The following is a 72,089-nucleotide window of genomic DNA, read 5'->3' on the forward strand; positions in this document are numbered from 1 at the left end:
GAAGATTAATCATTCTCTACTTATCATCTTAATGCCATTAATCACTGTGTAGGTTTTATTCCATTGCCCCCTCACCTACTGCTCTTCCAGGATGATGAATTCTATTCCCTTTGTCCCTCCTGATTCCATCCACTCTGAATCATAAATTTCATTTTTCCTGTTCTGTTGCATCTGAGTATCTGTGGTACATGCCAAAGCATCTCAAGCCATTTTCTTTTGAATGTGGTGGATCCATATCTAGTTAAGATATGGTACATAGCAGAGCAATAGGCTAATGAACCATTGTAAGGACATGCTCAATGTGTATTCTTAGCTTGGTCTTCTTTTCACAATGTGAGAGATTGAATATAAGGACCATTTATTAAAGTTTATATATTAACAACATCAAAAAGCAGAAAAATCTAGTCATTTACTGTGAACAGCAATAGAAATAAGTAACGAACACAGTAAGATATATCTTAAAAGCTTCCTTTCACTGAAAGATGTCTATCACAAAAACTAAGTCCTTATCTATGGAACTCTGAAATAACATCAACATGTTTGATGAGATGTATATAGAGTCAAAGATGTATGCTTATGCAGTGTACATACTGTTTTCTGCTCTGTTTTATACCGGAAGGATTATTTATAATCCATTATTACTTAAGTACAGATAGGAGCTGCTGATTCCTTGTTCTTTGTTTAAGTCAAGAGATGAAGACTGATATCACATTTTGTACAATCACATCCTGTTTATTCCTACCTAACACCATAAAACCTCTATGTAGTTTTTTGTGGTTTTTTTTTGTGTTTTTTTTTTTCCCCAATCGGTTCATCTTGTCTCCTTCTTCTTCCTATGTTCATCTTTGTCTTTTATAGGAGCTCACCTTCCTTATAATAGTATATTTTAAAAAGAAAAAAAAGAAAAAAAGGCTTATCTCTGCTGGGATGAAAGCCCTATTAGAATAATGTTTCCTGGTGCCCATTCATTTCATTTCCAATGCTTTTCAAAAATGCAGTATTTGTTCATAAAACAACTTTTCTAAAACTTTTCCCATTCTTTTTCTCCTCCCTATCACAAATGTCCATGGAATTAAGAAACATCTTGCATGTAGTTTCCAACAGAAACTGGATTTAAAAAGAAATCAATGTTATTTGTCATATTAATCCAAACTGCTCATTAATACTTAGTTTCTGTTATCTCATTCATATGGACTATGCTGAATTTTTAGCATATGATAACAATAATAATAATCATAAAAGGAATGCACATATTTCTTGGAGAATAATCAGGACTTGTTTTTTGCAGATCATCATTTTTATCTTTAATACATTAACTATATTCCATACTGTTTTCCTACCCTATAACTACTGCACAAAGCCACTGGAGTTTCTTGTGAAAGTAACTAAAGTATCTTAAGTTATGGATTAATATAAGTTTTACTTTAAGGTTAATTTTTTTCTATCCTGTATTTATTGCCATCTTCAGCAGTGAATTTTGTGAAGGTAACAGTAAATGCACTCACACTGCATTTTTTGCTAACTAAAAATATCATGCACTATTTCTTGTTTTATCAGCTGTTATGCTTGAGGCACAACCAGTAACCACATGCTGTGGAACGCTTATCTGGTACACCACTCAGGAATAACTTGTCATACCCCATGGTATTAAGTGCTCTAAAAACAACTAACCAACCATCATTCACTGATGGTTACCACACTGGTAAAATTCATGAGATATACACAGGAATTTTTATGTCCTCCTTCTTCTTTAATCTGGCCCACTTAGCTGGTATCACTTGCCCCAATTTCCTTTAAATTCTAGTGATTTAAGCTTGATTGTCCTTACATGTAATACTAAACAAACTGTTCAATAGTTTGTAAACTACTGCCAGAAATTATTCCTGATATTCCTGTCTGCCTTCCTAAAGACATGCAATTTTAAAATTTAATGCACGTGGTTCTATTTTCCTGACTAGCAACATATGAGATCCTTACAAAAATCCAGCTCCTCATTATTTCTTCTCTATTGTTTGCATCCAATCTGCTTTAATAACTCTAACTTTCATTTTGAAAACATACTGTAAAAGAACTTAAATCTTTGAACACATTTTCCTCTTATAATCCTTTTCTCTTGTGATTCCATGCAGAGAATCCTTTATTTTTGACCCTGCATAAGTAACATTAGGTTTCATCTAGCCTTGATTTATTCACTGTTTTTTTATTCCTTCCCTCATCAATCATTTTCAACGTTTTTATTGTTGGTTCACTTTTCTTTCTCGTCTCTCTTTCTGAAACATTCACAGCCACCTCCATGAAGTTGCCTTAGTTACCTCAAAAATATTTCATGTTTGGTTCTCATTCAGCACTGGCAGTTTTAAGCCTGCTGCTTAGTGCTTATCCCCATGTTTTGCTGTTTTATCACCCAGGCAACAGGAGATCTTCCTGTGGCTCTTCAAAATGAGCATGTTTTCATTATTTGATTATTAGGAGGTGGTTTTTTTTGTTTTGTTTTGTTTTTTGATACTGGAACCATGAGCACGTGTCTTAACAGTCCTTTTTTTTTTCCTAAGCTTCTATGAATATACTGCATAATTTTGTTCCTAGCACAGACATACTTGTTATATCTACATTATTAGGTAGGATATATCACTAACAGTGGTCTTATGAAACAAAATTGTTAATATGGAAGATGAGATACCAATGTTGTAGATTTTAGATATTTTTGTTTTCAGACTAGTTATAGTCTAGTCTGAATCCCTCGTGGACAGATTATATTAGATATGTTTCTATAGTCTGGTTTCACTCAGAACAGTTTTATGCTCTCTGGACAATGCCATGGCACAAATTAATGCACTCTAAGTGGAGATAATTCTGTAATTCATTTAAGAAGTGCAGTCTTCTTTCTGGACAAAAAGATGTCCTTTGGAATGCTATCCCATGAGGAATGATAATCTAATGCTACTCTTTTCCTTATCTTTCTAAACAGTTTGCAGTAAAGGATACGATTTTCACCTTTAGCCCATGAAAAGTAAGTTTATGATTATGCCGTGAAGAACAATATCAAAATCTTAAAAATTCATGTGCAAAACATCAGTGAGATCTTGGTTCTTTAGATCTCATGTTCATTGAATCATTCAAATGGATGGTAATGTTCTTTCATTTCTTCGGTATCAAAGCCAAAATAAGCAATGAGTTAAACATGATAATTAATATCTCTGGGATGGTATGTATAAACTGTCCTCAAATTCAGCAATTAATCCATGCCTTTTTCATCTCAGAAGTCCAGAAACCATTCGTAACCTAACATTACTTCTCATAACATAATACAGGATCAGGCAGAGGTATGTATGCTTCTATTAATTTCAGTTAGTTTGGACTACTGCACCTCAATTACTGAATCCTGATTATGATCAATATTCTTTCTTTCGCTAAATTCCTCATTAGAAAATAAATAAAACTACAATATTGTTTTGGTTTTTGTTTGCTTTTTTAAATAAAATGTAACTTCCTATAATTTTTTTTTTATTTTTTTTATTTTTATGAAAGGTGATGTCTTTAATAGTGTTTTCAAAGACAGACAGATTTTCTTCTAAATCAAGTTCAAAGCACCTCCAGTGTAACCCAAGGAAGAACAATTTATGAATTATGAGATTTTCTACTCCTATATATTTAACAATTACAATATAGAAGACATTTGTACTCCAGAGGGCTAACAAACTTAAGAAATGGCAAGAATAGGCTTTTATTATATTTTTACAGACTACAGGACAATGAGAATTTCATTTGGACAACCTCTGTCCCACTTGATTACACTAGTAAGTATTTCACAGACTAAATTCTACCTTGTTATGAAATATTTATCTGATTTTAGCTTAGCTTACACAGAATCAAAGCACAAGCTGTAGTTATTCAGACTTATTTATGTGACACAGCGGCAAAGTCTGCTCTTTTTCCATTTGTTTCTCCATTATTCATTGTGTGAACTAAAATTGGTTACACCTTGACTCTAAGCCATTAACCTTCCTGTACAGGAGTGTTGAAGTATACATTTACATGAGATTTTTGAACATTGCAATCACTTTTATTCAGTCATATGATTAAATGTAAGCATTACTTTCTACACCCAGTTGACATGAAAGAACCATGCTTACAGTATCACAGTATCTGTTTATATGTGGAATAAGGAACATTGTCTATTTACTCAGCTTTCATCTTCTTCCCTCCAATTACATGCCTTTATCACTTCCACTTTAAATAACGGCAGTTATTTTTGGTTAGCTTCTATTCTATTCATTTCACAAAACATGAATGAATTTATATCAGTGATAGTTACTGTATCACTGACTTAAAGGTAAATCTGACTCACCTATCAACTTGGAAATTGTAGAGAGCCTTTATTCATTTCTGTCACATTTACTATATGTTATAACTTTTAGGTCTTGCTGTTTATCTGTCATATTGGCTGCTCATTCCCAGTACCATTATATTCTTTTCTTTTTTTCTGAGGGCTGCTCTGAAATGAAGACCTCATATTTTATTGTGTTGGCACAATATATGAAACATGTTGATGGTAGGCAATAGAGGTTGAACCTTCCCACCAATACTCCGTTACACTTTTTTGCCATGTGACAGATGATAACAGAGGGGCAGTCTGACAAAAATGGCATCTAACATGGAAGTGCAGATGAAGCAAATGTATGTCACTGAATTCCTCCACGTGGAAAAAAATTACACCAGCTGACATTAATTGATGTTTGTGGAAGATCAGTGCAGACCAAACAGTGGATGTGAACATGGGTGGCATATTTCAGCAGTAGCAACAGCGATGTGGAAGAGTCATAATTCTTGTCCTCTCACTAATGTTTTCCTACTCCTAAATCTCAGTAATGTTTTTTTAATTTTTAATTTTTAATGTAAAGCCAGTAAAGACATATTAACTATTTACTGGATTCTATTTATGTTCTGCTGTTAAACCACAGAAATTGCAAAAGGAGTAATTCAGCACTCATGTGAACGAAACCAGCACAGGAATTTCAGTTCACTCCCTTTACCTGCTTTTGAACTTGTTAATTCTCTTCTAATTAATTGATACACTTACACTGTTCTTCATGTCTTAAGTTATTATTGTAGTTCCTAGTTACTGATCCACTCTTACATTTAAAGCATTGTCCTAATTTTTATTCAATTAACTGCAACAAACCTTGATCCTGACTTCAACTGCTATGTCTACTACATCTATTGTTCAGCAAAAATATGTATTTATCTAAATACAACATTTCTGTTAACGGTTAACATATGTTAATGGTTGCAATCATACAACCAAAAAGCATCTTAAAAAAAATCAAGTCAGCCACTAAAAGAGCTGCAGTGTCATTTGCATGCTTTGAAAATTAGGAATAAAAATATTTCAGACCTTTTCAAACATTGGGAATATACTACGATAACGAATGTATAAATATTCCTGTCTTGAATATTTGGGCAATATTCTCACCTTTAAAATTTCAAACATGCCTTCAGGTACTCATTCTATCCCATAACACAACAGCACAGCATTTTGTAATTGAAAGAGCATGAAGACTAGATTATCAGCAGAGCAGACTTCTGGCCTCCAAATGAAATAGTGCTGTTTCTACTAAAAAAGAACACATTCTGAGCATTCTGTTGCTTAGAGATGAGAGAGAGAGAAAGAAGTGACTTTCTATCCTGGAACAAAGTACACCAAATGAGTATAAAAATGAGAGGAAAGAGATGGCAAAATTCTTATTTGTAATTTGACAGACTCATAAAAAGCATAGTGTGTATGGAAACTGACATCTCAATGTGAAAAAAAAGATTTTTAACCCCTGCTTCCTTGCATTACATTTGGAAATGTTCAGTATTTGTGCTAAGACAAGAGGTGCCTATTTTATGAGGACAAAAACGAGCTACATACACCTAATTAGTTACAAAATTTGTCTGTTCTATAGATGTGATTTTTCTTTCTCTTTTTTTTTTTTTTAAGTCAGATGGGAAAAATTTAAATTAGTGAGTTTTATTAGCCAAAAAAAGGGGATTGAAAGCAAATATAAGGCTTATAAAATGCAAAAGAAAGGTATTATTTTGACTTCACATATGCATACGTCAAGGGCACTATTAAACTTCTTCATGAACAGTCTGAAAAATATGTACTATTTAAAAATAAGTAAATGTATTACTGAACAGCCCAATTCCCATACAATCCTGCCACAGTTATAGATGCAAAAGCTTAGTGAACTTATAGTGCAGCACTTCTCATATCTGCTCATTTTTATCCTTCTATAAAAGTGTATTGGAACTGCTGAATCATGGCTTCAACCTCTGATTGACCACTTGAGGCAAGCAATGAGCCAGCCATGCAACACAGGTGAAGGTAATTCATCTGTGCTACCAGAAGGGGTGGAGCCTGGGTCCACCTCTCCTAGATCCCATTTAACTGCTGACTGCCACTGAGGAAGGACCTCTTCCTAGAGATCACTCTAGGTATTGCAAGTTTACAGCATCAGTAAGCATTTTCCATTTATTATCTTCCTGTTGCAATAATCTCACTTAGCCTAACTTTCCTTTATATTTCTTAATTATAGTATCTGCATATTAATTGATCATACAACAGGTAAGAATTCATGATAGTTCAAGAGTTCAGGGAAGAACAACATGCTAATGAATATCTTCTGTGAGACACATGTATGCTTATAGTTAGATATTACTACTACCACAGTCACTGGAACATGCTGGCAGTCAGCTCCATATTTTACCTTAAGTGAGGGTCTTTCTGTGTTTAAGATCCCAGCTTTTATGGAGGACAAGCCAGATTTGTATTGAAAAAGCATTATTTTTAAATACAACAATGATTATTTCCAACCTCAAAACTCCAATCTAGCAACTTATAGTCAATTTGATACAGTTAAGACAGAACTCTACGAGCAAGAAATTATGTACATTTCATACTTACTATTTAACAAGAAAGTTTTGAGAACTTTAGCCACTTTGTAGCTTGAAGATTTGAACTGTATGTGGGACCAGAAGCTCACTTCTGCCTTACTGCTGCTTAATAGTAAATAGTATACTTAGCTAATTGGTACTTTGCACTATCTGGTCAAACAGATTAAATGGGATTTTAGTCCCTTAACAGCTAACAAGCTGCCAAATTTACGCCTAAGTTTCTTGTTTGTTTGTTTTTCCCAGCAAGGGACAAAAATGTAGCCACAAAGCATTCAATGTCAATTCTATTAATTATGCTTAACATCTGTTTTCAACTGGTTGACTTTGTATTAAGCTAGAAATATCATTTTACCAAACTATTTTGCTGTAAAACTGGAGACATTTTCGTGAGTTGCATTGCTTTGGTTTTCCATGAAGTTTCTAAGTGTGCTAGTGAATCTCATGTACTGCTTTAAAATTCTGTGAAGAACATGATTCTTCAAAACATGTCAAAGAATCCTAGATTAGGCCATCTATATCATAGGAACATTTCAAGGCAAAATCACTTTGCTAATGGTCTACAGTTTGAGCACAAGCCTATATTTTGCCTATAGGATGCCTGAATATGGAATTCCAATTATCAGAGCTAATCTAGACCTGTTAAAAACAAATTACACACCATGAGAGCCTATCTGGCATAAGGTTGAGCATGGAGGAATGTATAGATGCAATCAGATACATTTGCTCAAACTGCAGGAAGCTAATTTAATTTCAGCATAAAATTCTTTTTTTGGAACAGATGAATAAGAGAGGTAAAACTGGCATTTAATGATTCCTACTGATTTAAAAGTGGGCAGAAGTTTAACAAAGGATATCATTCATCATACTGAAACACGCAGAAAAATTAAATAATCTGTAAGTTCTTTGTAAGTTCTTTTTTTCTGATGATACCCTTAAATAAAGTTTAAATGATAAAAGATAATTCTAAACTTTGTCTTAGAAAACCAATGCTTGTTACTATAAAACCAGAGCAAATATTAAGTGTAAGAAAGTGGTTAATCAATTGTTTTCCCCAAAGAATATAAGTAGAAATTTTCAGATATTGGCTGATAGAAAAACCCATGGGAAATCTTGCTTATCTGTATTTTTAATTACCGTAGAGAAATGCTTGATGATTCTGGTCCAACATTTAAAATAGAAAAAACACCTTCATAATCACTACCCTGGCTCGTATTTGTAATACAACTTAGCTCCTCTAAGACACCCGCTTTTTAGAGAGTCCCTGATTTACACATCATGTCAATGCAATCTTCCCTCAAGTCAGAATACCAAATTTGTACTTTTCACAAAGTTGTCAGGGACTGAAGGAGTATGAAAACTCAGCTGACATTGATATCAAGAGAACAATGACAATTTCCAAGAGCAGAGAATGACATTAAAATGATTCTGTAATATCACTGTTTGTCAATTAACATGTCAAATACTAGTGTCTGAATGCTATGTGAGTAGACTTCAGCTTTACAAGGTTAACAGTTTTGCTACTTATAAGAGTACTCAGTTTTCACAAAGTAAATTTTAAAGGAAAAGAATAAAATATAAACTGAACGTTTCCCAGCAATACAGAACTCAAGTGTGACAGTTTTACATTGGTTTCTTTCTGTCACTATACCAAGCAAATAAAAATTAATTATTGCTTCAAATCCATTTTATTAATCATGCCTACACTCTTCCCACTCTGCAGCCTTCCTGAGTTATAGATCTCAAAGTTCAAGCGCTTGCAAAAACTGCACTCTCATAATTTTTTAAAGGTACCTATTAGCAAAATATATTGAAGCACTTCAGTATGAGATGTTACTGTTTGATAAATATCCTGAGACTCCAATGACCGTCGAGCTCTTTTCTCAGAGTTGCATTCTTTAACTGTCTGAAAGGTAAAAACACTAAATATATATGCTATATTTTTACAATACATTGTTGCTAAAGCCTTTATGAAAGGCATATTCCAAACTCATTACATTAAACTGTTATTCCAAATTTGCTTGAACTTGTATTGTTTGAGCAGTGAATACATCTTAGTGCATTTCCTAAAAGAATGTTCAGCCTACTTCTCTTTTAGCAACATTGATTATGTTAATCATTAAAGCTGTTCACAGCTCCTGAATTCTTACAGATGTTAACAATCATAGAATCATAGAACAGCTTAGGCTGGAGAGTACTTAAAGATAACCTAATCCCAAATCCCCTGCTGCAGGCAGAGTTGCCACCCACAAGATCAGGCTGCCCAAGGACCCATGCAATCTGGCCATAATATCTCCAGGGATGGGGCATCTACAGTTTTCTTGGTCAACATATTCCAGTGCCTCATTACCCTCTGATTAATAATTTTCTTCCTAACCTCTAATGTAAATCTCCCCTCTTTTATCTTAAAGCCATTCTCCCTTGTCCTATCACTATTGGGCTGTGTAAAAAGTTGATATCCCTCCTGCTTCTGAGCTCCTTTCAAGTATTGGAAGGTGACAGTGAGGTCACCCCAGAGCCTTTTTTTCTCTAAGCTAATCAAGTCGAGCTCCAATCAATCTTTCTTCATAGGAGAGGGGTTCAAGCCCTTTGATCATCTTCATGGCCCTCCTCTGGACCTGCTCTAACAGCTCCACTTCTCTCTTGCATTGGTTCCCCAGGCCTGGGCACAGTACTCCAGATGGAGCATCAGAAGGGCAGAGCAGAGGGGCATATCATCTCCCTCTCCCTGCTGGTCACCCCTCTTTTGACGTAGTGCAGAATATTCCAGCCTTCTGAGCTGAAAGCACACACTGTTGGCTCATGCTCAGCTGTTTGTCCACTGGGGCTCCTGAGTTTTACTCTGCAGGTCTGCTCTGATTGAGTTATTTTCCCAGTCTATACACATATTTTGGGATTACCTTGACCTAAGCACAAAACCTTGCACTTGGCGTTGTTAAACCTGATTAAGTTCTCATTTATTTCACTTTTCAAGCCTCTCCAGGTCCCTCTGCATGGCATCCATTCACCACTCAGTTTAGTGTCATCAGCAAACTTGATGAGGGTACACTCAAATCTCACTGTCATTGATAAAGATGTTGAAGAGCATCAGTTCCAAGATGGAATCCTGAGGGACACCACATGTGGCCAGCCTCCACCTGGACATAGAGCCATTGACAACAGCCTCTGGCTACAGAGTAAGAGACATGTAGGGGAAAAGTAATATTTCTAGAGTATTTACAGTTACCCACCAAACAGTCCAGTCTCAAGTCCATCTCTCTCCAACTATATCAGGTAGTTCCTTCAGAATGCTAGGATGCATGCCCTATAGACTTTCAGTCTCATGAGGTAGTCTCAGATTTGCTCTGCTTTTACACTAGAAGAGAATTTTGCTCACGCAAACCCCAATTAGAAATTCAGGGAAATGAGAGGCATAAGAAGCCTGACTGGCAATGAAGATTGAGGCAAATAACTTAAGTACCTCATGTACTCATGTATGTAAATATAGTTAATTCACTATTGGGCACTGCAGAGATGCAAAGTTTTATTTGATATGTTTCTAGGATACATGGAATCTTAACTCTTAATTTCTTTCCTGAAGGGCTTAGTAACACATCAGGCTTCCATGTGGAGACTGTTGGCTGCACAAAAATCTACTCAAGATCTCCTCCCTCAATAACCAGTTTATGCCATCTGCATATCACAGTATTTAAAGCTAATATACAAAACTATGAAACAGTATGTGTCAAAGAGATTAGGAAAAACTGAAAACACATCAAAATCTCAAAACAGGAGAGAAAGTTACAAGTGTTAGAAGCTGGAACAAATTCTTGGCTCAAAGCTTGTCCAGCAGCACAAATCCAAGACAAAATCTACTCAGCAAGCCTTTGGAGTTAATGATAACTATGATCACAGCAGTATCAGAAATGTGGCTTGGCAGACAAGTGAAACTCTTCGCAGCTGTTGTTCTTTCTGAGCATTCAAGCTGACTTATGGGGCTCATCTTGAAGGAGAGAACCACCAAGCGGTGTGTATATACCTTGCAGCACACCATGCACCAATTGTGTGATCAAATCCTGATTACCCAAGAGGAGGGTACATACTACAAACACTGCTGGCCAATGAACAAAACAAAAACGTCCATGACAACCAGCTGCAGTCCTGGGCAACTAACATGGTAAATACCTGAGGAGTTCCAAGGTAGGTAAGGTACCTCCTCCATCAAACTGCAGTCATGTAGTTCAATGAGACACTGCTGATTGACTTGCTGCCCCTCCTCTGCAGACCAATGAGACATCACTGGAACCCTGGTAGTGACCATCCCCGCTTTATAAACCATTTGCTAGGATTTCTCTCTTCATTTTTGCTAGCTTCCACACATTCCGTAGTTTTTAGAAATTGTAATAAATACACTGGACAGCATTTGACCTCTTTTGCTGCCTTAGTCTCTCTCCAGATAAATGTATATGTCAAGCCATCTCCTCCAATAATTGGAGCGAGACGATAAGTCTGTGAGTTAAATGGATCAGAGAGAAGCAGGTAAGTTACATGAAAGTATCTACTAGTGACTACATGATTTTGGGAGTCTCATCTGCCACTTTCTGTTCAGTGCTGATATATCATAATTTTGAAGTTATCTGCAATGTGATGATACGTACTAAAAAAAAGTAAGAATGCAGAAAGTATGAAATCTGAAGGAGTATAGCATGCATTCATTGGCTCTTTTAATGGTAAGAGACATGTAGGGGAAAAGTAATATTTCTAGAGTATTTACATGTAAATCTCGGAAAAAAATTAGAAACATAAAAAGGAACACGAAGAAAGAAACTGAATTAGAGCAGAACTTACAGAACAGATCAGCAAGTACTCTGATATAACTATTGTTAATTGAAGTAGACATACACAATTTGATGAGAGTCAATTATTTTTGAAAGTAAGAAAACAAATAGGCAAAAAGCACTAGCAAGATGTAAAATTGTTCCTGTCAGAAAGGCTCCTTTTTTGTCTATTTAAATATGAATAACTTTCATAGGTCTCAATAGGTTTGAATTAAGACCTAGCTACTGGAAAACAACAAGCTGAAAAAAGAAAAAAGTACATGCTGTGAATGAATTGTGAACAAGCTCATGAACAAGACCAGGAAATCAGCAATCTGTTGGATCTGCAAGAATTGATGAAGTCAATTGTGAAGAACACAATTAATTTGCAGAATCTGTACCAGGCCACCAGCCCACACAAGCTATCAACAAGATGCCTAACTTCAAGAGAACAGCAAGTGCAGTGGCTACTTCGTGTATTGCAAGACTACAGTGTTACACAAACCCTCCACAAAACAAGTACCCTGATGCCCTAAGACTCTTACATGATGGTGGATCAACATGTACCCCTGCTCCAGCAGTTGAGAGTGAATAAGTGAGTAAAGTAAAGTTATTTTTATTATTAGAGTTATTATGAATAACATCATTAAAATAGTTCATAAAAGGCCTTCCTATCTTGTGTGGTTTGTCTCCCCAGAGATTCAAGCCTCTTTTTAAGAAGAAAGCATTTATACTAAACATCATAAAAGGAAAACTTAAGATATTCACATGGAATATTTCCAATAAAAACACAGTTCAGTGAAAACTAGAAAAAGATTACAGATACTTCAGTTACTAGAAATTCACTAAAGGTATATCTAACCTTTCAAATACACTGCCTTCAGTTCACTAAATCTCACATGATTAAGTTTAATACCATTAGTGCATCTTTGGTACTTAACATTCAGGGATGCATTGCTGGCTAGCTGACAGTATATAGCTGGCCTGGCTCCCAACTCTAACCCTAGGCTTTAATTATATGTGAACAGTAGGTCTCTCAAGCTTTCCATGTTTCATTTTTACAGAAAGGGTATGATACAAGTGACTTGGATGTCCTTTCTGAAAAGTTTCAGTGAAAATGCTTTTAAGCATTTAGCACTATTTTTTTTTTTTTTTTTTTTTTTTTAAACCAAACCAGAAAGGAAATCAGAACTAATATCTCTTCTTCTTCTGAGATTCTTCATCCCAATACATAACTTACTCAATCTTTAACTGGTATGCCTAGTAAATACATCATTTACTTCATGAGAAAATGTTTAACAATGACAATGAATAGTTAGACTAACAGTCTGGATTCTATTAAAGTAACAGAATCACAGAATTGCCAGGGTTGGAAGGGACCTCAAGGATCATGAATCTCCAACCCCCCTGCCACACGCAGGGCCACCAACCATTCCACCTAATGCTAGACCAGACTGCCCAGGGCCCCATCCAATCTGGCCTTGAACACCTCCAGGGATGGGGCATCCACAACCTCCCTGGGCAGCCTGTTTCAGTACCTCACCACTCTCTCCGTAAAGAATTTCCCCCTGACATCCAACCTAAATCTCCCTTCCCTCAGCTTAAAACCATTTCCCCTTGTCCTGCTGTCACTCACCCTTTCAAAGAGTTGATTTCCCTCCTGTTTGTAGGCTCCCTTTAGGTACTGAAAGGCTGCAATCAGGTCACCCTGCAGCCTTCTTTTCTCCAGGCTGAACAAGCCCAGCTCTTTCAGCCTGTCCTCATAGGGGAGGTGCTCCAGTCCCCTGATCATCTTCGTGGCCCTCCTCTGGGCCCTCTCTAACAGCTCCCTGTCTTTTTTGTACTGGGGGCTCCAGACCTGGATGCAGTATTCCAGATGGGGCCTCACAAGAGCAGAGTAGAGGGGAACAATCACCTCTCTGTCCCTGCTGGCCACCCCTCTTTTGATGGAGCCCAGGATACCATTTGCCTTCCAAGCCGCAAGGGCACACTGCTGGCCTCATGTTAAGTTTTTCATCTATCAAGACCCCCAGGTCCTTCTCCACAGGGGTGCTCTCAAGGACCACTCCTGCCAGTCTGTAGGGATGCCTGGGATTCCTCCGGCCCAAGTGCAAAACTCTGCACTTTGCTGTGTTGAACCTCATCAGGTTCACCCGGGCCCACCTTTCTAGCCTCTCGAGGTCCCTCTGAATGGCATCCCATCCTTCAACCATGTCAACCACACCACTCTGCTTGGTGTTGTCAGCAAACTTGCTGAGGGTGCACTCGATTCCGTCATCGATGTCATTGATAAAGATGTTAAAGAGCACCGGTCCCAAGACAGACCCCTGGGGGACACCGCTCGTTACCAGCCTCCACCTGGACATAGAGCCATTGATGACCACCCTCTGTCTGCGGCCTTTCAACCAGTTTCTTATCCATCGAGTGGTCCACCCATCAAATCCACATCCCTCCAGTTTGGAGAGAAGGATGTGGTGGGGGACCATGTCAAAGGCCTTGCTCAAGTCCAGGTAAATGACATTGGTCGCCTTTCCCTTGTAACACCAAAGCATTGTTCTTTCATCTAGATCACTTTTAACTTCTATTTTTGTTACGATAAAATGAAGTTTAAGTTTTTTGTGCATTTAATAACTCACATACATTAGAACTCTGAGAAAGACAAATAACAACACTAGGTATCATATATGTCAAATTTAAGGTGGACAAGGAAAGGTTGTTTTCTGGCAGGATATTTAAGTAAACTATATTATATACTTATTGTTTCCGTATCTGATCTGCTTTTGAAATATCTTCACAGTGATTCTATTGTCATGTTTCTCACACTTTGTATTTTGCTGAAGACAATTTGCATGCTGTGATATAAAATGCCTGCCTATGATATTTTCTTCCATTTCTAATAATTTTCTGTTCTATCATGCTGTATATCAGGCTTGCCCTTTCCTTGTATGTTTATTCTGTCTGTATTAAATTTCTCAGGACTCTTTCCCCCTTGGGCCTTGATCTGCATTTTTTTCTTTAGACTACACTATCTGGGACTTCCTATGTGCAACGGCATTTAATTGACACTTTGGAGCTAAAGCAAAGTGTATGTGTTCTTGCCAGTATATCTTCCTCACATCTAATAAGTAAACTGAATATATTTGTTAGTATTTGTACATTTTACACCTTGTCAGACTGTATCAGAGGCAGCTGAGAAGAAGCCATACTGTTATCTGCGCTCTACAAATGCAAATATGGCTCAAAAATAGTTTAGGAAACTGAAGAGCAAAAGAATCTGGTTGTCCAACTTTTATTCTCCAGCATTTCTTTAGAAGCAGCCTTCTCTAGATACCAAAGCAAGATTGTCCAATGGCATTCAAATGCAAAATACTTAAATCAAACACCTTACCCCCATACACTGCTCTTTGATGGTCACTGTGTAGTAAACAGAAAGAGGCAGTAAATTGCCAATCACTCTTCAAACTGGATCATAAACTGGATCATAGCATATATGTGGGAAAGGGGGCAGGGTTACAACAGAGGACAATGATGACCAGTTTTCTCTAAGTGCTAGCTTGTTTCTGTTAACTTGCACAAGCTTCTCCTTATTGCTTCTTTCAGATTAGATTTAGCTCCAGATTCAGAAAGAAGAACAAAACTGTATTTGCAGTTCAGTCAGAAAAGATGAGAGTTCCAAAAACAGTTTGTTAATCCAAAAGCAGTTACTTAACTTGGTTCACCTGAACAGCTACCATTACAGTTGAAGTACGTCTGCACTGAGTAGGGCCTCAGACACTAAGTTAAGACAATGACAACTACAATTAAAACAACTACATTTGGGAGTTAATCTGGAGCAGAATCCTATCCTTAATAGCAGAGTACAAGACTTCGGTGAAAGTAACTTGCCTAATTGCATGCAGGAACACGAGAGGATTAGAACAAAGTACTGGATCATCAAATCCCCTAACAGGTATGTAGGCAAGACTGATATGTAAACATCTCTTTTTCACATGCTCTTTTTTCAACAGTAATAAACATTTCTCAGCACCTCATTATAAATTTTAGATTCATTTTCAACATACCAAAGTTGGGATCCAGATCTTAAGTTCAACAGAATTCTCTTAATAAGAGTTGTCATTCTTCATTCCTAGAAGAAATAAAGCTTTATTTAATAATTAATAGGGGAAAAGACTTCTGAGAAATATAGCCAGTGAATTATCTGAAATACAGACAAAAAAAATATTTTGTTTGAAATAGCTTGTGAGGCCCTAACATTGACAGAACACAGAGAAAAAACAAACAAAAGATACCCGAAGTCAAATAAGTTTGCCTACAACTCATGACAGTTTTGCAATAGAAATACGGAGTCAGAGTGTCTTACTAGTCCTCGTATTTGAAGAAAGATCAGAGACAGAATGGTTTGCTCAAAGTAACTTGTGAAAGTGGTTGTACAGATATAAACAGAACAAAATCTATAAACATTATTACATATGTATAAATATAATATTAAAATAATCTATTTCTCTTCAAATAAGAATTGGTCTGCCATTCAGAAATATTACTATTTTTCTTCTTCACTTCCAGACTGCTGTAAATCTTCAAAGATTACCCCAGACTATGAAATTATTTCTCCTTTGATTTGTCCTCTCTCTCAAGAAAGGTCTTGAAAAATATGTCACACAGTTCACAGCTTATAGAAACTTGCAGCAAGGAGCAGCAAAGGACTGCTGAGAAGGTGAAAGCTTTATGAAAAATTGTTTGTAAAAGCTAGCAGTACTTTTTTGTCCTCTGTAAAGTACACAAATTAATAACAATGCAATGGACAGGTCTACAAAAAATACACCTGAAAGCAATTAAAATACATCTAAGAAATGACTTCCACTACCATTAATGTTGTCATAATGTAGACTTTCATAAGCTTCTATGAGAATTTAATCCTACAAATCATCAGTAGGCGGTACATTTATTCCACGTTTTATGTATATGCATCAAATTTTATTTACTGATCACACTGTCATCATATATGGTATGATTGTTCAATAGCAGTGAAAGTTTTTTTTTTTTTCTAGTTTTCTATATTATTAAAAAACAAAATAAAATTCATAAAGGAGAAGGCTAATTCTTGAGATTTTGAATATTTAGGCATACTGATCAGGAACTCCATTACATGGAAGACAAATAAAATGTCACTGTCTAAAATACCTTTGCTTTAAAGTCTAGTTAAAGCAGCTAGTAATTGAGACAGGTCTTAATACTCATAAGTCTTAAGACTCATAAGATACGAGTCTGTACCAAGTTGTCTTTTCTTGAAAAGTAAAATAGTCTTTTGGTCATTGCCTTCTTCATCTAGAGGACATAAAGGTTCTTCAGCTATTGTGACTAATATTGTTGATGTCTGTTACTCTTTTTCACTTTTGAGACTAAGTCTGTCTTGGTTGCGTTTTCGCACAGACTTACTTTATGTATTTTTCCAGAAGCACATTATTCTGTGCTCTTTTTAACTCAGTGTCAGGTTTTCCAATCGGCTCAGAAAAGTACTGAGTCCTCACTTTCTTCAATTTAAAGTCAGGTTAGATGGTCTAATGAACAGTTCACCTAATTTATCAGCTAATGTAGTCCTACTTACAATGAGTAAATGTGGTTAGAGCAGTGACATCAAAAATTTTAAATTCATTAGATTTTGTGGTTCTGGCAAAAATGAATTTTATCCCTCTGGAACCACAGATGTTAAGCATTGGCTAAAAAGCCATGGAACATCTAGCGTATTGTTTTTCTTAGGGTGATAAATCTCAAAATCTTTTCCCTCAAGGATACTTTTTTTTTTTTTTTTTAAATAAACACATTATAGAAAGAAAGTCCTACTTTTCAATTCAGGTTCAGATGGAATATCATAAGCTCTGTGAGATCTATTGGATTTACTTTACTTTGGTGGAGAAGCAAGATATTTTAGGATTAGGTTTTGTTTGTTTTTAAATATACTAAGGCAAAGAATCTTTCCTTTGTTATTCATAGGTCTTCCCTGAAAAAGAGTATTTAGCAGAGATCGACAGTTGCACAATTTTTAAAATAATGTCATTTTTGATAAATCTCTAAGATAGTATAAATCTTTAAGATCATATAAATTATCCAAATAGTTCTCTTTCTATATTTGAAATCTTAGTCAAAGAGAAAAAGTAAGCTGCCCAGAATTTTGCCTTGTTTTACAAAGATTTTATTTTTTATATTGAATTTGATTATCTCAGAACTTTCTACAGTTTGAAAGGGTCTGAAACCCTTTTCAATTTATCTGAAGGGTCTGAAAAATACAAAGATCATTAATATAATATGCTAGCTATTGTCATACACAGAAAAGAAAAATTGATGCAAATATGTAGTTTGCCTTTGAAACAGCAGCCTCTTCCTGCTATAACCACCACACAGCAAGCTAAGTGCTGGTGGGAGTGCACTAACTCATGCAGTAACTGCAGCAGACCAGAGTGAAGAGCCCTGAACAGGCCATCTTGGCCCAGACATGGGGTTACTAGAAGTCACTACTGGTATTGTCATCGATTTTTTTCCTGAATCAGAACTTGCTGCATTTGTCTACCTTTATTTTGATTGTAATTTCTAAAAAGTATTGATGAACTCTGAAAGTAATGCCTCCTATTTATTTTCATGGATACGAAGAGCACAGTAACACTTTCTGAAAGAATGTAGCTAAGAATTTACTCTTTTTCAACAGTCACCTCTATTAGCTATGCATTTTTGCCAGCAACCAACAGGAGCCTGCATGTCATACTTGTAAAAATCTGTATTGCCCTCTATAATACAGCTTGCCTTTCAGCTTGCTGTCAGCACTGCTGAAGTGCACCACCCACCACCTCACAGTGATCATATCCACTGTTTAGTCTGCACAAATGTTTCACAAGCGTCAGTGGGTGCCATTTTTCCATATGGAATAATTCAGTGACACACTTTTGCTTCATCCGCACTTCTGTGTCAGATGTCTATCTGTCAGACTGTCCCTCTACTGCCATCTGTCACAGACCAATTAAATGTATTGGAATATCAGTGGGAAGGTTCAACCTCTACTGCCATACCACCCACATCTGTCTCTGATGTTGTGGGACAACATCATAAAGGAGGTATTAATTTCAGAGTAGCCCTCATACCTCTTCCACTTGGCAGAATACCACCAAGGACAATCTATCGAGGAATCCATAAATGCCTAAGTGCAACTGCTTGGCTCTTCCAAAATCTTAACATAGATAATGAAAACACTCAAACTTCTAGTCATCTTTCTGTTTCTCAAGCTAAATTTAGTTTGCCTAAGTGGATGTAACACTTAAATTACATCAGAAGCTCAATATGCTTATTTGCAGAGATTAAGAACTGGAAGAAATAATGACGCAGGCTTTCCCTTTTATTATTTCTTTTACTTGCTATATTTACTCAGATCTAGGATTAATTTGGGGCTATGAAAAGTGCATATTAATCTAAGATGCAAGCAATATAAAATCTATTTTCCTTTGTCATTGATAAAACAAGTGCAGCATGACAAGAAATAGTAAAGCAAAGCAATTTCTTTTTTTCTTTTTTTCTTTTTTTATTAAACTGTAGCTTAATTTAAGCCAGGAAAGACTCATTTAACTTAATATGGGAAAGCAACTTCCGAGAAGATACAATTTCAGTACAGCTTAGGTTTTAAATAAAGCCTTTAAAGATGGATTTGGAGGATTAAGCCATGAGCTTAGTGAAGATACATTCTTGGGAGGCATCTTTTCGGGGAATGATTGCAGCTTTACCTATCTCTAAATGCTTTATCAGCATGTCAGAAAGAGATAAATATTATCTGTCCGTATATATACATAGGCCTACTACCAGGACTAAGAAAAAAAAGCTGAGATACAAAAATTACACTTTCAGATAAAAGTATATACTGAAACAGTATCACTGCAAGATCTCAGTTTTCATTTCACTGTTGTTTCTGAACTGCACTTGATATTATATAATTACATAAAGACAGAATAATTCAGTTAGGAAGAGACCTCTGGAGGTCTCCTACCCAGCTTCCTGCTCAGAGCTGTGAGGTCAGACTGGGCTACTCAGGGCTTCATCCAGTCTGTCCAGATACTCACAACTTACTTCTTCCCCTACGATGGCCATGAGTCAAAAATATAAGTCTGAAGTAAAAGCCTTTCATTTTTTTCAGTCCATAACCCATATTTTAATTTAAACCACTTAGAGTCAAAATGATTATTTCATTGAGATAAAGGGTCACTTTTGTAGTTCTTACTCTTGCATGACCTAAATACAATAACCTTGATTTACAATGCCATAAGCCGATATTTAGGCAGACAGCGTTCATTCATTAAATACTCATTTGAAATTCCTCTGTAATAAGCAATTAGCTTGCCAAAGTCTTATACAATGTCACATATTCAGGTCACTGACATACAAAATTTCCTTGTAGCCCAGAAAACAATTGTATGACACTGTGCAAAGAAGTTTCTCAAAAGACTGGCCTTTGCAAAAATATGAAGCTTAGCCCCTACAAGCCATACCAAGAACATGTAATGCTACCTTTGCAAAGGGTTTTTATTAATGCCTTGTGACAGAATAGAAGGTAGTACTGAACTGCAAGCACTGAAGCAGAAAATCAAGAAAAACACAAAGATCATTCAATTCCTACACCTTTGAATACTTTCACCCACCTTTTGCGAACTGAGTTTTTCATATATGCACATCAGCACAATCCTATCTTCATCACACATCATCTGCAACAGCACAACTTGGGATGAACAATGCTACAATGCAATAGAAAGCACAGCAATGACAGCAAGATAACTTTGCCTCCACTGCCACCCCTTAAACAAGGTCTGGGAAGGGGTGCATCCTGGCTCCACCCCTTCCAGTCTCCCAGCTGCACTACTTGCACCCATGCTCCCCTGAGTTGGTTTTGCCCTCCCACCAGGTGCTCAATCACTCATTCAAGCCCTGACTTAGCATTTCCACTACAAATGCATTCCAATTAACAGTGTAATCCTGGAAACACTGTGATGAAATGAGCGCTCTACTGAGGTCAGACCAGCATGGAATTTCAAGCCACACCTGAAAATAACCTGAAGTCAAACAGGAGTGATGATCTGGTTTACTGCACATGAGACAGAAACTAACAGCTTTCCAGGCATACAGTGGGAACTACCATGCTTAGTCTTGAGCAAATCTCACTACAGAGAGAAAGAAAAAAAAAAATCAGATTTCAGGAAGGGAATAGCCCTTCCCAATCTGGGTTTGCTTATCTATTTCATTGTATTTCAAAGTATTTATGTGGCTTTCAGTGGAGTTGTAGAATTTGCACCAGCACGTGATTTTGCATTGCGTGTGAGTGATGCATTTACCTTTCCCATTTTCATAAACACTGAGTTGTTTGGGAATCCTCAAAGGAGTCCTACAATTGGAAAATCTGAGAGACAGATTTTTATGTAAACTGTTCTGGTTAATAAAAAAAAAAAAGGAAGGTTTTTCTGTAGACAAAAATCAAAACAGAAGAGCATACCCACATAAACTGCTACAGAAATCAAGGGTCTAATGCCCAGAGCTTCGCCTAGAACAGGAAGCTTTCCTTGGCCGAAGTTGCACTGTCAATCACCTAATTTCCATCACAATAAAAATAAATCTGTTGCCTTTGACCTCTTAGATGTTGCAACTCAGAGCTACAGGAATTGCCTGATCATTCCAGTCCAGAAGCTGATGTGTTCCACCCCAGGGATGCTCCTGCCACAGCCCTCTCTTTTCTTGCTCCGCCCTTGTGTGTCCCCACATCCAGAGGCACCTCAACACTCATCTGCGTTGCCAGTCCTTTTTGTGTGAAAGTCTCCTGGTCCCAAAGAGGCAAAACAAATCTCAATCTTGCTATTTTTTTCCACAACCTGAAAGTAACAACATAATACTGCTTTTCTTTAGTCTGTGCAACTACATAATGTGTAACTCTCCGTCGGCGCTTCAACAGCGCCTAAAGAAGTAGGCTATAAATAATTTACTCATAAATACAGCCACAATCAGATCTGTTATATGAGATTTTGTCTTTTCTTGCCCACAATACCATCTTCTATCTTACTCAGGAAAAGTAGTATTTTTACATTTCTGTCATTTTCTCAAAAAGAGACAGGCAAGAAACCATGTAACATCTGTTGGTTTTTCTTGTCATTGTTTTCTTTTCTGTTAAGACATATATAACTATCCTATCAAAGTGATGAGAAAAAGTTACACACAAATTCATAAGCTTCTAAAAACCCAGGAAATGGCTGACAGTTTCAGAGCTATATACAGGATTAAAGGTAATGGAAAACTGGAAAATCACCTTTAGCTACTTTTCTGCTCTTCACAGACTTTCCAAGATTGGAAATTATTTGGGATTAGAATTTGGAGTAAATTTAACATAAAACAGGTACTTGTACTTCTGAATTATTCTTTTTGTCGGTGCGTCTGTGATCAGAGCACCTCCTTGCTTTACAGTTCACCATGCTCAGCAATAGGTACCGGGGTAAAATTCCACAGTTATACACACCATAATTCTCAAAGCTCAATAATTTATCAGCAAATTTCACTGTTCCTCTACTTTTGTTCAAAAGCTACAGATAAAAAATATAAATAATTTTTTATTACATACAGTTTACAACTAAAAATATAGAAGTATGAAAGTAAAAAATATTTAAAATATATAGGCAAACGACAGAGTACACTCTTCAGAATCACAGAATTGTAGGGGTTAGAAGGGACCACCAGAGATCATCGAGTCCAACCCCCAATGGGGTTGATCTCTTGTCTTGAAACAGGCAATAATAGAAAGTGCAAAAGATCACTGTGCCAATTCTTAAGTATGTGATAAGGGTCTTTTGTTGCAATAAGGAAATGTATGTAATAGGCTGATCAACACTCAGCAGACCAGTCAGAGTAATAAAACCATGTGTTTAATAAGGATAATGGACAATACTACTAACTAATTATTAATAAGGTTGACTCCTGAACTGTAGGTAAGTAAGAAAATGTCTTGCGTTTTCACTCTTTCCCACAAGTAAAAAAAGAAAAACTCAGGTTCCACCATCACACTGATAAATTAAGGTTATTACTATGACCAGTGGGCCCCAGTTCTGATCCTAAAGTCACAAAATGTACATCAAAGTTAGTGCACAGCAGACAGTTACTCAGAGGAAACTGGGAAGGGTCAGAACTATCAGGAATTTTCTAATATTCCTCAGTTTAAAAGCAAACCTTCACAAACATGCAGGTAGGGAGATTACCAATATTCATTTCAGACTTCTAAAATTTTCTAAGCTTAGAAAGATGACCATTACATTTATAAATATCCAATTAAAAAAAAAAAATTGGAACGTAATTACATGAATGCTTAAAGTAACTGAGTAATAATTAAAAAAAAAACTACCTCAGAGTTTCAATGTTTTAAGTTACATTTAGCAAACATACATTAAAAGAAAAATTCCTGACAAGACAGTCACTGGCTTTCATACTTGTGTATACGTGCTGTTACATCTTTGTACAGTTTCATCAAAGCTCTCTGGTTGTAAAGAGTGTTCTGTTTCTATCCACATTTTTTTAAAGAGAACAGTGCTTACGTATGACATGTTTCTTTGACAGCACACATATTTGTGAACTTGGTAAAAAAATACCATCAGATAAAAGTATGCCCTAAATATCTGATAGGCACTGTATGAGACATTTCATTAATCTAATGACAGCACGTAGCAATTAGTTTCAAAACTACAAAACAGACTGCATAATGAAGGTAGTTTTGATGGGGAAAAGTCACTTCATGTTAAAAAAAGAAAACTAGAGTAGATGTTTTTGGGTGACACAGCAAACCTTCTTTAGGTTGGCTAGTAAGATTGTTAGGAGAGAGCAGTGAAAGTTTGAACTGTGATCCAAAAGAAATACCTAAGAGCTGCTGTGTATCATCTATTAAATTGTTACTGAATTGAAAATTACAAGAGGTTGAGTACTCTCATTTTATGCACCATTCACTTGCTTCTAGGCACTTAGAATTCTTAGCTACCCATGAATAAATGTCAAGAGCAGTAAAATAATACTACACCATTTTCAAGTGAATAAATTTGTCTTTTGTGAGTCTGGGACTCCACTTCCCTCTAGAAAGATCCTTCTCACCCCTCCCATCCTGGAGAACTGTACTCTATGGCATTCAGTCTAACAGAGTGATTTTGTTTTCTCTCTTTGAACAAGTTAACTGTGGCAGCGTACTAAGCTCTAGTGAAACTTGGCTCTTGACTCTAAACTATCTTATATTGGCCTATACATGTATTGCTTATGTATTTTCAGAATGTTCTACAACTTCTGTAAGACTTCACTTTTAATTAAAATTGGCTCTGATAAATATTTATGATGAAGACAATTTTTATTAACAAATATATTTGGATTCCACACAATCTTAGTGTAACAAAGAAACTAATTTCATAAATGCTCTATTATACAGGAAAACTGAGACTGACAATAAACAAAGCAAATGTAATTCCATACTGTCTCAAAAAGCAAAGCGTCTGCTTTGTCTGCAAGTGTCTGCTCAATTATTCAGGAGCAATATGTAATCTTTATCTTCTTTGTCACATAGGTGGTGCTCTAGTTGGTGCTCTTTTTTAAAAAGACCTTAATTAAATAAAAATCAAGAAATCTTCAAACTTGAACCTCTGATCAACTACTTTAACAATTTATACCTTGGAATCCCTCTTCCCATATATATTTTTTTAATGATCAGTATTTTTTGGTCGAAGAATGAAAATTGAATATAGTTTTATTTCTGGAAAAAGTTTCAGAGAAAGAAACCTTTTTAAAATTCAAGTGAACTGTCATCAATAATTTTCTTGAATATCAAGATCAAGGGCATTCTATGAAATCATGTATTCTGTGCAATTGATGGGAAGTTTTAGATAACCCAGATCTGATACATGTAACAATAATAAACTCAATGAATAATAGCTAACTGGCAGATATATTTTGGGATTCAGTACATTGCCATCTTGTTTAAACTTGATATTTCCTGTTTTTACAAAATGCTTTGATGTAGAAAGCCTCTTTTTTTCTTATTATCAATGCTATACAATCAAAGAAAATGAAGTATCTAAAAAGTATGCTGTCTGGATGATCGAAATATTAAGTTAACATTCCTCTTCTATTAAATCATCTTGAGTTTTGTTTTAAAATTCATGGTTTATTTGAAGAAAATTGTCAGCATCCTATTCACATCAGATTAAAAAGGACACTAATTTGCTGTTCAGATTCAGTGCAACACCTTTAATATAACATTCAGCAAGAACACAAGCTAATAAATATTAAATGAATAAATTATTCTTATTTGTGGTACATCTCCTCAGAACAAATAGCAACAAATAATAAGGGGAAGGACCTCAACAGTAATTTCATCACAGAAAGTATCTAAAAATTTGAATGTTTTATGTCAACGTTTCCAGCTTTTGAACCTCTGAATTTCACAATAGCTGTGTTACATCTACAAAGAAACCAACATTAAAAAAACGAAACAATTTGCAAGTTTAAATTTTTGCTTCCACTTTTTTCTCCTCCAACTGAATGTCAGTTAAGACTGTGGGTACAAAATAAACTATAAGTGAAAATTTAAGCAGTTAAGTCTTCAACTGTCTTAAATGAAGGACAAAAAGTAGAGTGCTATTTATTCATTTTTGCATACTGTAATTTTAAATTTTGATGTGGAAGTCACTCATTCTTTGTCTCATAGATGCTGTGCAAATACCTTTTGTTGTGTACAAGGATAATGAACAATATTCCCAGCACAGGACTATAAAACAGTCATAAAGCCACTAAAAAACAAACAAACAAAAAACCAGTGAGGCTTAACAATGTTAATTAGCTCAGGTGAAGCATGAGTAAGACCTTCTAAGTACTCCCCTGTAGGACATGCAGGCAGTCCTCAGTAGGTTGGCAAAAGGGCACCTTCTCCCACTCTCTGCAACAGCTCCATGGCACTGTTTAGTCAACATCTTCCACAACCTCTTTTTTATGTTTCTACTTTTATGTTTGTTTCTATATCAGTGTTTTCTTCCTATTTTGAAACCTGGAGCTGAAATGTATATTCATCTCAAGTAACTAATTTCAGCATGCAGTTTGCCTGTTTTCCTGCATGGTTCATGTCTACTAAAAGTTTAGCTTGTCTGAGCCAAATGAAGCTGGGCCATACAATACCTTGACTCAGAATCATGAAGTGCCCAGCTTTGGGAACTGAAAAACTGATACTGACACAAACATGATAACACTAACATCTGCACCACCACCTTTGGACAGTGCTGTATTATCTTAGAGCTGCAATAGGCCTTAAGGACAAAGAAACAACATCTGCTGCAAGGACTACACAACAGGTTGAAGAACAATGCAAGTACTTGTGGCCAAGTATCTACTTACACTTTACAAAACCCAGATGATATTGCATAAGAGCGCATTTGAATTAAAAAAAAAAACAGTTTCAAATATTCTCACACACAAAAAAAAAATGCTGAGATGTATGGAATATGGGAAGTTCTGTATGCTTTAAAATAATATGATGAAAGGCATATCTATCATATGCTTCACATCAATATGCAACTCATTAACTGCTAATCTATGAACCCACACTTTTTCCTCCATGACTGCAATGAGGATATTTTATTGTCCTTTCTCTTTTCTGCTAGAAAAAAAAATACAGAAATACTAAAGGGAAGCAAAATGTACCTATTCACACATTTAAACTCTAAATGCTAAAAATGTTTTGATGTTTCACTCTAAATGCTTGCTAAGTTCAACAAAATTTTGCCAGAGAAAAATCACCTCAAAGTTGTTATTTTCCCATGAGGTTTCTAAAAACAGGCAGCCAGAGAATACAGAAGCCATGAGAAAGTTTTCCTGCACATTCCTCCTCCCTCATTATTTCATCAGTACTCCACATGCCTTTTCTTTCCTACTTCTCGCAGTCTACCACCCCAGGTAATTTAAATAATCTTATAAAGGCACACTTAATACAAGATCATGATGAAAGTAATGCAAAGGCAATCCATCCTGCTCCCCCACAGAGCAGGAGATAAATGTTGTGTTTATGTCTAGATCTGCAAGCAATATATTACTTAAGAAAAGAAATCTCTTAGGAGAGGGCTATACTTCAAGATATAATTAATCTTGCCAGCAGGGCCATCTCCTTCTCATTCTGCCTTGGGTGAAAGACTGACTGGACTCCTATGGAACTTCTCCTTTAATTGAAATAGAACAAAACCTCTTGTTCTATTATTATCACTGTAGAAATTTTACTATGAGCTCAGTATGCAGTATCATTTCAGTCTATTACAATCTCTTCCACTAAAAAATGTCCAGTTTCTTACTAACCAGGCTAATATTCTGATTGAAAGAGATAATGAGAAAGTAAATAACTTTTGCATTCAATATATATATATATTTTATATTTGTGAATTTTGCCTAACCAAACCAAAAGTTCAAAGCTCTTATGAAGTGAAATGTAATACTGCCCATTTTTGGTAGTAGAGGACCTGATTTCTTTTCTTAGCCAAACGCAAGAGGTATTTATTCTATAGTAAAAATTTTGCTGAACAGTATTTCTTTTTCCTTATTTCCTCATGGTGAAACTAAGTAGACATCTCATAATACTGACTACGTATTTTCAACATCTGCAGATGTTATCATTGCTTTCACTGGAATGTAGTATACAGAAGTATCCTAAGTATATAGATTATCACTTTAAAATCTTTATGATGATTTGTACTTCTGTATAGTTTGAACCACATAAATATATACACCCACCGTTTTAGAACCAAGTCTAGATTGGTTATCAAGAGATACAAGAGGAAATACTCTGCAATTCACTAGTGAAAACCACCAAAGATCAGATGAGAAGAAATATTCATGAGGGAATTTTACTCGCTTGGATTACAGCAACTGTGATCTCCTGGCATCTAAGTGTTGTACAGAGCATGAGACTTAGCCTCAGGCAACTGAATTCCATGGATCTTTCCGTGGAACCAGGCCAACATAATTGAGAATTCTCACTGATCCCACACAGTATATCTCCACTGAATTTTGATTTTCAATTTCAGCTAACCATGTACAAAGTAATGGACCCAAGGGAAAAATATAAATTCACGTATTTCAGGCAAGACTGGCCTTTAACTGTCAAGAGCTGGGAGGAAATTTTGTCTGCAAATGTTACGTCTTAATTGCATCCTGCTGGATTCCTTGAGCTTTGCTATGAAGTGCCAGTCAGCACAAATTTGTAGTCTGATTCAAAAGAGCACTGCCTGCACCTATGTCTGAGTCGTTTTACATTCTGGTCTCAAAAACTGGCACCGGAATTTCCGTTGCCTAAGCTTCAAGTGTAAGAAATAAGAAAGATTTGTGATATTTGTAATCATTACAAAACAGTGTAAAGCAAACCATTTTCTAAATGAGCTCCAGAAGTCAGAACTTTCTTGTTATAATTTCTATTATACAATCTTCTCACTGCAAAGCAGCTAAATATACTGGAGGGGAGGGGGGCAGAAAAAAAAAAAAAAAAGAAAGAAACACATTTACCTGTATAGCTAACTATTTAAGGAGGATGTTAAACAGTATCTCAAATTAAAAAGTTCTGATTCCAGGATTCTCACCTTCCAACAAGATTAAGTTGTTAACCATTACAGATCTGTACACTATTGTTATTATACAGACTTAAGAAGTTTATTTAACATTATTTATGTTAACTTTATGGATTTTTGTTGCTTGTAAATATTCATAGATCAAAGACAATAAGGACTTGTGCTGTTGTGGTGATTGCTGTTTCCTAGTAGCAATTAAGGGCTCAACTCTACTAGAACCTTTCCCTCCTGTTCCTTATTGTTGTTTTCTCCTGTATGTGCTGGACTTCTGGACTTAATGGTTGGTGCTGTCATTACCTGTTCTTTAAATTCTTATTCTGTATTCCTGTGAGCACATAAGCTTATAGACATATATTATGTAGATTGGAGCTGAAATCAAATTGAACATCAATTCAGATAAAGACTAAGCAACCTAAACTACTGCCGAATTACTCAACTGATGTCTTTTTATTTTTAAATCTCTTTGCCTTGCTACTTGGAAGAAACAAATTGTTTTACAAACAGACAATGAGACAAGTATGTTGTGTGCAGTGTCTACTTGCCTGATAAGCTGACTATGAAAATGCCTCAGAAAAAGCAACATTCTGAATCATTGTTTTCTTTCTCCTGTGTGACTGCTAAAAACGATCAGGAGGATGAAGGGATAGAAAGGAACACTGTAAAATACAAAAACAGATCCAAAGCTTCTCACTTAGTTTTATCTTATTCCACAAAGAAGCACAACTGGCCACTTCTAATTCAGGTGGTATTTCAACTTTGATGATGTCAACACAATCGATTCTATCATTATTCTGCTCAGTGTGTCCAGTTTTAGGTAAGCAAAATATATATAAACAAGTCTCTCTGCTTAGAACTATCAAGGCTGCTTTTCCAGTGAGATATAATTTCCCAAGAGCTGCCTACTTCTCTCCAATGACATAGACACTCTCCTGATATCCTGTCATTCAAAACACCACTAGAGCACGGTGGGGACAGAGAAACATTTCTACTTAAGCAAGAAAATTCGATGCTCCATCTACATCTCCATCCCATGAACAACAGACAGTTATTATATTTCTTAGCATTCAACACCAGACAGTACTGCTTTTCTAAAGTATAATTCAAAAGAGGTCTTTTAATATTCTTTTTAGCGTATAGCTAAATAAAGAATATTTTAAAGAGATATTAAGTGTGTTGCTCCAGAAGCATGCCTCCTGCTTACTTCTATAGAAACTACAGCAGATACAAAGAGCATGACAACACTTCTTGATAGAGCAAATTCTCAGCTATGAAGTACTGTTTTTTTTTTTAACATAATCACCACTATTAGCCATGCATTTTGACCAGCAATGAAAAGAATACTGCATGTTGCACTCAAAAATTTGCACAGCTGTCCAGGACATGGTTTATCTTTCATGTCACTGTCTCCACTGCTAAAATGCACCATCCACTGTCTCATTCTTTGGTCTCCATAAGCCTTCAGCAAGCACTTACGAACATCAACATCACTTTTTCCACATAGAGGAATACAATGACACTGTCCCTCTGCTGCCATCTGTCACACAGTGACAAAATGTAACAATTTCAGCAGGAAGGTTTAACCTCTACTGCCATATGACCAATATCCCCCCCCCCCCCCCGATGTCGTGGGCCAAATTAGGAGGAATTACTTTCAGAGCAGCCCTTGTTTACACATGGGAATCACTGAAGACATAAGTAGGTATCAGTAAGATTTCAAAAGTATCTCAGAGATCAACAGTGTTGCAGAGAACACAAGAGACAGCTGTCTTTCATTATTGATAATACAGACTTTAAAACAATTTGAAAGCAAAATAAAAATCTGAAAGAAGCTTTTTTTAAATATTTTATTTTTTCTTTTTCTTTCTCTCTTCACATGCAATGATTTGTGGAACTAATTGCCACAAGGTGTTATGAGACCAGATGGTGGTCTTTGGTTCTGAGGTAATCTGCATCTTAGGAAGTCTGTAAACTGATGAATGGTGCAACCTGAGAGGTTTTATCTGAGAAACCATCAGCTCAATGCTTGCCATACATTCAGTTTTTCTAAAAAGATGCAGGGTGCTGATGAAGGCTGACTTCTGCTCTGATCCAAAATGGTAATAAAGTTTGGTCAGTTACGATGCTATAAAAAGCCAACCTCTTGGAAATACTTCTTTAACTTTTAGCCTCTGTAATACAGAAATGGATTGTGAAAAGATAGCAAAGATGCCAGAGAATCTACAGCATTGCTTTTGAACACGATTTCTGTGGGGGTTTTTTGTGCTAATTGTTGTGTCTCCTGAACTACTAGTTCATTAATTTTCTGTCCAGTTAGAATAACAAAGAATATGTTACTGCAAACTATTTTTTGTTATCATAATTATCTTAAGAAATTATTATATTAATGTTCTCTCCATGTATTAGTAATATGTTGATCACTAAAATTTATTAGTATCTTTGCAACAGAAGTATATTTATTCCAAATTTATTTTTTTTGTTGAGAAGCCTAAACTTATGCTTCAAACAGTACTATTTAGAACGACAAGAGTAATAGTTTATTCACAAAAATCAGTGTAATTCCAGTGAGCTCTAGAAGATTGAGCACTAGTCCCGTGCATGTGTTTCCACATGAAAAAAATATCAAGCCATTAAAAATATACTCTGTTTCAAGGTCTAAAAAGGAAATAAAACTGTTGAGTTGAACCCAATTTTGAACTGCTTTCACATTAGCCAGACAGTGGCAGAAAAAGGTCATTATTGATTGCAGATATTAAGAAAGATATCTGTAAAATGAATGGATATACTAAGTATGTCCATGTTGTCATTATATCAGTCACACATTAAGTCCAAATTTATATTAAGAAATAAAATAAAATCAATGAGCAATTAACTTTCAGGTACCAAATAGCACAACCTTAAGCTCCAACAGCAACTTGCATGGGAGTTGCATCAATCTGTTCCATTATTCACAACTGTCACATCATTAAAAGCAGAGCTTCCCCTCAGCCCCTGGAAAGGGCATGGTGAGGAGGGAGGAGCAGCAGAGAGGGTCTCTCAGGGACTGACTCAATCCCCATTCCCCCGTAGGTGGGTGGCCGGCAGCCAGTCAAGGTTAAGGCACATGGAAAAAACAGGTGAGCCTGTAAATTCTACCTGTGGCAATTACGCACATAATCCACAGCCTGCAATGGTCAGTAATTGAAAACTATAGTCTACATAAGAAAAAAAAAAATGGTATGTGATACTTTGTAAAGGTATTACAATTAAAACTGGGAAGGTGCGTATCATCAGAGTATGCCTCTTTCCTCACACACTGCTCTGCATCGGGAGGAAAGATTAAAAACCTGCCCCAAACAGTTTCTGTGTGTGGGGAGCTGCTGTACTGCAAAAATAATCTGGCATCTTCAAACTGTCTTTCTTCCCCAGTGCCTGTTCTGAGACTAGGTAGCTCTGCCAGGAGACCATCTTCTAGATTTCATGCAGTCTGTTGGTATTTTTCCTCTTGACAGTTGCATTAGTGCTTCACAGTTTCTATAATGAAAGGTGAACAAGGTCTGTTCTGAGTTTTCTAAGGCTAAGGTTATGTGAAGTATCAGAGACAATTCTACAGGATATAAATATACAACTCTCACTGACCCTCTCAGCCATTTTCAGTTTTGGCCCCCTCTCCAGATATTCAGGACGTGCTAAGGAAAGCTGTGGTCTCTCTTGCTTATATCAGTTTCAACTCACAGTCATTCTCAGCAGCAACTTCCCAGAGTCATAATACTAAAGAACTTATATTTCTTTTCAGTCTTTTTTTTTTTTTCCCCAGTATTTCTGGATGGAATATAGGTTCCTGGTACAACACGATACGTGATCTATTTCAAAGGCTTCATCAAGTTCTATACAAGGCCAGAAAATGATGTCTGTGAAAGGATAATTGGATAACCATATAGAAGAGCTTCAACTCCCTTCAAATGCTTAGCTTAATAGTTTTCTTAAGGGCACTCATGTTTTCATGGGCTCCAGTAAAGGTTAACAGGACTGCTGCAGAAACTTTTAGCTTGTTTACCCTTCTCTTGTTATGAAGTCAGCCCAGAGAGAGGAAGTTCTGAAGCACAGTCCCAGATGTCTTTTTTTTTTTTCCCTTTTTCAAAAACAACAGCCTTCTAAAAAAATGCATATTTTTTATTGTCTACAGTCTTTGTGCTTTTTAATAGCTTTGTTTATAAAATAAAATTTATACTTCAACACTTGCTAATTAACTTGTTATGTTTCTACTGAAAGTGAGTAAAATCGTGTTTTAAGTTATTTCATCAACAACTTGATGCCATAACTTTACTTTGCCCTCTATTTATTTTCCTGAAACAAGGCACATCCAGCTTTTTCCACCAAATATTGGATACACATTCATCACTGGCTCTCTATCATCTTCTCCTGTTCAGTGATACTGTGAAACAGCACGGCTGGTGTTTCACTACAATAGCAGTCAATTTGATCACTATTTCAACAGAACTGAATAGTTGACATTCTTCTTTACAGCCCTTACTCTTACTTCCCCACAAAGTCACAGATTGGGCACATGCTAGTTTAGCCACCTGGTGTACTTCATAACACAATGTGGGTACTTCCAGCTCTGCCCACTGTTGAACACCACAGAGGAGAATCACAGCAGCTTTATCCCTTTATGGCAAAGGGAGTTTATTCCCTAGTCTGTTCTCTTGATATTCATTGCTTTCTGGTCATGATTCCAACACCAACTGTCTACAAGCTGAATATCATTAAGAACTAATACCACAGCACTATTTCAAACGATGCGGTCAAGTAAGTGTTCTGCCAGTTTAGAGTCATACTGTACTAATAGGAAGATAGAAAGAAAGTCACACCATGATGAGTAGTTGAACTTTGATGCCTTTAGGACCAAGTTTAAGTAGTTACACTATTTGCACTATGTACAGACCACTGCAAACTATGCAATATTTGGATGGATGGTCACATGAAAATAAGCAAAGCAATATGTTTTTTCAAGTTGTTTCTGGAGCAGTAATAAATACAGAAGAGTAGAATGCATTGCAAAATAGACTAAACTGTACATAGTAACACTCTAATTTCACTGACACTTAAGAAGGACAGTGAAGTCTGAGTGGCTTCTGAATGTCCCTAGAACTTTGACACAGAATTATGTCCATTGAATTACAGCCTCTAATCTTTCTTTTTGATGTATACAATGCAATTTCTTTTAATAACACAGGGAAAATGAAGTAGCGATGACACCAATTTTTAAACTTCTCTGTTGGAGAGTTGATTTGCAGCGAAGTTCTGTGTCTTTTTCTTTTTTTTTTCCTTTTTTTTTTTTTTTTTTTTTTACTTGATTGGAAACAGAAGTACTAAGATACTAAAAGATTGACTCCTGCTCTTACCCTGACATCAAAGCAGTTCCAAAGAATGCTTATCAACTTTATGCATATAAATATATAAAAACTCAACTCTGATTGAGAACTAAAGAAAAGATATTTAGCAAAAAGTTTAAGCTCCCTCTTCTGCGTCGTGTCATGACATTTTTGTAGTTACTTGTAATCATTCTTTTCAATGAATTGTGAGGAGATTTATTACTCTTGAAATAATTTGCACACTCAAATAAATATTTCTAGTAAGTTAAAACTATCCTTTAAATGCATCTTTCCATTCAAAATCATTTTCTAATTACTAATGGATGCATAAATCAATATTGAGAGATAGTTGGCATGAAACAATGACAGAAAGGTATTCCTTGTTAAATCCTTCAGAAGAGATTGTGGAAGTAGAATACAAATATAAATGTTTTGATATAAGGCTCAAGATGGAAATTTCAAGCATGTCAGTTAGCTACAATAAATGGTTTAATCCAGCACTCAAGACTATTATCTAACAGACAGTTAGCATCATCCTCTCATTTTCCATACATGCAAAAAAGGAAGCTTACAGTAAGTGAAAGATCAGCCATCTCTTACTTAAGCTAAGTTATGTTCATAAAGTTATAAAAACTAGTTTTAAATTTAAGATCAATGGTGACCTATCTATTATTTTTCCTCATGTGATGTATGAGTGCTTGCTAAGCATCGCAGATGAATATGAAAACTGAGGTAGGAGCCTACTCCTAATAGCTGAAAGGCACTAAGACTGATTTTAAGGGGAATTTCTGCTGTATGCATGAATGTATGAGCACTTGCTATCTATCTTGTCAGGTTTTGTTAACATAACCAGCTGTTTCTTATGGTTTTGTTTTAATCAAAACAGAGGAGATAATCTTAACCTACTGTCATTCTCTTTCTCAGACATTAGCTTTCACATCGTGAGTTTCGCTGGACCACTAATGGTAAGGAAATTACTCTTCCAACCCATTTCAATACAATGGTAGCTGGCACCTGCCTCAGGTAGGTGAGACTGTGCTGCAGAAAGTGCTCTGTTCTAACCATAGCTTAAAGTAGAACACAGCAGAAAATTGCTCAGAAATCATCTGCCCTCAGCTACCACAAGGTAAGAAAGAGCAGAGCTCTGTTCAGGCAGTCCATGTTTATTTCGAGAAAGACCAAATAAAGTGTTGAAAACTCTTCTATAGGAAACTTTTAACCAGCCTGCTTTTCCAGAAGATCTTAGTTATCTATGGTACTCAAGAAAGTAATTTGGGAAACAGATCTAGGAAGACTTTCAGACATACACAGATGCTGTGAGCATTTCTACACCTTTTGACATTTGAGCCACCACCCTGTCTGCTTTCACAGGTACAGTGTGGGCCATCTCACAGCTGGAAAGGAAAAGAACTAAGTGTATTCAGCAACTTCTAGTACCTTTCCTGCTCACTGCCATCCCTATTTCCCTTCTGAATTTACCCCCATTCTCCTACTTATTTTCTAGCTTTTTCAAGACACAAGAATGCAATGACAGATGCAACAAATGGACAAAAAGAGGTCAAAGGCTGATGGTAATAAAGAAAATTACGCAAAAATGTTCACTTGATTATTTATGCTGAAAAGAAATTTAAAGAATGACATCTGGAAACTGTTGTTCCAACATGGTCAAAAAAGTATTTTTATGTTATTAAAATTCTCTTGTGGATTTTTAGTTTTGAGCATTTGAAGTGATATTAAAATGATATTTTAAAGAGAAAGCAAGTAGTCTTTAAGCTTTTGTACTACTTTATTAGTGTGAAAATAGATAAGAAAGAAAAATACATTTAATTAAATATTTTCTTACATATGCTTAAAAGGCTACTCTTTAATTTTTGGATTTTCAGCTCACAGCCATATAAATGACCCAAGGTTTAACCACTGACACCAACAGGCTCTGAGTTGTTCTAGTATCAGTAAGTACATAGGTGTCTTCATAGCTCAGTGCATACACAATTAATCTTCAGACAAAAATAAGATTTGGGGTATAGACATTCCCGTGACAGCATATTCAACAGAAGTAGCTTTCCTACTCCCCTGGTATTTTTTACCTTGAATGTGTTTTAGAGATCAATCCCACCCTCTATCCTGTTAACTTAAAGCTGAGACAGGAATAAAGTTCTTTTTAGACTGTAAGCTTTCCAGATCTGCAGTTAACTCTTTATTTGCCTTATTCTGAATTCTAATTCTTTCAAAATGAATAGTCAGAATTGTGCACAGAATTACAGGTGATATTTTACTAAACATTTTTACTAGTATTTCTCTCTCTTGAGAGATCAGCTCTGTGCATTAGGAGTTCACATAATTCTGCAACAAAGTAGTGTATGAAATTCTCTCTTCAGTAATTTCCACCAGTGAGCATATAGTTTAATGGAGGAGGTTTCTGTAATTAGATTGATGTATAGTCTTGCATCTCACGTTATTAGCTTTAAACCCCATTTTCATGAATCTAGTTTTCAGAAAGTGAGCATTCTTGAATATTATTCCAATATTTGAAGAATATTATTAAGCTTGTTCATAACGCATTTGTGTCATATCACCTCTGAAAACATTTACTACTTATGTATCAACAATCCCATCATTAACTTCAGACTGACACTGAGGTTAATGACAATGCTGTTCTCCTGTTAGTCAATGTTTTCACAATCTCTGTATTTGTTTTCTCTTACCTAAGACTACTAATTTACCATGCAATACCATACCAAGGGCTTTTGAGAAAACAGGAGAGGTAGCCATTTATTTTGTATAGAACACTCATTTAACAGTTAAAAAAAAGTAACAAACACAAATAATCACCATCAACAACAAAGAATTAAGAAATAGTTTGGCATCATCTACTCTTCTACTAAATCTAATTTCAACTATTTTTCGCTATACGTTTGTTTAGGAATATTGCTTACTTCTTGTCCCTCCTCTTATCACATTTACATTTGTACATCACATTACATGTACATTTACATCTGGAAACACAGAACACTGTTTGTTGCCATCATACTTATGCAATTTTGTATCACTCAGTTTTATTTAGAACTTGAAGATAATACAAAGTTCTGCTACAACTTCAGGTTGGCAAACAGATAAAAGTGATGCAAGAATGCAAGAATTAGCCCAGTATGACCCTTGATAACTATAAAAATATTGCTTAATCAAGCAGGGAGATAGCTGCTAGAACTCAAGCGACTGAGATATTTCTGGATAACAGAAGATATAATCTATTGTGAGAGTAGTTCACTAAAATGTCAGGTTTAAGAAAAATTCCTCCAAAATGTCAGGCTGAAGTATAATCTAAGTGTCTAGAATTTCACAAATAAATCTTGACCATCTTTAAAGTCTAGTTGGTTTGTTATGCTCATCACCCTGTGTTGCATCGTGCCAATTGTAAAGAACAGCAAAACAGTTAATGTACTTAGAAGAGCCTTAAAGAATGAAAAAAGAAAAAGAAAATAGCCCACACAACGACTGTCCAGAAAAGAAAAAACCTCACAACCAAGCAGTCTAATTCCTATTCTTACTTTTAACAAATCCTGGTATTTGAATGAATAGCTTTTGGAGATCTGTCTTCAATATCTGTGCTAGAGGTTGTTTTCTGTGGTTAGTAAGTGAAAATTAAGTCCTTTCAGAAAGGAAAGTAACTTTGACTTCAAAGCCAGGAATAAATAACAGGTGCAATGATGGCTACTGAGAATGCTGGATATGTCTGCACCGTGTTGCAATGAAATTTTTGGATAAATATGATCCTAAAAACAAAAAAAAAAAAAGCCATAAAATCATTTGCACATTCACAATAATGAATTCTACAGTAGCTGTCAAAAGATGCAGAATAACAGTCAGAGGCTGATTTAAGACAGGATTCCATATTAACAGACAAATAGGAGTTTTGGAAAAGCTATATAACGGTTGTTAAAATCTGTTTTCAGTTATGTCACAAGATGCAACTCATTAGGATATATCCTAATCCTGCCCAGAGAGGCTGTGGATGTTCCATCCCTGGACGTTTTTAAGAGGCCCTAAGCAGCCCAGTCTAGTACCAGATCTGGAGGTTGGTGGCCCTGCCTGTGGCAGGGGGGTTGAAACATGATGATCCTTAGGTCCCTTCCAACCCAAGCCATTCTATGATTCTATAATCCTTTTTTTCAAATGGCTTTTCATAGAATTCCACAACAGGCTGCTGATTAAGCCTTGAACAATTTAAATTCAGGGCACAGTGTGACAATAAATATAGTTCTAACAGAAAGACAGAAAAAAAGCAAGCATTTCTGCGAATTTCAGAAAGGTTGTTTTACTCCAGGAGTTAAGGAGATCCTTCACTGACTTTTTACAACTAGTACTACATACAGCCTTAACATTTAAAGTTGCTCATGAAACAAAATGAGAATGGCAAACACAAGAGTCACCAAGAAAGAAAGCTGGATGAGAATTAGTATTGCTCTAACAGAGTGGGAAAAAAAATATATATATATACATATATATATATATATATATATATTAGGGTAGTTAGACATTAGTATTTCTAGAGATATGAATGATGATTGAATATGCAGCTAGGGAGAAGGGTTAAGGTATGTCACTAGAAATGGTAATTGGTAATCTCCCTGAATCTTTCATATATAGGAGAAAAACTGAATAGAACGAAAAATGCTCAGTGTCCGCTACATACTGAGTAGTTTCAGATGCTATTCTAAAGATAGAAAACTGATGACAACACTACAGTAGGTCTACCATGGTTTATCAAGTCCAAGACTTCCTTCTGACAGAATCTGATATCAGCTGTCTCTTAGAAAGATGCAAAAAAGTCACCACAGTCTTCCCTCAAATAACTATTTAAATCAGCCTCTCCTTTCTCTGCCTTTTCTCAGTTGGCTTCTCCTGTCTAGAGAGAAAGAGAGAGGTTCTGGACTGTCCAAAGCCAGTGCAGTTCAGTTGTTGTTAATGTCATGCCATGAGTTGTGTGCATTTTTCATCTGAGGTCATTTCAATGTTTCTTAAAGAATTCTAGCCTTTTGAGTTGCCCAGTGCTTTGTGCAGTGACTTTATCAAATTTCTCCTGTGGTTCAGGAAAATATAATGTGTGATTCAGAAAGCAACACTTCTGAATTTACTTTAAAATTGAGATATTTTAAGGTTGATTACATGTTTTCATACTATAAGAACTCAGGGACATAAATGACTTCCCTCCTCTTATCCTTTTATAAACATATATAAATATTTCCTTTCTAAATATCACCTCCACTATCCAGCGTAGGAAGGCAGAAATTCAGCAAGAGCTGCACTTCAGGAAAAGGCAGATGTCAGGCTGAAATAATTTTCATGAGTGGACTCCATTCAAAACTCTTTTTTTTTTTAGCCATACCCTGGGGATTTTCTCAATTACATAAATGCCATATGTTTTAAATCTCTCTTTAATTGAATGTGTCTTCACTTTTCCAGGTATTTTCTTTATTTGTTGCTGTTCTTCTGCTGTCAATGTATAAAACTAAAAACAACGTTTCAGGGAAGAAGATTGATGTGTTTTGCAGCATTTTTCAATATTTTTACCTGTGCCAGTTAACATTTTGTTTACTTTTCTAATCTATCAACACAGAAAGAAAACTTTAAAAGAATAAGTTACAGAGAGCACTGCTTTTATTTATGAAGTACAGAAGGGAGTGGTTAAGAGCACATTTAATGGAACCCTATAAAATTGTAGTTTTAGGATAAATAATACAATTTGAGTTACCATTCATTTTAACTCCAATCAGGCAAAAGAATCTTAAGAGAAATATAAGAGGGAAAATATTCCAAGAAAACTGTTCTGGGTCTCACTGGAATTGATTTAATAGAAATTTTAAATTTGTGACTAAAACTGTTAATAAAACACCTGTATTTTGACTAATGTTGAGCAGTACTTTCACAGCTTTAAGGATTTCTTTTTTCCAGTCCACTCCTCACTGCAAGTAGGCTGTAGATGGTAAGAGTCCAGGAAGGTATGCAACCTGGACAACAAACCCAGACTGACTAAAGGGCTATTCTGTGACATCTAAAATCATGCTTTAAAAAAAAAAAAAATTAAGGGGGAAGTCTGAAGTCTGGCTGAGCATTGATCTACTGGTCAGACATGATAAGTGATTGTCTTTACAAAATCTGTTTTGCTTTAGTTTTCCTACTTTTTCCTTATCAAACTGTATTTAACTTGACCTGTGAGTTTTCTTGCTATTGCTCTTCCTATTGTCTTTCGTTTCCCACAGTGGGGGGACAGTAAACAGTCCTTGTACGGTACTTAGCTTCTGCCTGGGGGTCAACCCAGCACAAGAGAAAAAAAACTTATATGCATGGAGTACTAATTACAGAATCTCTTCTAATTAAAATAACTGAGAAATAACAGAAAAAAAAAAAAAAAGGTTACTCATTGTAAGCACATACCATTCTAAAGACAAACAGAAAATAAGACACTTCTGTTGTATTTGGTTATTTTCATTCACTCTTATACAATGCTACCACATGAAAAATTTTCTTCTCTGATATATTACATAAAAATGTTCTTAGGCACCACAAATGCCTGTTGTCCTTTCACTTGCAGTTGAACTTTTTCTAAAGCAAAAAAAATTTATTGGGAAACAAAAGAAAGGTTGTACTGCACTCTCAATGCCAGTGACAGTTTCAGATGAAAAATCACTATTCTTATTTACCAGTGAACAGTTCTTCTATTTAGTTCACGTGTTGGCACACCTCAGAACACATTAAAGAGTAGAAGAAGCAACCAGGGTTATAGATGCATCTTACATTGCCAAGAGATGTACTTTGTCATCTGTCTGACTTTGTCATGTCCAGGAAATTCACAGCCTCCTAGCCTAGGAAGAAGTAATTACTGCAGTCATCAACCAATGAAATAAAGCGTATCTGAGATGGAACAAGGCTTACTGTCATTTAAATCTAAGACACAGTCAAAGACAAATGCTGTCTCACTATGAGGAACACACAGCCTAAAAGCAGAGCAGAGCATGGTCAGAACAGCTTCTCAGCCATCCTCTCTAGGAAAAAAAAAAAAAAAAAAAAAGACTAGACTAGGCCCTCACCTCAGTTTACACTGTGGCTCAAGCACAATTTTCATAGAGAATTTCTTGGGATAACAAAACTGGTTTTCCTATTTCATTAGAATGGTGCTTTTTATTATTATTATTATTATTTTCTGTTGGTGTTTCCGTTTTGCATATGTAAAATTCCTTTCATATTTTTCAAAAAAGTCCTGAATATTACCTTGGGCCTACAGTGTGTTCCCCAAGTAGATAATTCTGTATCCCATGTCAGTTTTTTGGAAATTAGTTCTATAAAAAAAAATTCCCCTAATGAATTACCTGAAGTTAAGCAGTCAATTGCCATCTATTGTACTAGTTTAGAATGTATTGCTTAGTACACCCCCCCCCCCAAATGGCTGTAGATAGAGAATATATATATATATGGCTTGGGAATAGAATAAAGACTTGGCTACCCCATCATGGGTCTTAAAATAACAGTACCTTCAATGGTTTCAAATGACTACAGGCATTTTGCTTCTAGTTATGCACAAACATGTACTTGAATTCTATTTCATGTGATTATTTCCTTCATTCAGTGGATTTTGCTACATGCTTCTGACTGGGGGGAGAAAAAAAAAAAAAGAAAAGAATATCTGAACAATGCAACAAGATTTTTATCCCTCAAAGAATATTCATGCAAATAATCAACATTCTTTCTCTTCACAAAGAGAAAACTTCCTCTGAAATTCTCCGGAAAAAAAAAAAAGCTAAGCTAACACTGTATCTTCTGGAAAGTGTTGCCCATGTAAGATGTAATAGATACAATATTCGAAACTGTTAATAGGAATAACTGGAACACTGTTACTATCATTACTTATCTGCTGGCTTGTTAGAAAACGCCTGCTCAAGACAAAAAGACAGGAAACTATTCTGTAGAGATATTTATTGTCCTTTAAGATATATTTCATCTTGTATGATTACTAAGATTTGTATGATTACTAAGATGCATACTCTCATGTTACTGAACAGCAGTCATCAGCACTACTGTCACAACAAATGTAAATAAATTCCATCAAATGTATTTACAAACTTTCCTAATCTAACACTCCCCAGGATACTCATTTGTGCTATAGCAATAGTTCTCTCCCAAAACAATGATGTTGTCATTATTTTATCTTAATAGAATCTTAGAACAGAGTCATAGCATATTCTGTGTTAGAAGGGATGCACAAAGATCACCAAGTCCAGCTCCTGGCTCTACACAGGACCGCTCAAAATCCAAACCCTAGATCTGAGAGCGTTGTCTAAACATTTCTTGACTTCTGGCAACTTGATGCCATGACCACTGTCCTGGGCAGCCTAGTCCATGCCCACCGCACTCTGGTACAGACCCCTTTCCTTCCCCAGCTGCACCTCCCCTGACTCCCCTTGCCGTTCCCTCGAGCCCTGTCGCTGTCACAGAGAGCAGAGCTCAGCACTGCTCCCTGTGAGGAGCTGCAGCAGCCATGAGGCCTCCCCTCAGCTCCTCTGCTGTGGGCTGAACAAAACCAGGGACCTCAGCTGCTCCTCATACATTTTGCCCTCCAGACCTTCAACACTTTCATAGCCATCCTTTGGATAGTCTTCCACATTGTAAATCCTGCTTAAATTGTGGCACCCAAATCTGCACACAGCAATTGACGTGAGGCTGCACCAGTGCAGACCAGAGCAGCATAACTGTTGTCTTGGAATGCTTCACCTTGTATTTAATAGCTATATTTCTGTTAATTCACTGAGAATGGCATGTTTCATACACATCTTTAACTGCCTTTTTTTTCCAGTGTTGTTTATCATTACTAATTAAAGCATAGGATGCTTGAACTTTTGCTTACAAATAGGCTTAAATCACAGTTCAGCATGAAGTGATTTAAAATTATTGGGAGGCTTCAAATTTTATAGGCACTTCAGTAGGGAATTTAAAGCACTCCAATAATTTTAAATCACTCTGCATTGCATAAAGCAATTTAAATTTATTGGAAGTGAAATTTGGAGGCAATCAGGGTTCTGGGCATTGCAGCATACACTGGTTTGAAATTACTAGAGCACTTTAAATTTTTATAAGCATTTCATTTAGAGATCAGGGTTCTGGCCTTGAATGGTATAATTTGAAGTTGTTGGAGGTTCTCTCTCGAGTTCTAACTTAAAAAAAAAAAAAGCTCTTAAAATAATCTTACATTATTTTACTTGAAATGAGATCTAAAATTCAATTTAAAAGGAAAAAAGAGCAAACAAGTTACAACTCTGTAGAAGCTATTCTATTCATTTTACAGAAAGCTGTTGCCATACTATCTTTTGTTACAGTCCCTTGTTGATTTCCTTTTTTTTTTTTTTTTTCCTAACATAAAGAGTAAATAAATGCCAGATTTCAATACACTTAATGCAGGCAAAATTTTAATACAAAATACCAGAAACGTTGTGAAGAAATCAAATGCCATGTAATAAACAAAGGTCCCCAAGTATGGGATAAAGTTTGAATTTTTATGATTACTTTCAAAATCAGAACAGAACAACCGAAGCTTCAATCTGTTTCACGTTGCTGAACTCATTCTTGTCCTAGATACCTTCAGCACCCAGCATTACACCAACCATGACACAACTAATGCACTCAGCTCGAGCCTACTTCACCTTCTTATTTGATGCTTGTATAATCAATGAAAATTATATAAAGGAATATTATATAATTTAATAATATAAAGATGTTATAATAATGAAATAAGCAAGAGAGTTAGGCACAGTGAGACAAATAGAATAAATAACAAAGAGAATAAATAGGAGGCTTACCCATGCCGTGGGCTTGCTCAGGAAACTCCAGAGGAGTGGATCTCCTGAAGAGAGAGAGATCCTTCCCCACTGGTAGTCAGCTCTTAAATGGGTCTAGGAGCCAGGCTCCACCCCTTCCTGCAGCACAGGTGAATTGCTTTCACTTGTGCTCCCAGGGCTGACTCATTGCTCGCCTCAGGTGACTAATCAGAGGTTCAGGCCGTGACTCAGCAGTTCCCATACAATGCTGCATTGCTTTTACAATCTGCAGCAAGAGGAGACAGGACAGCTTCAACACCTCCCCACCATGGGCGTAGCACCACACAGTGACCTATTACTGCCCGGTAGCATAACACCCAATTGGTAGTGTAATGTAATTAATCTGAACTATGCAAAGGTGAAATTAAATGGTTTTCACGGTCCCCTATCATTCTGGTTGTGTTTGAAGGTGTTCTCTACACCTGCCCAAATCCCCTCAATCGCCTCCACACTTCATGAGGAAAACAGCAACAACAAAACAATTAAGTATCATTGAGATACACACATAATGAAACGGATCTGCTAAGAAAACAAACCACATTTACCCTCCCCTCTCATCTATGTATCTATCCCTATCCTAAAACATCTTGCAGGCTTCACAGAACAGAAACACTTCTCCAGTTTTAAGTTTAGTCCAGTACACATACTGACAACTGTACAGCGATCCACACGCACCCCATCCACGTGAGCGAAAAGAAAAATAAATACAGGATAAAGTTCCGTACCAGATGCGGTTGCCAGGCGTTGTCCCAGGGCTGCAGTAAGAGGGCGAGGCCGGGACCTGCCTGCACCAGACACAGCTGGCCCCAACCTGGGGAAGGGTGGGCACGACACTGCTGGCGGCCGTCAACAGGGGGAACAGGCCTGTGTGCACCCGGGAGAGAGGAGAAGGACGAGGAGGAGGTGGGCAGAAGTAGCTCCCGGCAGCCCTGGGCAGGAGGCCCCGCTGGAGCAGGGCTTTCCCTGGGAAGGTCCAGCTGGCGCAGGGTGGGATGGAAGTTCCCATGCGCTATTCAGTGGGGAAGAGGTGGGATGGAATGAAGTTGAGCTTCCAAAGAAAGGAGAGAGATGGTAGGTAGTGTTGCTGTTTGTTTATCACCATCCTACTCTAATTTAATTAGCAGTTAGTTAATTTCCCCAAGTCTAGTTTGTTATACATATAGTGATGACTGATGAGTGATCTCCATCTTTATTCTGAACTATGAACTTTCTCATTCCTGTTTTCATTATTATTATTATTATTACTATTATTTTCTATTTTCAACCCATCCCTCAGAGAAGAAAGGGGTGGGTGAGTAGGCGGCTGGGGGGTGAGTTTGGCTGTAGGCAAAGGCCAGCACCAGAGCTGATGGGTCAAAGTTATTTCAAAGAATGTTCAGTAAAATAATGAAATAATGACATTGACAAATGTAAACTCTGTGGGCAATCTAAAATACTATGGAAAGTGATAATTGGCTTGATTGGTACACTAGAGAGCTGGTACTAGATAACCACATCTACAGAACTGCTATGAGTTGTATGGCTGAGAGACCCTTGCTTTATTTCTGAAAGGAATGAACTAATGAAGGTAGAGCTGGACTCCAGCTTTCTCCACTTATCCTTGTATGACAGATGCTCCACTCCCTTAATCACTTTAAAAGCCAAAAAGGGGAGGGGGGGGAAGAAAAAATATATATATTTTTTTAAGATTTAAAATGATATCAAGTTAAATGATACAGTGGTAGTGGTGTTGCTGTTGTTTTTTTGATTGTTTTAATTAACTAGAAACTTTTTTTAGGAAAAGGGAAGGCAGGGGAAGTGAAAGTAATAGAGAAAAAAAAAATAAAATTAAAAGAAAAAAAGATTTAAAAAATGAGAAAAAAAAAAGATAAAAGGAGAAAATGGAATGAAGATAAGAAGAGGAAAAGTGAAATTTTTATTAAGTGCAGTATGAACAATGCTACTCATTTTTTCCTTATTGAATGCAAAAGCTGTGGGTTTGTTTTTGTTACTATTTATTGAAATAAAAAAAAGTTACAAGTGCTATTCCTTAGTATATACTAATTCTTACAGTTTAGCTATGCATTCTTGCTCCAGTTTTTCCTACGTAAGAAGGCTTTTTTTCCCATTCAGGTGCAACAACAACTACAGCAATGTTTAGGAGGCATCCCATTCTGAAAACTGAGTGGAGAACAATTCAACTTGGTCTTTAACTCTCATTGGTAGAGCTGTACAAAAGAAAAAATATCAATGACATTAGCTACTAAACAAGTCACAAAAGCCACTACTAAGTTACCTGATTTCTTCACAAGAAAGTACTCTTCAATTCTGTACTCTGGATCCCTGTTGATTTCACAGTTTGTCAAATCTTCTGTTCTAGCATCTACAGCTTTCATTGCAGCAAGCTAGTGATAAATATCACCCAGAAACAGGAATTTAGAGTGACTGCATGTGCACATTTCTATAAAATTACTCACAGCACATGATGACTATTGTTTGATACGTGACTGGTTTGCATTGTCTTCTTAGAATCATAGAATGGTTTGGGTTGGAAGGGATCTTTAGGATCATCTAGTTCAAGTCCCCCTGCTATAGGCAGAGACACCTCTCTCTAGACCAGGTGGCTGAAAGCCCCACCCAGCCTGACCTTGAATGCTTCCAGGGAGAAAACATTCACAACCTCCCTGGGCAACTTGTTCCTGTGTCTCACCACCCTCACAGTAAAAAATTTCTTCCTGATATCTAGTCTAAAACTACTCTTTTCCAGTACTCTCTCCTCATCCTGTCACTATATGCTTTATAAGAAGCCCCTTCTCAGCTTTCTTATAGGCCCCCTTCAGGTACTGGAAAGCCACAATAAGATTTCCTTAGAGTCTTCTCCAAGCTCAAAAGTCCTATATCACTCAGCATGTCCTCCTAGGGAAGGTGCTGCAGCCCTCTGATCATCTTCATGGCCCCTCCTCTTCATGGTCCTCCGTTTTGTGTTGGGGCTCAATAATTGGACACAGTACTCCAGGTGGGGTCACACAAGAGCAGAATAGAGGGGCAGAATCATCTCCCACAACCTGTTGGTCACGCTTCTCTTGATGCAATTCTCTCATCTTCATTCACACATCCCATAACCCACTGCAGACGTGTTTAAGTGTAAGTCTTCTAGGGAGCCAAAGCATCTCCAAGGTCTGTAGTTATTACCAGAGAAAAAACATGAGGTCAGGAGGAGTGTATCACACCACTAAGGAAAGCCACAACTTTTCTCCATTTTCTGAATGACCTTTGCATACTATATAGAAATCTCTAGACACTAAAAGGGGTGATTGTCATCATAATGATATCACCAATGCCTGTGGCTAACACTGGTCATTACTATTCAGCTGAAGACCAGGACTCCGCATTTCAGGCAACAAACAAACAAAAACAGTCTTTAAAACTCTGCCATTTATCTCTGTCATGCTCTTTTAAAAAAACAAACAAACAAAAAATCATATACCTGTGATCTGTACCTATTCAGTCAGGCTTTATTTCAGTATATATTTTTATACTAAAAACATTTCTCCCATATGTTCATACCCTCTATTTTAACATCTTTGTTTGGCATGATATTTCATACCATATGTTTAAAATAATTCATTATTATTTCTCTGTGCACCTTAGCAATTTACCACATTTCTAGCATCTATACCAAGGGAACATCTGTGCTGCAACAGTCTTCAATATTGTACCTTACTTTTAAGCCATTGTAGAAACTTGAGCCAGTATTATATGTTTTGGAAATTGTACTGGTGGTGGACGTGAAATATCCCAGGCAGTGATGACATGCCTTATATACTTGTAGTGGAAGTTTAATCTTCATGGATGAATGTAAATTATTTTTTTACTTAATTTCTAAAATTGGCCTGACAATGCTGATACAAAATAGCTGCTTCTTTCATATTTTAGCACTTTCTGATTGAACTTTGCATGCATTGGTGACCTGCCTCTTTGCCAGGAATAAATGACTGACAATATGTCTTAAAAATAAGCTCCAATAATTAAAATTGGCCTTCTCTTCTATTGTGAGTACAAGCACTATTTCAAGAGGTTACTAAATAGCTCCACATATCACTGACAATATATTTGCAACAAAATTTATAAGTCACTTCTCCTATTGACTTTTTTAATGAATTTTACTCTTGGATTGTACATGCTCATAAAGTGCTGACAGGATGTATTTTCAACTACTTAACAGACTACTGTTTCTGGGGAACTGGGGAAGATCTCTGTTAAAAAAAAAAAAAAAAAAAAGAAAAGAAAAGAAATCTCCTTTGTCTTCAAAACTCAGGCAATATAATTCTGATTTTGCTTTTTTAACCCTGTTCACCCTCCTGCTGATTACATCACACACATGAAAAAAAAAAAAAAAATAGAAAAAGAAAAAGGAAAATAAACCAACATGCAAACAACAGAGTCCAACCTTCCCTAATTTGCTTTAGCTTTGTTAGATTTTTCTCTTAACAGATGTACTTTAAGAACTAGGTGAATGTCCTTTCTGCTTGCTTCAGTTCCTCTGGGGCAATAATTATGTTATGAAATATTTTCTGTCTCGTCTGTATTCCAGCCCTTCGCTTGACAAAATTTAGAGCAGTTGAACTACTGTTTAATTAAATTCTGTTTTCCAAACTATGGTTCCTAATGAAAATACTGACAGACATTTAAATAGACTGACATTGGCCAATAAATTGCTCAAGTATATACATTTTAAAATATTTGATTAAATATGACCTGCTGTTGGCTAATTAATGTTTACTGAAAAAAATCTGAACACGTCACATAATAATTATAGTAAATTCCATGTTTTACTTGCATATGGCAGTTAATGCCTCTTCCATATACTTTGCCCCCCTCTGCACCACCCCTAATTGGACAGATAACTACTGATAACAAACGACTCAAGTGCCTGGAATTCAAGTTCTGTAAGTTAGAACTGAAAAGAATGTATAAGCATTAGACACTGACTCTCATGAGTTGGTTACTAACCAAATAATGGGGAAAAAGGAAAAAAAAAAACCAACAACAAAAAAAAAACATTCCCACCATTAAAAAAGATTTAAGATTTTAGATGTAATACTTTGGAAAATCTTTAAACAAAAGGATTTAAAAGTAGCAGCAGTTGTAGCACATCTTAGATTTAGATTCCCCAATCTTATTTTCAGCAATTACTTAAGAGGCCACATCTCCATAGTTTCTATGCAGCCCTTTCTTATTTATTGTCATAAAAAATAAAAAGAGAACTGAAAAATATATATATTTTAAATGCTCAGTTCTTCACCCAGCAATAAAGTTTTTACTCATCTCCTTTCATACATGGGGCAGTTTATTCAGGCACATCAGCACCTTCAGAGACAGAGAAAGCACCGGAGAAATGAATGGTTGCTGCCACTACCACCTTGATATTTCAGTCTGTGGTATTCTATAATATCATTGTGCATACCCCTTCCATGTTTCAGCCATTTTTAATCTGAGTGTTGTACATCCTTCCTTAAAAAGGGCAAGAGAAGAGAGCAAAGAGACTTAAGAGCCTTTTTTGTGTTCCTTTTGGCTTTTTGACTTGGAATACTGGCTTCTATTCTAATATTAGTTAGCAGAAAGTAATGAGTTACTAAGAACTGGTGTGAAAATGCACGTCAGTATTTTGGAAGAGAATGGCCTATTCCTTTCCCTGACAGCAAGCCCATAAAAAATAAAAAGAAGCTTTTAAAATTGGAAGGCATGTATTATTAAAGGAACAACAACAACGAAAAAAAAGACTTCTTAAGGAGGCAAAACCCCATTTGACAAGAGAGAAATAATAGGAACCAAAAGGATTCACACACAACTGTCTCTCTAGTCTTTATGTACTGTTAAGACATGCCTTCCATTCCAAGATTTTTCTGGAGAGAACCTTTCTCTGGAATCTTGACACAGTCCTCTTAGTATCTATCAATTTCCTGCTTCAATCAATATCCTACGTGTCAGAATCCCAGCTGAGTATTTTACTCTCCTCCTTGATTCAGTAAAATGTTTTGGGGAAATTCTCCCTTTGAAAGAGCCTCATTTCTTCCAAGGGGATGAACAATTTCCCCTTTGCATGTATAGGATGGATTGGTGAGTTATGCTTTTTGTATATTGTGTCCCTATACAAACCAACAAATACATGAATGAAGATAACTATTCATCCTAGCTGATAATCTAAAGCTTTCTTTTAATTCAAAACTCTAGTATCAGTAATAAAAGTAGTCACTGGCAGTAGTATTTGTGGGCAATATAACATACTTCCCCTTCACCGTGCATTTGTCACTCAGGTCCCCTCATCCTAGGAACTGAAATGACAAGTGGCCAAAAAGCTACTCATGATAAGCCTTATTTTATTACTATTTTCAGGCATGAATCCTTTCTCAGAAAGGTGATAAAACAGGAGTGAAGATAGCTTATATCTGCAGTACCAAGAGATATTTTTCATCTAGAGAAACCACTTGTTCAAATATTTCTTTAAACTGTATGAGAAACAAAAATGATTTCATGATCTAGTCAAAATGAAAATGAAACTTTTGTTTTCCAACTAACTGTATAACTCTAAAAGTCTTTTCCCCCTGCTGAACAGATGCTGAAAAAAACCCTAATCTAAACAGGACCAATAGATATGGATGGACACTTAGAATTAAATCTCTCTGATATTACCTAATTGTTTGTTTTTTATGTACTCAATCCGTTTTTCAGTTACACTTCACCCAGAACGACTGTATCCCACAAAAGTACAGTGGAACTCATTTCAAAACTGATTTTATGTTTAGCCTGCAAAATGTTCACTGCATTTTTTTTTTTCTCTGAGACTAATTACACAATACCATGTTGGGGAGAACAAATATTTTAATGGTTAGAACTGACAGAAGGCGGGAATTAGACGTCCCTGCCAGATTATTAAAGTCAGGAAATAAGAGTGGGAAGAAACCGAAGTGTCAAGAGCTAGCACACAGGATCAGAACGTCAAACTGGAGTCAGGAGACAAGATCAGAAGATGAAGCATTTATCAGACAGAAAATGACTAAAAACAATGCTCTAAATAAGCTTATTACTCAAATACAGATATGGTCAAAGATGCAATCTTTATTATAGGGGCACTCAGAGTAAGGAGACTAAAATGCCTTGCATCAAGCTGAGAATATAATGGTTCTGACAGAGTCTCTATTCAGATTTCCAAGTTGAACTTCCAACTTGGCTACAAAAAGAACAGCTCTGCCACCTTTGGGTCACTGTTTAATCATCCCTCAAATTATTAAAATTAAGTTGTTTTATTAATAAGAGCTCTAAAGTATATCTAAGATACAAAATTCTCACAGAAGTTAGATAGGACTGGTATGCTCATAGGTCTCCCTATTCTGACCTACTGATAGTTGCATCAAGTGCATTAGCCTTCATCCTACTGCCAGTCTTTTATAAGAAATCCAACCATTGAATAGTAAAATATGGCTTGTAAAAATGTACTTCATATTGACAGATGGGGATGTAATGTTATTTTAAGTACGAAAATATGAAAAAATCTATTATTCTTTATGAACTGTCATGGAAGATGAAAATTTTTCTCTGACCATATTGGTGGTAATAACAATTAGTAATAAATTACTGTCCTATAATTATTGGATATGAAAATTTCTCTGTCTCTTTTTACAATAAAGGAAAATTATCCTGCTGACACAAGAAGGAGCATATTCAGATGCAGCTATTTGTTATTGCCTAGTGATAAAAAAAAAAATCTTCATTCACAATTTGGAATATTCAGTAATAATTCCTATATATATATATATATATATTTTTTTTTTTTCACATCACATGGTTCTTTGCAAGAATTTAACTGTATGTTATTTGTATATTGACAAATACATGTAGGTTACCAAACTGAAGCACCAAGTACTTTTGTATCAGGTAACCTGTTCTTATTTAAAGTTTAGTTTTCATAGGATACAAGACTAAGGTGATCGTGCCCTGTCTTCATCTATCATAAATGACAGTTGCTTTTGAACGTGGTGAATCTCAATGAGACATGACAGAATAGGAATCTCAGAAACATGAAGTCTCACCCCTGTTTATGAAAACTGGCAGATGAGTGAAAAGGAGAGGACTAAATTAATTCTGCATGTGGGAGAAAGCAGAATCCAGTGCACATATCTGGTCACTTTGAAAAGTCATTCTGCACATTAGCTGCCAGCTGGCCAGTCAGCACAGGAATACAGCCAGACAAGATGTAGCACATGCTAACTTTTGCCCAGTAAAAAAAAAAAAAAAAATAGAGTAGATAAGAAGAAACATAGAAATATCAACAAAAGGATGATATAGAAGAAATTCTCTATAGGAAAACTCTAAAACATTTCAGTTTGACTGCTTTTTGCTGCCATAGGATGGAAATTAATATGATTTTATTATAGCATACTTTTCTCATAGAACATTGGACTTGAATTTATTAATGAATCTTTGTTAATTTTCTTAATTTTAAACTAATGGCTGGGTGCCTACCGCCACGGAAAATTATTTATTCTTTTCCGTGTAGAGTGTAGAGAATATTCTTTTCTGTGTAGAGGAGTGTGTAGAGAGGATTCATGCTATGCATGTGATAGAAAGATAGAAAGAATAAATGAGAAATGTGGTTAAGCAACGAACAGTCAATGGGAGTGATAGACTTGACACTTTGCATGGTATGGTCAAGCACACCAGCTGTAATTTTGAAGTCAGTTTGTAATAATTCTGCTTTTAAGAGTCCCAGATGTGCAGCAGAAGCAGCACTGGTGCCACGAAGCAATGCATTTCAAGAGCAGCGGAAAATAATGGAGGGGTCCATGGCCAGTTCCCTGGTATTATGGAGCTCTTTAGAATCAGTGGGAAATTGACAGACACAAATTACCTGTTCATGGGAGATTACATGCACAGGCATTATTATTTGGTGGAAACTGTGACTCTACTAGTAACATTAAAGATGCATTGTCCAGAATGTGTTAGAATACTGAGAAAAAATCATGAAAGCAGACAAATTATAGAAGTGAATGGCTTTTAATATGAATGCCTGTTTGGACAGATATTCTGTCTCCACAGTGGCCTCTCTTTATCAATAGATGCACTGGATCATATCAGATGATAGTGGAGACTTCTTCCTCTGACTAAAAGCATTTCTTCTTATTAAGTGGATCTGCCTCTACTAGACTGAGGAAATATAAACTTCTCATAATTATTTGCAAAAGGGCTCAATTCAGTAACATTCTGGTTAACCTTAATGGATTTTTTGAGTAAGAATGGATTTAAATACACAATTATATTTAGGAACATGCTCATATGCTTCAGTGGTTTCTGATTTGAATGGAAAGCCGTAGCAGATTCAGGTTAGAAAAAAGATTGCTTGCAAAATTGAAAGATCAGCCCACCTTAACAGACAATATTAACCCTGAAAAGCTGTTTAACATAAGAACTGAACTCATTATGTTTGTATAATCATAGAATCATAGAATCACCAACGTTGGAAAAAACCCATAAGATCATCCAGTCCAATTGTCCACCTGTCACCAATAGTTCTCACTAAACCATGTCCCTCAACACAATGTATAAATATTCTTTGAGCATATCCAGTGCCTCCACCACCTCACTGGGCAGCCCAATCCAGTGCCTGACCGCAAAAAGAAATTTTGCACTGTGCCTAGAGATACTGCCATACCAGAACAATGCACAGAGCAGAGGGAGAAAGCTCCGGATCCAACTCCTGCACCCGAAAAGTTGTACATACATTTTGTACATGTATGTATTTTACATGTACTATCATAATACAGCCATGAACAGAAGAGATATCAGAGGCCTCAAAATGTAAGAATAGAAGAGGTAGCATGCTTCAAGTTCTACAGATAAACCAAAATAGATGTGTGGGATATCATTATGAAACAAAGTGATCAAGCTATCGTCTGAAAATGTCACACACAACAAAAATAAATCCGCTCTGCAATTAACTATATTTAGATGAATTATGTAAAATCATAAGCAAAATGCTAAATAGTCCTTTATAGTAACTTGATCTGAGATTATTTATATCTCATTAAGAATTTTGTGGTAAATGTGTGTGTATGGATTTGGTTGGTTCTTTTTCTTAATCATCCTGATGAAGTAAAGTACTGTGAAGGTCTTACAGGACAAGGCCAGAAAAGTCAAGCATACTCATTCATCATAACATATCTACATACAGTTTTACACTTCCAATCTATTCACTAAAGCATCACACTACCAAAGGGATGTAATTATAAGTGGGATTTCACACTCCATCTCTCTCGTACTTACTCACTCTAGCGTGAAACAGCTAAAACAGTCAGGTAAAAATCAATGAGTTGCATACATGTCAGTAAAGAGGCTAGTAGTGCTACAAATAACAGTTAAAATTGTACTTTAAATAGTGGGAAAAGGTGTCTATTGATTGAATTTGCTGAAATTATCAAATCTTTCAACAGCACTTAACTTAGTATTCATTATTTCACCGGGTACTAATTTCTTTGTATGAAGAAGACTGTGGCATGAAGAGATAAATTAATTGGCTAAATGTCTATATTTTCCTCAATAAATACTTCCTGCACTGGAAAAAAAAAAAAAAAAAAAAAGAAGAAGAAGAAGAAGAACAACTGAATAGCCTGAATAGCCTGATGTTACCCTAAACTTCAGAATATTCAGGTCACACTTTGTGAAATTTATTGACATTGATGTCAGCTACTGCTAAATAGCCTGGCATCTAGAAGTCTAGTCACTACACTGAAATACCTTTTGATCACCATTGGTATTCTCAGAACTCAGAATAAAGGTGTAAGTTGAAAGGTCATGTGTAGCCTTGCCAGTGCTTGGAGCTCTTTAGTCACAGTCTGAGATTTGAACTTTGAACTGTACCACTAACAGAAGTCTTTCTTCTTCTGGGTTTATTTACAAAACAACCAATAACAATACACAATCCAATCACAGCAGCTATGATCTGAAGATTTTGTGGAGTGGATATAAGGAATGACAAAGCCCTTCTAGCAAATACAGTTAATAAAAGTCCCTAACATTCCCACACTGCAAACTAGTTCTGGTATGGAGGTTGAACACTGAGTCAGCCAATTCTGTGTGGCTGTATGATGCTTAACATTGTTTTGGCAGCATGCAATATGACTTGTGTCATTTCCTATTTCTTCTTTGGTCATCCTACATTCATAGCTTTTTGGGAAGGTGTAGGACATATGGTGTATGAATGCATCTGTTTTATATATATGAGAGAAGCTTAAAAACACCACCATATTGAAAGCGTAAGTAGAAATCTTAACATTTAGGTTTATCTAGCACTGGGAAATATGCCTCATAAATTCAGGCTATGATTGTAATAGCTAGTGAAAGTTATTTTGGAAGAGAAGTCTGTGACCAGAGTCATTACTGAAAAACAAGGATTAAATCCAGGCTTTATAATTCTTGCCTGCTTACTACCAGCTAGTTTTAATAATATCCAGACTAGATTGAAAACCCTGAGTACATTTTTGGAAACTTGCTCCTTTTGAGTAAGTTGCTTATGCATGGAATTATCATTGTTTAAGCTATGTATCAAAGAACTTTAGTCAAAGTCAAAGTTTGGGTGTTTCATTGACTGCAAGGTTTCTTGTTTGTTGATCACCTTGAGGAGTAGCATTTATTTTACTAATTGCCAGTGTTTAAGCATCCACATCTGAGCTAAGAGACTAGCTTCCTTTCCTTGACAGTAGAGAACAGTAAACCTTTTTAGGGCTTGTTAGGGAGTTGTTTAATTTCCTGCTTTAGAATGTCAAGAGCCCTGTCCTAAATTCCACTGATTAGAATTCCAGTGACTACAAAGAAATTTTAAAGTGACTGATTCATACTGTAGAGATCTGCCATGCAGAAATTACAGTAGTCCAATAAATCAGGCTCTACAAATTTTTAAGGATGATATCTTCGTACTGAGAACAAGGCAGAAAGAAGTAGGGATGACAATTTTCTTCAGTTTTCCATCAATTCTGTTTGTCTTTTTAGGTACCAACTCTCAGCAAAGTATATCAGATTCCAGATGAGTGCTTGGATCTTAAGATGGAAGCTGGAAACTTAGGTTCAGTGGAAGAGAGAAGACAGAACAGGACTCAGATGCCAAAAATCTAGTGTTGGAAAACATCTTTCCAGCCTATATATTCTTTCAACTGTTTCCACATTCCATCAACTTTCCTCACAGACATACTAGAGGGAGAAACCACGATGTGTCTGATTTTGCTAAATCTAAGCAGCATGCTGCTTTTCCTAAATTTATAAGCTTAATCTAGATATTACTGTAGATATTTTGTTTCTAGGTTCTTGAGTGGAATTTGATCTTCAAATTTGACTAGGAAGTCACTGTTTTGTTAAAAGAGTCTATCTAGTAAGTATAACAAAAGATGCTTTTCACCTCCTGCTAGCAGTCTGTACAAATTCTGGCTACTAACAAATGTATGGATAGTAACTTCAGCATAGAAGTAGTTGTTCACTACTAAAAAAAAAATAATTGAAATGTTCTATGATGTGGCAATAATATTTTTTGTTCCCTTTCCTTGCCTCTCAAGATCATTATTACACTCTAATAGCTCATATCCTTCACAGTGAATACTTTGTCCAATTCTTTTTTTTTTTAAGAAGTATTCAAATGAGTGATTCTGACAAAATATATTTTTATTTTAGCTCAACTTTTTATAAAAGAACTTAAAGAAAAAGAAGGCAGGGAAAAAATCAATTTATGAATTGTCACAAACGCGTTAGGACAAAGAAAATATTTTCAAGTAAGGTCATCTGAGCTATTAAAAAAAAAAAAAAAGAAAGAAAAGAAAAGAAAGGAAAGGAAAGAAAAAGATGTTAAAAGATGTTGTTTTACTTATCAAGTGGAACAATGTTTATCAGGACTCCAGAAAATCCTACACTAAATTTTTGCAGTGAGTGAGGCAAACCAGGTGCATCAAGCCACATGCTTCAGGTACTAGTTAAGTTGCTAGTTATTTTAGGCTATGGAGTGACAGTCTTTTCTATTACTGTGTTCTATACTGTGCTTAAATGAGGGCTGAAAAAATATAGCATTTTAGTATAAAGGTTATGACATACACAAGATGCAAAATATATTATTTCAAAGCCTGGGAGAACTATACATTGCAGGTACAACAGCAAACATTTAAAGTACAACAGCTATTTCAGCTAGGAGTGGGAGGCAAGCACTATTGGACTCTGAAGCCAGCAGCGATTTACACATGCTGCAGCTTGCAGCAATTCATTCAAACTCTTGCTGAATTAGTTCACTTGTGAAATAAAATAGACTGCCTATTTAATTTTCACTGTGGAGGTAGAGTACAAAAAAAAAATAAAATCGAATCCTGCCTCTGTTGATAGAAACTTTACTTAACTAAAGCATTCTCACTTCTTAAAACATTCCATTATATGAGACTGATGCAAATAGAAGATAAAGAAAAAAAAAATTAAAAAAATTAAAAAAAAACCTCCAGACATTTACACCTAAAGCATTACTACCACTTAATTATTCTATTGTACAGCAAGATCAATCCTAACATTCTGCTGGAGATACCAACTCTTAAACTCACTGATTTAAGATAATCCTCCCACTCATTTGTGCTTTGACTTTTTGGTACTAGTTGTTCATTTACTACAGAAATCTCTTGATAATGTAACTCTTGTTTCTGAGCAGCTCTGACTTAGAATCTTTCTATAACTGCAGAGGTTCAGTCCTCTCATAAAGGAACTTCCCTTCAGTGTTAGGGGACTAACACCAGTAAAGAAACTAAAGTTGCTAGTGTGATTTAAAGACAGAAACTTCACTGTTATTGGAATTTATGTTTCTAAATTCTTATCCTCTGCAGTCTCTGTTTCTAAAAGCATCACTTTTACAATAACTGCACACAGCATATCTAATACTGGCTGGTCTCGAGCTCCTTTCAATAGACTCCAAACTGAACAGGCAATTGACAGGGAAGACTTTGTCTGTATGGGGAGAGAAGGAAAATCTCAGCATTAGGTGAGTGGTAAATTTCAACACCTGGAAGAAGGCATACATATGTCTGCTATCTTCATTTGATTATGTATCATCTTCACTCACAGATCTACTGAACACTCATAGTCTTTCACAGATACAGAAAAACAGGTTCTTATTAACTTCAAAATGTTTGTAATTCTGCTTTCTTTTGAAAACTTTGAAATTAATCATAGTCTTCAAAACAACTGAAGGAGTCTGATGAAGGTCAGGAAATTGCTGCTCACTGTGTTTTTCTTCACTGCTAACAGTACTGTTTCCAGTCCAACAGAATCATCAGGGGCTACCCGAATGTTATAGAACATCTATTCTGACTGACTGTCATTGAGCTAAAGTAGCATGTCTAATCAGCACTTAAGATCTTGCCAAAGAAGATTTTTCCTCAATATTTTGAGAAACCTGATCTACTTCAAGACTTTTGTTTGAATGTTAAGAATGATTGAAAATAAGGAAAACAGGACATCTGCTTTATTACATATCGATTTATCATTCTCACCAATCTCTTTCAAAGCATGCTCCTTCTGCTGGACATTTCCCAGCTGCTGGTCACCTGGTGTCTACCAGCAACCCTATTCAAAACAAGAATGCTTTATAAATGTTTCCAGCTTTGAATATCTTGAATTATGGTTCAGACTTAAACCACTGAAAATGCAGTTAATTGCCACACAAGCTTCTTGTTTTCTCTCAAGAATCAATACTGAATTCCTTCGTATGATTTTCTTCCTACTCAAATCTTGTGGCAATATTTTCATAGTACATGCAGCACCAGACGATAGACTGTAACAAGATTTTAACACTCCGGTGCATAGGACCAAGTCCTAATGGCATTGTTCTTTTTCAAATACTGCCGGCACTACAACAACATTCTCAAGTTAAAAGGTTCATTAAGTGTGTGTGGGACACTGTGTATTCAGACTACTCTTCCCCATAGACATAATCATTCACACTGTTAAACTGAAACTTGCTAAGCACCAGAAATATCTTGTGATAAACCAGTGGAATTGCCTCAACTCTTCAGGTTGGCAGGGTATACTCTTCATCTTCACCTTTGTTTGCCACTCATTTCACTGTCAGGGAAAAAGAAAACATGTCCTCTTAAGGTGCTTTGCTACTTCTCACACTGGGTCATTTCCCAAAACCTTGTGTTGGCCATTAGAACATTCTGAAAACTAATTTTCCAAAGATTAGCAGTATTTTTAACTAAGCAAAGAATTTATCTGTGTCTGTAGCTCTTCCTACTTAGGAAACTTGCACAGTAATCTGCCAAAAATTTAGCATTTTTAAAAACATAAGTGTAAGCAGACAATCTGTGTTTGAATCATCTTATGGGGAAAAAAAAAAAAAAAGTCATTTTCTCTTACCCTTTTCTCCTACAACCTAAGGCTTTGAGTCACACAGTCAGATTACTTTCAAAATGAGTTCGGGCATACTAATCACTTCGCTAGCCAACCAAGCCCACAAAATAGCATTACAGTTTCAGGATCACAGTTTGTAAAAAGGCTGTTAATCACACAGACCACAGATCAGATCAAAGTTTCAGGTAAAACAACGGAGTTTGCATGGACTTTCCTAAAATAAATATTTGCCATGGAAACCAGATATTGTTATAATTCAGGATTTTTATTTATTTATTTCTTTATTTATTTGGGGGGGGGGGGGGAAGGGGAGGAATCTTTTGTGTTTTATTTTGTTTTGTTCAAGGTGTTCTCTTGCCAATTTTTTAATAGCAGGTCTTCAACATCCAACATCATAACATGAAAAACAAGAAGAAATAAACAAACAGCAACGATCTCTAAGAAGCTGAGGTGAAGTCTGTTTCTAAGATATTAAAAAATCATAATTTACAGAAATTATACATTTTCCGTAACAAAACTAATCATTTGTCTGACTACTGTAGATACATTTTGCAGGATCGCAGAATCACGAAATCACAGAGTGGTTGAGGCTGGGAGTAGCAGGGAGTTCTGGAAGCCACTTTATCCTGGCTGCTGCTAACACATCCAGAGCAGGCTGCCCAGGTCCGTGTCCAGAAACCTGTTGAAGATCTACCAGATGACTCCACAGTCTTTCTGATTAACCTGTTAATATTAATATTCTTTCACCTGCACAGTGCAAAAATGTTTCCTGATGTTCAGATGGTGTTCCTGTGCTCCAGTTTGTGGCTACTGCCTGTAGTCCTGCGACTGTGCACCACTGAGAATTTGGCTCTTTCTCTTTTGCAGCCTTCCTTCAGATATTTACAGAGAGTGATGAGATGCCCCCTAAGTCTTCCCTTGTCTGCGATAAAAAGTCCCAGCTATTTCTTCCTGCCTCATGAGTTAACTCTTCAGTTTCAGTGGATTAGTGAAAGAACAAAGGTAGTTTTAGCAGAGTCCTATAAAAAATATAGTTGCAATGTAGAAAACAAGACAACTATTATAAATAAAATGAAAAAAAAAAAATGTTGTGCGATACTGGAAGTTTCACAGAGAATTTTGTGACAGTCTAGGTCTTTCCATGAGCACAGCTGCTGGGGTTGTATTTGAAGAATAAATAAAAATAATAAAAACAGCAACCCAAGCATTCTCATAACAGATGGAGAGCTGCAGCATTGAAACCAGTCAGCTTTTGGACAGAATATTTCACTTACTTCAGAATACATCAGGGTCCTAAATTATGCTGGATTTTGGTGTTTAGAGAAAAAATAAGCATGTTGGAACTAACAATAAGCAAACCTAAAATCACATTTGAATTGGATAATTTCAATGCCAAGTTACAGAAAAACATGTTTTCTAAATTTCAGTGTTTTGCTTTTTTTTTTATTTTCCCTGAGTCCGCAGAGGGGCAGCTATTGTTTTAAGTGAAAAGAAAGAGTTGCAGTGCACTCTGATATCCAGAGAAGCAAAAGCTATGAGGAAATTCTTCTTGCAGAGAACCTCGGGATTTTTTTTTCTTTTTCTCACCAAAAAAAAAAAATACAAATGATATCGGGGTGGGGGGACGTCTCTAACACAGTGTTCAAATCATTTAGTAAATTTTGTGACAGTAAATAGGATTAAAAGAGTGAGAGGAAAAAAAAAACAAAAACAAAAACAACCACACACTTCCCACTAATTCTGTGGCACACACACAGATGCACACAAACAAATTTCAGTATTCATTGCTCTGAGATATTTTCAAAATATAAACAAAATTACAAATTTGACATAGACTTCAAACAGGTGGATTGAACATATTGGCAAGGTTCCTGGGGTAATTCCATTGAAAGTGGTGGAAATATTCCAGGAAAAAGCTATAGCCATTATGAAGCAAAAAATTTTTTAGAAGCAAACGTTTGTGAGTTGTTTCATTTAAGCAGAAGCATATTCATTGTCAATAGGCCAGTTAATCCTTCTACACCATTGATAATAAACTGCAGTATATTATGGTAGACTAAGTTATACTATTGTAGACAATTCTAAAATTGAAAAGAACTCTCAATGCTGAAAATTAGCAGAGAATAATTTTTTATGCACCAAGAATTGTGGGTTTTTTATTCTCCTTAAGAGACAAGTTCAGAGGCTTTCATAAGACACAATACATCACAGATATTTATTGAACTAACCAGTTACATTTCTGGATTTATTTGACAGTGTAGGCATGTATGACAGTAGCCATAAGGCTTAGGTGAACACAGATCAATGGCCATCAATGGCCAGCAAACTAATATGAGGAAATGTAATCTCTCTGCAGGAAAGGTCTGTCATCTTTTCTAGTTCTATGACTTGAAAAGGATCACAGGATAAGCAAACTAACAATAAAGACCAAAACATCCCCTCACAGACTTTAAGTGCAGTAAACAAGATATTTTAATTGCTTTCTGTTACACTGGCTGTGCTATCTGGTTATGACACTAAAATGTTGCAGGGATCTACCAATACCAAATGCAAGTATTGGTTACCAAAAGAATAACTAACTTACATTTATTATGTTGTCCATATCTAGTGAAAAAGTATATATTAATTATACCTTAAGGATCCCAATATTTTTCAAGTTGGTGATAGGACTAGAGGGATTGGTTTCAAGCTGCACCAGGGAAAATTCAGGCTGGATATTAGGAAATACTACTTCTCTGAAAGACTGGTCAGGCACTGGAATGGGCTGCCCAGAGAGGTGGTGGAGTCCCCTTCCCTGGAGGTGTTCAAGGAACGTTTGGATGTTGTGTTGAGGGATATGGTTTAGCGAGAACCATTGGTGATAGGTGGATGGTTGGACTGGATGATCTTATAGGTCTTTTCCAACCTTAGTGATTCTGTGATTCTGTGAAGTTACAGAATATACAACTGTGTAACAGAACAGTTATTTTGACCCCAGTTTCTATGCAGAGAAATTACAGTGAGTTAAGATTATTTCCCAACAGCTAGCTCCTGACATTGTTCTTAGCAGTAGTGTCTAGGTTAGCAATGGAAAAAGTAACAGTGTAACTACTTATGGAATTTTCCATAAATACAAAAATCTACAAGCACATTTATTATATGAAAGCTCTCAAAGGCACTTAAGGAAACAAGGAGAGTAAATAAAAAATGGTTACATAGAATATTACAAGTAAGAGGAAAAACAAGCAAAAATATTGTACTCTAATGTCTTTAATAAGCTATCACAGCAACAAATGTCTCTTGTATACTTCTTCATATTCAAGTATTCCAATCTATTCTAGATTAACAGTAATAACATTAATCTTACACCACTTCTAGGAAAAAATGTTCCTTCAACAGATAGGTGGAACAAAACAGAAATAGCAAAAACCGAAATAGATAGCTGTCAGTTCAGAGGAGCACCATTTTACTTGATGTCCTCTTATGAACTCAGACGTGTTTTCTGTTCTGCTAATTAAAGTGGTAATTCTCAGAAAGGTACTGTTGGAAAGTGTGCTTACAATAAAATCCCTTACTTTGAGCTTGTCTACAGCATTGTGATGAAAAGACCTGAAAGAGGGGGAAAAAATCTTTTTTCAAGTCCTTTGTATTTTTTAATACAATTCATAAGACCTCCTGTAAATTTATTTTGCTTTGAAATGAACTTCATAGAGAAACTAAGAAAATAATAATCATGGTACCTATTGCACAAAAGCAACAGATGTGCCACCAATGGGGTAGCTTTGGCTTGAGTTCTGTAATCAAAGGATGATGCTCTGAAAATCATCTGCTCACAGCTTCCATACATTTCAGTCTGGTGGCTGTTATCTCAGGATCCTCTATCACCTAAGCACTTGAAAAAAAAGGCAGTCTGTTTTATATCTGAAACATGAGTTTAGAAAATCTTTTTCTATTAATTTTAAATGTATAGTTTGTTTCTTTAGGTCCTCTAATTTCTGTAAGTAAGAGATTTGTTTGATAGATTTCTCAGAAGGTTAATTGCAATTAGAATTAAGGACAGACAAATCAGATACAACCTATCAGATCTGAAACAAATAGCACTGTACACTAATCTTTCATATATTCTTTTAAACGGATAATAAATACATGCGTATGAGGCACAAACAATTAAAATTCAGACCCAAATTTTATTAATGATTTTAGAAATAGTTCATTCTGAAACCTGTAGTTCTTTTCTAGGTATTCTTACCATCTGAGGTGAATTTTTCAATCTATTTGGATGCAGAAATTTTTCATTACTTGAGCTGCTAGCTTTCCTGAATAAAATGCTTTACTACAAAGACTACCGATGCTGTAGCTAACACAGATAGAATCATACATAGAAGCATACAATTATTTAGTTTGGACATGGCCTGTGAAGTCTCACTCCCACTACCTACATCCCTGTTTAACTCATCACAGTGTTTGGCTACCCCATCTGTGCAGAAATTCTTCAAAACCTCTCCTTGCACAACTTTAGGCTGTTTCCTTGCATCCAATTACTTGACACCTGAGATGAGACCCACATCCACCTCCCTACAACCTGCTTTTGGGATATTGTAGAAAGCAGAGAGGCCTCTTTTCAGCTTACTCTTGTCTATACTATACAGCCTCAGTTCCATCAGCCACTCCTCGTATACCTTGTCTTCTAGCCTCTCCACCAGTTTTTTTTGCTCTTCTCTGCACCCATTGCAGCACCTCAATGCCATTCCTGTTGTGAGGCACAAAAGTGAACAGGATTTGAGATACTGCCTTACCAGTGCTGCAATCAGGGGGAGAAAAGCCTCCTCACTCCTGCTGGCTGCTCTATTTCTGATGCAGGCCATTAATCTATTGGATAGGTTCATCTTTTGATGTCCTTCTCTTCATAACTGATAGATCACTGCTCAGTAAAAGCTTTTCTGTCTTCTTGGGTCTTGGCCTCAAGTCTAGATTGCACATACATTCCTCCTGTACTTAAAGTCTGCATCAGGAAAACTGTTGCATTAAAGAATAATTATATATAAGTATAGGTAATAATGATCAGTATAAATATAGCTAAGAGAGTCAGCAGCCTGTTCTTTATTTACAGCCCTGTCTATTGAAAACCAGCTCACAGTAAACTTTGGCTTCCAACTTCTGTGTCTTAAAGTATCCTTCATAGAACGCATTGATTGTGTAATCAGTGAAAATGGTATTTCACATATGCAATATTTTCTTACAAAAACCCAGTAGTGGTATTCCAATTCTAGCATTATCTAAAGAATAATTGATAGCTTCTTTTTCCTACAGAATGCTTTGTGTTAGAGAGACTATTCTTACCATCTGTTAGAAGAAATTTGACATCACCATTATTCTCTTATCAATACTGGTTGACCCTTTCTGTTCTTCCTAGAACATATTTTACATTATTTTATGTAGGCATTTATATACCTCATGTAAGTATGAAATATTTTCTTTAAATAATGCAATTTCTATCTTTTTATCATATCAAATTTAAAAAGACTGATTGTTAGACTAATAATAATGGATAATATAGAGAATCTGGTCTTCAGTTGTATGTTTGGGCATAGTGAGGACAGATTTAAATCTATTAAATGATGAAATTTGTATAATTTTGCATGTGTGATTACATTCAGATGCTAAAAAAAGAAGACGGGTAGGAAAAGAGTGGAAAAAAGAAAGGGATAAAGATCTTGACATCTGCAGAGGGTAAGGAAGTATCTAAAGAGACTTGTGTTTCTGTCATAACAGAGTTATTTCATGACAACGGAGCCATACTGAAAGGTACATTTGTTGGTAAATGAGAATGCAGTTTCATCTGTTTCTGATACTCAGAGCCAGACTTCCCTGTCACCAAGTATCTTCTCTGAGCATATGTCAAGCATATGTGAAGGTATCAGCGTAGCTGACAGAAAATATCTGCTTTGAAAGAAAAGCATCAAGTGTTTTATTCTTTGAAAATAATATTACAATAGGGATCCTATTTTTAACTCACAAAATGGTACAGCAACCTCTGGAAGTCATGATTGGAAATGTACAAAATGTATAAAAGATATCAAATTGGATTAAATTTGTATTTTGAATCTCCAGTTTTTGCAAAAGATGCACCTTCCCACTTATTTTTATTTTTATGCATATAGTTCCTTATAATTTCTGTTCATTTAAAATTTTGAACTTGGCTCAAGTTTTTATTTTCCTATTTTAGTCATATAGAGATGCTGCAAAACAAAAAGTTGCGAATCGAAATCATTTTCATTATTTTGTCTTTACTTTTACTGAACTACACTGTCATATATATATATTAAAAAAAAAAAAAAAAAAAAAGAAAAAAAAAAGAAGTTCTACCATTCCCAGATCCCTTATTGGGATACTGTTGACTGTTGTATCCTTGTGTATGTTAACCTACTCCAGTTACAGTCAGTTCAACTGATTGACTGATTGGTGAAAATTTTATCTACGGTCAAATTATTTCAGGATGTCACATGAAAAGAAGAATTTATTTTAAATTTGCTTGGTCAAATCCTGTTCCAGTTTGAAACACTTTCCCCACCTCACCTTATGCAGACTGATTTATACACCTGAAATTACAAGAAAAGCACCGATTTTTTTTTTTTTTTTTTTTTTTCAGATATTTAGTGGGGAAAAAAAAAAAAAAAAATTAGAAGATGTATCAGAAGGAAGTTCACAAGTTCCTAAGTTAGATGCTCTAAGTCATCCTTTAAGAAGCTATTCTTTCTCTGCTCCTTGAGGTAGAAGACTTAAATTTGTCAAGGTTTCATGTTGAGATGTTATGAAATACCTATGTCTTACCTTTCTGGTTTTCCTCATGTCTATAATTTGTAGTAGTACTCTACTTGCAGTAGAGTAAGTGTGTCTAACTCAGGATATGCCCCAAAATAAATGATAAAAAGTGCAGTTTATTAGTTATGTAAATGTGGTTATACAAACATATTAGTTATACAAATGGCCCTCCTTGTGGATGAGGGAAAGGCCATTGTCATAGTCTACCTAGACTTCAGCAAAGCCTTTGACACACTGTCTCCCATAGCATTCCCCTGGAGCACTCTTTGCTGAGTAAAGAATTGATTAGATGATCAGGCCCAGAGAGTAGTGGTGAATGGAATTAAATCTAGCTGGTGACCAGTCACAAGTGGTTTTCCCAATTCTCAATACTACAAGTGGTCTGTCCTTTTCAATATCTTTATTGATAACTTGGATCAGGGCACTGAGTGCACTGTCAGTAAATCTGCAGATGACACCAAGTTGGCAGGAGGTCTTGATCTATCTGGGGTTGGGAAGGCCCTACAGAACAATCCAGACAGGCTGGGTTGCTGGGCAGAGGTCAGTGGATTTGAGTTTAACAAGACCAATGCCAGGTCCTGCACATTGGCCACAACAACCCCAGGCAACACTAGAGGCTTGGGGTAGAGTGACTGGAAGACTGTGTAGAGGAAATGGATCTGGAGATGTTGATTAATGCTTGGCTGAACATGAGCCAGCAGTGTGCTGAGGTAGACAAGAAGGCCAGTGGCATCCAGGCCTGCAAAAGAAATAATGTGGCCAGCAGGAGCAAGGAAGAGTACTCAACAGTGGTGAGGCCTCAGTACAGTGTTCAGTTTGGAGCCCCTCACTACAAGAAAGACATTGAAGCCCTGGAGTATGTTCTGAGGACAGTAACAAAGCTGGTGAGGAGCTGTCTGGAGCAGAAGCCTTATTGGGAACAGCTGAGGGAACTGGGATTATTTATTCAGCAGGAGGCTCAAGGAAGACCTTGTCACTCTCTACAACTACCTGAAGGGAGGTTGTTGTGACATGGGGGTCACCCTCTTCTCCTATGTATCTAGCAATAGGACTTGGAGTAATGACCTCAAGTTGCAGCAGGGGAATTTCATGTTGGATGTTATGAAAAAAATCATCTCTGAGAGAGTGATCAGGCTCTGGAATAAGCTTCCCAGGGAGGTGGTGGATTTGCTGATCCTGGAGGTGTTCAAGGACCATTTAGATGTTGTACTGAGGGGCATGGTTTGGTTTATGGGAACGATTGGTGATATGCGGACAGTTGGACTGGATGATCTTGAAGGTCTTTTCCAGTCTTGGTGATTCCATGATAATTATATTAAGAACATGTGAATTGAGATCCACTGAAGTTCAAAATAACACTTTTATATCTCCTTTCTATAAAACATTAATTATCCTTGAAAAGAAGATCAAAACTAGAAAAAGAACAGCAATACCATTCATTTGTTTAGTTTGCTTTGTTTTGTTATATGGATGTTATTAAAAACTGTGAACCCTCTTTCTCTTGACCATTCAATCAAACATCTGGAATTCAAGCACACTTTATGTAAGTATCCGTCCATATTCTTGAAGCTTACATTCGAGTCTGAGCTTTGTACTTACAGGGAAGGACATCACTGATCTTTATGTGTGAATTCTATACTTCTATTTTACTGCTTTGACCCTTGGAAGACAAGACAAAAGATCTCTAAAAAATAACAAAGATAGACAAACATACTAGTAGGTTTGAACTTGGACTAGAATTGCATAAGTTCATTGTTGTTTTCTGTAAGGATATTTTGTCCAGAACTTTGTGAAATGTTGTAAACCTACGCATATACCAAAGAGTTTTAATGTTGTCTGTTTTGATCTGAAGAGCCTTATGGCTTAATGATGATCTCCAAGAGTTAAAATGAGTTAACTGAGCATCACTGTGGTAACAAGAACACTTTAAAGAATTTCATCTCTAATGAAATCATCTCATCATGAGGGCTCTGATGCTTTTGGCTTAAATAGTGTAAGGCATTCATGTCATCACGGGGATAAGGCTTCATAAGAAAATTTTTAGAGGATAAGATATGTAAAACTGCCCATATATTAAAAGGTCTTTTGGTACCTTCCACAAGTAGTTTTCTGATGCTGTAGTTAAGACTGACTTCATGAATGTAACACATCCTGTCAACATAATGATCACATCTCAATTGTATTCTGGTGTGGTCAAAATGGGATTTTGGATTGATTGTTTAAGACCACAGAGACTAACCAATTTAGCCATTAGCTGTCACCAAGTCTACTCTAAACGTCTTGTGGACAGTTTTTGTGACATCAAAGTCCAGTAAACTGACTTTGTGTTATTCAGATTCAGGAAATCAGTAGGATTTGGGTTCAGGCCTATGATCACAGCACAATTCATTTTTGAGAGTCAAGATCTGAAACCAACCCTCTCTCACCAGTCCCATCATCCCTTCAGTTAACAAGACATACATCTCAAACCCAATAACAATGCATAATGTGCTTTCTGATAGGGAGGTTAGTGCTTTCATTGGCAACACCAATTATCAAGTGTTACCAGCTTGTGAACAAATGACGTGACTATAAAGCTATGAGATAACCATTGGAATTGAAATCAAAATAAGCAAAATACACTGATTGTGAAAGCAAAACTTTGTTTTGTTTTGTTCTGTTTTGTTTTGTTTTGTTTAAGGAGCATTTTATGCCAAATTATCCTCTGACAGTAATAAGAACATTTAGAAAAAATGGTAGGTATGACTGAACAAATAATAAATAACAATGATGATGTCTGCAGAAAATCCATTAAAAAAATAATTATTCTGGCTTTTATCCAGTATATAAAAAGATTGAACTAGAAGATGCTTCTGGGAACAAATGCCAATAACTATATTAAGAGCTTTAGGTAACAATTTAATCACTTGAGAAATGTTAATTTCCCAGTAATGTATTTAGTAATAAACTTTGCTGTCTTAATACAACTGCTTTTGAGATCCAAACTTGTTAATAGGTGTACTTTACAATAGCGACAATAATTAGAGCTGAGTTTGAAGCAAGGAGGAGCCAAGAAGTATTACTAGAGAGATTAGCAATAATGGCACAGTGCATGTGAAACTTTAATTTTACTAGACATAACACAACTGTGGATTAGAAGGGGGCTTAAAAGAATGAAGAAAAAGGAAAAAATCCTCTTTTTTTGGATAAGTCAAGCCAATCAAGAGAATGTATGATTTTAAAAATTTATAAACTAGAAGTTGACAGTAATTTTCTCAAGCACTCGGGCACATTGCCCTTTTATATTACTATGCTTTATGAATTATGAATTCTGGATGACGAGAAAGCCTAAGGGTGACAACAGAGCTGTAGTGTCAGTAATGCATTGTCATTTCACACTGTGAAAGTTCTAGTACACCTAGCTGGAATTTTCAAGTTTAAATAATGTCACTGACTGCCAGAAATTTCAGTGAGAGATGTGATGAAAATATATGCTCCATTGGTATGATGCTAATCTCTAATAACTAGAAAACAGTCAAACACTGAGTGCTTGTCAGGTTTTTTGTCTACTATGAATCTTCAGATGTCACTATATTCCCTCACCATAATTCAACTTCTTTAAGTCAGACACTGAAGCATATAACCAGTTTTCCAGCATTGAGCAGAATGAAATTGGAGTAGAAAAAACAGGTGTTCTGTGAGATTTTACATGGCTCCTGTTGCCAAGGAAACAATTTCTTTTGGCTGAATAATGGTAACCCTGGCTGCAAAGCTGGCAGTATAGGACAAGGAAAGGCTATTTATGTGTAGTATAAAACATATATTTAGTACACATACACACACACATACCTTTACATTGAAGAGGGAAAGACTTAGCAAAACTGAATTGTAACATGAAAACACTGAAGTTTGGAAAACATTATGAATAAATTGTTTGAGGAACCTGCTGATTAAAGTGGCATTGACACTGCCTTAAGTCAATCCCACTGAAGCACTTTAGTGCCCACTTGAAACTGTGATTCAAAAATGCAAAGTAAAGATAAAACGCAAAGTAGTAGAGAAGAGAGCTCATCTGCATCCTGTTCCAGCCAAATACTTAACTAGATGCATAATACTATAGTGCCTACTCAAAAGATGGTGAAGAATCGCTTATAAATTGTCCAATCTCTTTTATACTTTAGAACCCCTAATTCTGTATCTAAAAATCAGATCTATGAGGATGGACTTCTTACACAAAAAGAGTGAAGCAGTGAGGAAAGAACATTAGAAGAATTTATTGATTCACCTGAATCAGAATATGAGAAAGGTTTGCATAGTGCTGACAAGGATAGAAAATAAACAAGGAATATCAAAGCAAAAAAAAAAAAAAAAAAAAAAAAAAAAAAAAGTTTTATATGGAAAATATAAATCTGGTTTAATGTGGTATGTGGTTTCCAAGCCTCGTGCTATGTTAGGGCAAGGTGAAGATAATAGCTGATATATAAGAACTTCCATATTTAGAAACTCTAGTTATCAAAAATCAAGATAGTAATACATATATAAGAGGAAAAAAAAAAAAAAAAGTGGAAAATGTGTACAAATCTAAAAAGGAGAATGGCAATCATACAAAAGATTAACTAAAGCTTGGATCAGCATCACAGATTCTGCCTTCATTAGAACAAAATCTTAGTCTCTGAGCAGCAAATCTATGGAGGAAAAATGGCCTCTGTTTTATTTGTTTGCTTCTCATGAAGACTGTGATGATCACTCCGGACAGAAAATCAAAGCAACAGAAATTTAAAAACTTCATGTGTGATGTAGATTAGTGTGCTCTATGACCAAAAAGTTTTCTGGTTTTCAGTTCTTTAACTGAAACTTAAAATTACCAAAATTTATGGAGAAAATTCTGCATAAGAATTTTTTTTTTCCTGAAAAAAAAATCATACAAAATGTTCTACTAGTTTTAAAATCACCAATTTGCTATATAGGTTATTATTTCCTAAGAATGATTTCTCAGATATTTCTGAGAACAAGTACCATCTAGGAGATGTTGAAGGGACAGAGTTCTCTTCTCACATAAAGAAGTATCTAACCTTTACTGTTTTTGTTCTAATATAAAGTCCTTTTTCATAGAATCATAGAATCACAAGGTTGGAAAGGACCTACAAGATCATCTAGTCCAACCGTCCTCCCATCACCATTACTACCACAAGCTACTAAACCATATCTCACAGCTCCTCATCCAACACCACTGCCAGGGACAGCAACTTCACCAGCTCCCTAGGCAGGCCATTCCAGTGCCTAAGAGAAAAAGTTTTTCCTTGTGTTTAATCTAAATCTCCTCTGGCACAACTTCTGGCCATTTCCTTGGGTCCTGTTTGTTACCTGGCAGAAGAGGCCAAACCCCTCCTCATCACAGCCTCCCTTCAGGAAGTTGTAGAGTGCAGTGAGGTCTCCCCTGAGACTCCTCTTCTCCAGACTAAACAATCCCAGCTCCCTCAGCTGCTCCTCATAAGACTTGTGCTCCAGACCCCTCACCATTTTTGTTGCCCTTCTTTGGACACATTCCAGAGCCTCAATGTCTTTCTTGTAGTGAGGGGCCCAAAACTGAACACAGTACTTGAGGTGCAGCCTCAACAATGCTGAGTACAGGGGGATGATTACCTCTCTGCTCCTGCTGGTCACACTATTTCTAATGCAGGCCAAGATGGCACTGGACCTTGTGGCCACCTGGGCACACTGTCGGCTCATGTTCAGCCAAGCATCAACCAACACCCCCAGGTCCCTTTCCTCTTCACAGTCATGCAGCCACTCAGCCCCAAGCATGTAGCACTGCATGGGGTTATTGTGGCCAAAGTGCAGGACTTGGCACTTGGCCTTGTTGAACCTCAAACATTTAACTACTCTTGAAAAAAAATGTGAATGTATGACTCTCCTACTGCATTTTCAGTTAAATAACAGAGGAGTGCCACTTAAGATATATTTCAAGTGTTTTTAATTCTGTATGAAAGATTATCCATAGCATAGCAAGTTTTTCCTCATCTTTGGGTGGAATTTCATATGTAATATGTAAAGGAAGCAAAATGGTAGCTGTAGGTTATATTTAGTGTTTTGTTCAGCATCAGTGTAATTTCAGCATGGAAACGAGAGACAAACTGTGAATGTTGGCACTTTTATTAATTTAAAATACATATTTGTCCCTCTAAGCATCTCCAGAAAATCAGACTTGAGACAGAAATTGTTTCTTAAATTAAAAAAAAAAAAAAAGTAACCAAGGATTAACTTGGATAATAAGGCTTTAGAATCATCTTCACTTATTGTTAAAATGAAAGCCATATACTGTTCAGG

At 36.1% G+C, this 72,089-nt stretch overlaps 1 long non-coding RNA gene across 2 annotated transcripts; it reads right to left on the minus strand.

The window, feature by feature from the left end:
• Positions 1–8,036: 8,036 nt before the first annotated feature.
• Positions 8,037–43,611, minus strand: LOC149918441 (uncharacterized). 2 transcript variants are annotated; one of them, XR_016465455.1, is made up of 3 exons: positions 43,566–43,611; positions 15,794–15,858; positions 8,037–8,842 (listed from the first exon to the last, which is right to left on the minus strand). It is a non-coding gene; the product is annotated as an uncharacterized LOC149918441 (long non-coding RNA). The 2 variants fall into 2 exon arrangements; XR_016465456.1 differs by lacking the exon at positions 43,566–43,611 and adding an exon at positions 20,405–20,457.
• Between the last annotated feature and the right edge of the window lie 28,478 nt (positions 43,612–72,089).

The sequence above is a fragment of the Phasianus colchicus genome, chromosome 3, assembly GCF_987193195.1.
Source record: "Phasianus colchicus chromosome 3, bPhaCol1.hap1.1, whole genome shotgun sequence".
NCBI lineage: Eukaryota > Metazoa > Chordata > Aves > Galliformes > Phasianidae > Phasianus > Phasianus colchicus.